Genomic DNA, 55,596 nt, shown 5'->3' on the forward strand with positions numbered 1-55,596 from the left:
CTCTCCTGGATTTCAGACATAGTCTTTCTAATCCCTACCTGGAGATGCTAGGGATTGAACCTGGAACCATTCGAATGCAAAGCAGTTGCTTTCCAATGAGTTTCAGATCTTCCTAAATTGCATGTTAACTGCAGGTTACTGCTGTATTCCAAGCTACTTGCTACCATTTGGCTCCTCAGATATATCCCTTGTGGCTTTTGGTATTAACATAAGAACATAAGAACAGCCCTGCTGGATCAGGCACAAGGCCCATCTAGTCCAGCATCCTGTTTCATACAGTGGCCCACCAGATGCCTCTGGGGAGCCCAGAGGCAAGAGGTATATGCATGCCCCTGGTGGCGCAGTGGTAAAACTGCCGCCCTGTAACCAGAAGGTTACAAGTTTGATCCTGACCAGGGGCTCAATGTTGACTCAGCCTTCCATCCTTCCGAGGTCGGTAAAATGAGTACCCAGAATGTTGGGGGCAATATGCTAAATCATTGTAAACCGCTTAGAGAGCTCTGGCTATAGAGCGGTATATAAATGTAAGTGCTATTGCTATTGCTATGTCCTTTTTCCCACTGTTGCTCCCCTGCAACTGATATTGAGAGGCATTGTGCCTCTTAGGTTGGAGATGGCCCACAGCCACCAGACTAGTAGTCATTGATAGACTTGTCCACCATGAATCTGTCTAAGCCCTTTCTAAAGTCCCCTTTAATTCCATAGATTAATTATGCACTGTGTGAAAAAGTACTTCCTCTTGTCGGTCCGAAATTTCCCAACTTTCAGTTTCATGGGGCAACCGCTGGTTCTACTGTTGTGAGAGAGGGAGAAAGGTTTCTCTCTGTCCACCCTCCCCACTCCATGCATAATTTTATACACCTCAGTCATGTCTCCCCTTTGATACACCCTTATTCTTTCACCTGAAAAAACGTACCAATATTTAAATAAAAATAAATTGAAAAATCGGTGTGTGTATGTATGTGCACGAGCGTGTGCATAAGCTTATTTCTTTTATTTGCATCTTTAGCCAAGCTATTGTGAGACTAGTGTACCATAGTGTGCCACTAAGTCCCAGGACTGGAGATATTCATGGCAAGAAAGGTCACATGCTTTTGGGTGGTATACAGACATAACAGTATTAAGACCACGGAAACAACCAGATTTATGCCAGCAGAGGGCTTACCCAAATTTATGGATGCTAAGATAATTCAGAATGGGTTCTGAACCAATAAAAGAAATATTATTTATTATTATTATTATTATTATTATTTTACATTTATATCCCGCTCTTCCTCCAAGGAGCCCAGAGCGGTGTACTACATACTTGAATTTCTCTTTCACAACAACCCTGTGAAGTAGGCTGGGCTGAGAGATATGTGACTGGCCCAGAGTCACCCAGCTAGTTTCATGGCTGAATGGGGATTTGAACTCGGGTCTCCCCGGTCCTAGTCCAGCACTCTAACCACTACACCACGCTGGCTCTCTATACACCAGCCGTGAAATAATAATAACCTTAAACAACAGTACCAGGTCTTTAATTTCCAACATAGCAATCTTTCCCAAATAAAAAATTGCTTCACACATTCATTTCAAAAAGTATAATCTTATCTCTTAAATATTTCTCAGGTTACCAAGTTAAGGCAGTTCAAACAGATTGAAGAACTGGGCATTGACAAAGATAATCTGTTATACTACCTTAAAAACAGAGATGTGGGTTCTTCTGCAAATTTTGGAACTGTAAAATTTTCAAGAAATGTTTAGATGCAGATTTCCCCTTCATTTGCATAGCATTTGCCTTATTTTTTGCTCAGAAAATTACTCTATGCTTTTCCCTGATGCCCTAGACTGTGATCTAATTTGGCATGTTATTTCACCAGTAAAAAAACACACACCTCCACCATATTAATTTCCTACACTGTGTATCAAGTTTCTCAAATAGCCAGGTAGTTGAACTGAAATATTTGATGGAGGGGGGTGGTGGGTAGGAAAATCAATAAAATCACTTTATGTGGTTTAATTGTTTATTCTGAAACAATTCCAAAGATTTATGTAGAAACAATTCATTGGAATACTCAATAAATTAGTAAAACAAATGTACCCTCTCACATTCTAAGTATAATCACCTCAAAAAATTTAATTACAACTTTCAAATTGCTGAAGTGCATAATATTGCATTGCTATCCATCCATTGTCACTAATGAATTTTATGAAACAACGCTGGACATATGGACTAGCATAGCACACATGCTGCAGTGAGAATTCCAGATTACCGCTGCGATTTCACTTCAGTGGGAGAACAAGAGATTTTTTCCAATCTTCTCTTCCCTCTGAAGCCCACTGCGCATTGCCGAAGTATGTCCCTGAGGTTCATGAGCCCCCTAGGGACATATTTTGCTGATGAACAGTAGGGATGTGCACGAACTGGTTCAGCGCCTCCTTGGGAAGTGCCGAATCGGCTCAAGCATCCGTAGCTGAACTGATTCAGCAGGATGGGTAAGCAGGTCCTTACCTGCTCTGCAGGGCCGGATTAAGCTAGTGCGGGGCCTGTAGCATATGTTATAAAGGGGCCCTGAATTTTAAAAAATGCACATAAATATTAAAACATAAATTATTTACTTGCATAGTAAAGTCATTCATTTTTTTTAATTTGCTATATTTTGGAGTATGAGAGACCAAGCCACAAAACCAAGACCAAGACCAAGCCACAAACTCATACTTACTACAACAACAGTGAACATTTATATACCGTTTTTCAATCAAAATTTTCAAGGTGGTTTACACAGAAAAATAAAGAGGGAATAGATGATTCTCTGTCTCCAAAGGGCTCACACTCTAAAAAGAAAAGTGTGGTAGGCACCAGCAACAGCCACTAGACAGTTGCTGTGCTGGGCCTTCTCTTAAAAAGCACATTTATTTATTATTTGTTTGTTTATTTATTTGTTTGATTTCTATACCGCCCTCCCAAAAATGGCTCAGAGCAGTTTACACAGAGAAATAAATAAATAAATAAGATGGCTTCCTGTCCCCAAAGGGCTCACAATCTAAAAAGAAACATAAGATAGACACCAGCAACAGTCACTGGAAGTACTGTGCTAGGGGTGGATAGGGCCATTTAGCAGAAAAGGGATATTTTATCTAACAGGGACCAAATAAAACAGGCAAAGTTTTAACTTTAATTCCCAGTTGGAAGCCAGGTGTGCGGGGCCCTAGAAAACACGGGATCCATAGCAAATGCTACATTTGCTACTACGTTAATCCGCCTCTGCTGCTCTGGCGATGCAGGTAAGCAGGTAAGAAGCAGGTAAGGTGACACCATGCTGCTTTTCTGGGCACAGTGCTCACTCTGCCAAAGGCCACATGCGGTTGTGGCGTTTCCTGCAAGCTGTGCATGCCAATGTTGTGTGCAGCCTGCAGGGAGCGGTCCCCCAACCGCACATGGCCTTTGGTAGAGCCCAGAAAAACGGCAATGCAGCAGCAGAGCAGGTAAGGACCTGTTTACCTGCTTCTTCAGGGAACCGTTCCCTGCCCCACCAGTGCCTACACAAGCTGTTTGTGCACATCCCTCATGCACAGTAGGCTTAGAGGGAAGGAAAATAGGCAAAAATTACCCCTTGCCCCACTGAACACACACTGGGGCGCATGGGCAATAATAGTCTGGATGTCAGCCAGTGAAACATTAGAAATGGAAAAATGTCCATGGAAAATGGAAGGAAGAGAAAATCTCCTAGCCTATATCTCTGCTTAAGGTCTGACAAACGACAGAAGATTGTCCTGTTGCAATAACATAATGAGTAACTGTGGAGTTACAAATGAATGTGTAATTTGTAGGTCTGTAACCCATTTTTTTAAAAAAAACAAATTTAGATGATTATGAATATGAGTTTAGTAACAATTATGTTTGTTTAAATTTTCATATGGGCAAAAATAATAGTTCTGAAGAAATTCCTTTGCTTTTACAGGACACATGCATGAATTGTACTCAGTATCATCTGCAAAGAGTTATTATTTCATTTGTATAAGAAAAGGAGGAAACCCTTTTTTAAGGTGGTGCTTGATACAGTATCTGGAGGTTTTATTAGGATTTTATTTTAAAAGTGTAGATAAACCTGTCACTCAATGGGGTTTTTAAAAAATAAATTAAATGAGGGACTGTTTTAGTCAATTAAAAGTTTTTAATTCATCTAATTAATTAAACATTTCAGCCCTAGCTATTTTTGCTGTGTAATAATACCACTTGTTGCTTCATATTTCCACTAAGAATCTCAGTGCTTTTAAAGCAACAGAGGGAACACAAAGAGCCAGAATTTATTTCATCAAAAAGATTAGATGATAAGAAATTTCTATATGACTAAAACTGAAATAGCATTTTGCCCCCACTGTTGTACTAACTGTTTACATTTTGTTCACTGCTTCAATCACACATTTGGCAACAGTTTCTAAGCCAGATTTTAGAGGCGTTGATAAAACAAGAGCTCTCTAGTACTTCAAGGCTTGTCATCTTCTCTGTGTGGCTCCAAGCATGAAAGCAGATGATGAAATGTGGGACGGTTTTCAGGTACCTATATGCAAAGGAGAAAGCCAGAAAGTCAACCCTTGCCACTTATAGGTTTCTGAGGGATAATATTTACTACAACATCATTGGCATTTGAAAGGGCATTCAACTTTAATGTGTTGTTTTATCTTTGGGCACTTCTGTCATGAAGAAGCCCCTTCTTATGAATATATGAAGTTGCCTTCTACTGAGTCAGGTCATTAGTCTTTCTGACTCAGTCTTGTCTTCTGTGATTGGCAGCCTTGCTCAACCTGCGAAACTTGAACTTGAGATGCCAGAAACAGAAATGGGACACTTTAAATGCAAAATGTTAACACTGCCTGGCATGCTGGGGAAGTAACCTGCTAGAAAGTGGGAGGCTGTTGGTTCAAATCCCTGCTGGTGTATTTCCCAGAATATGGGAAACTTCTATATCGAGCAGGTACTGAAAGGCATCATCTCATACTGCATGGGAGATGGAAATGGTGAACCGCTCCTGTATTCTACCACGGAAGCCACATGGCTCTGTGGTCACCGGGAGTTGACACCTAGTCAATGGCACAACCTTTCCTTTCCAATATATTGTTACAGGTGTAACACAAATAAGAGAAGTTTAATTTGGTGGGACAGTGATGGCATCTATTAGAAACTGCCTATGAGAGCATATGCACATATATTCATGAAATGGTTTTACAACTCTTAACTTTTTTTTTTTAGGGAACTAAAGGGATGGGTGGCCACCTAACGGTGCAGTGGGGAAGTAACTTGCCTAGGGAGCAAGAAGTTGCTGGTTCGAATCCCTGCCGGTATGTTTCCCAGACTATGGAAAACACCAATATCGGGCAGCAGTGATATCGGAAGATGCTGGAAGGCATCATCTCATACTGTGTGGGAGGAGGCAATGGTAAACCCCTCCAGTATTCTACCAAAGAAAACCATAGGGCTCTGTGGGCACCAGGAGTTGACACCAACTAGATGGCACAACTAATAAAAAAGTGGATGGGTACATAGTAACATGTACAAAAAAGGCAGTAAGATTCACTCATGAATGAAATTGGCTAGACCAAAGGAGGCTTGCAGTATGGTCTATCAATTTCACCACTAAATTGACTTCTGTGGAGTTAAAGATAGCTGCTGAAATTAGGCGGATGGAACAAGCAGGCTCTTTGGCTCTCATGTTTGTGCAGTTATCAAGTTATCAAGGGATTCTATCAGGGCTAGTGCCGCAGACACTGTAAGGGGAAAGTTGCTCCGCTGAGCAAAAGAAATAAGGCTGGTACATGCAATACCAGAGTAATAGAAGGAGGTGGGTGTTGGACCACTCCTTTAGCGTAAGGGGAACCAGAACATATACCTCATGCCAGCAGCTGTACATAATTTGATAGATTTCCTCAGAAGCCAACTGTGGACGATAGAGGCGGTAACCATGGGAAACCTTCTCGATCACTTGAGCGTTATGATACAAGTTGTAGGGTTGTTTTCCCAAAGTGAACACCTCCCACATTAAAATTCCTGTAAACGTGTCAAAACATAAGAGGTTAGGAAGCCGCATAAGTTTTACAGAATATGGAAGTTCTGCCATTCCCCTTAAAAAACAAAGCCAGACATGCTTTAAAATGATGTATATCTTTAAAAATAACATGTTAGAGGGATGTCCTGCCTTCTAGAAGACATCCATGAAAAAGCACAAGCCTATACTGAATTCCCTCTTTTTATTTTCTTTATACCATCCTCTTTCTCACTCCCCCCAAATAAATCATTTCTGTCCTTTTCACGATCTATCATGCATGATGCTGCCAACAAACCACTCCTCATTGATCTGACACCGTTTCTAGCTCCAGATGGTGGATTTGGTACGGGCAAGGCACACTGAATAAGTGCACCTGATACTCAGAAATCGCAAAGGTAGTATGCCCATTCCTGTGTGGATTGTAGCCAGTCCAAATGTACAGGATCCACATGGGTCACACAGTACAAATCAGCAACTGAAGCACTAAGTCACTGTGGTACTCCCACAATGCCTTTAGTGAGGGGTGTGGTGAGACATTTTTCAATGAGAGAGCAGACAAACATTGGAGGGGCAGAAGGGTTGGGAGATAGATCATTATGAAAGAGATTTTTGGCAAAAAGGAAGCCAAGTTTTGATGGGGGGGGCAGAATTATCATTTGGAGGGCCATTGCCCCTATTTGCCCTCCCCCATGTCATGACCTTAAAGGCCAAGTTGAAGCCAGATCATCCTGGAGATAATCTATCTATGTGGTCGCTAAGAGTCAACACCAACTAGACGGCACTTAATCAAATGTCATGGCACCTCTGCCCTTAGTGCTAAGACATTGCTTTCCCACAATTACCTGCAAAGGGAATGAAAATGAATGCTCCTCACTGCATTTAATGTAGCATTATGTTACATAGCAATGTCCTGTCCATGGCCAAAACCCACTATAAAATCTAATCTCAAGTAAGTGCCATTGAGCAGAAGTCACTGGCAACTTCAAAGATAGCAGTCCAAGATCACTGAGCAGCTGCAGCAGGTTGCTACATTCTAGAATAGTGAACTAGGGTGTCAATCACCTTCCTCTCCTCCACACTTCCACTTCCACTCCACCCCACTCTTCATTTCTAAATCCAGTAGGTTAAAAAAGAGAAAAGAATGGCTCTTCGCATGACCACTGAAATGGGTGGCAGTAGCCGCCCCCACCCCACCCCCACCCCACTCCTGATAATCTGGTCCCTGAGGCAATTACCTCAGTTCATCCCATTATGAGACAAGTTCTGAGCTTAAACAGCTTAGGCCCGAGTTACCTTAGAGAGCGCCTTCTTCTGCGTGATCCCCACCGCACATTAAGTTCATCTGAGGAGGTTCGTCTCCAGTTACCACCAGCTCGTCTGGTGGCGACTCGGAGGCGGGCCTTCTCTTTAGCTGCTCCGGGGCTGTGGAATGCTTTCCCTGCGGAAATCCGCAATTTGAATTCTCTATTAGCCTTCAGGAGAGCCCTTAAAACGTATTTGTTTGGCCTGGCTTTCCAGGGTTTTCAAATCTGTCTTAATATTCTAACCTGATTTTGGGGCTTTTAATCATTGTAATTGTTTAATTGTTGTTTTAAAATGTTTTTAAATTGTTAATTGTTGTTATATTGTTTTTAATTTGTTTCAGCTCTTTATTGTTTTAGCGGTTTGTTTTAATTGTAAACCACCCTGAGCCATTTTGGAAGGGCGGTATATAAATCAAATCAAATCAAATCAAATCAATAAATAAAAGGTGTACTGTCTGCAGTTTCCACTTGTTTCATTGCTCCTGTTGATCCTGGCTGGGAGGATCAACTGTGCTTAGTTCTTGCCTCTTGTATCTTCCCCCTCTTAAGGGACACATTCTTCCTTTGCATGATCAGCAACAGAAGTTGGGCAAAGATCACAGCAACTAACTTGCTTTTTTGGGTCCCTCCAAGACAGAAACCTAGAGTTGGTGCTTCTGTTCAATCCCCTAGAAGAGTGGTTCCCAAACTGGGGTTCTCCATCTGTTTCTGAACTACAGCTCCCTTCTTCCTCAGCCACAATACATTTTAGCTGAGGATGATGGGAGTTATAGTTCAGCAACATCTGGAGGACCCTAGGTTGGAACCACTGCCCTAGAAGAATGGCCTTAAAGCAGCAATTACTGCTTTAGATAGTAACCGAGTCAACAGTGCCCAAATGGACCATACCTTGACTAATGAAAGTAAAGTATAAAATCCTCTCATTGCCGAAGACAGAGTCACAACCATCCTCTGAGAATGCCTACCATTACATCTAACTGGCTGTAGAGCTAGTATCCCTGATCACAACTAAAGTCTGATTGGTTACTATAATTTGCAAATGCCCTTCCACTATTTTCTAATAGAATATACTGCCCAGAGACGTAAGTTTTGGGCAGTATAAAAATATGTAAAATAAAATAAATAAAATAAAAATAAATATTAGTACATTTGTTATTATGGAATGATGTCAGTGCTATGCTCAATGTAAGAATTACTTAGACTATTAGTAAACATCCTCTTTTGAAGATGCAACAAGAGTCAATAATAAGTTAACTTAAATTGTCAAGTAATATAAACTGGGTTTATGTGGGTTAATCACTCTTCTCCACCACCATCAACTGTTTCCCAGTCAACAAGATATATGCTGTTTCTCTTGCATTTTCTATCTTACATACTCACCAAAAGCCCACACATCAGATTTGCTGCTGAACTTGGCATAGTGAAAAACCTCTGGTGCTGCCCACTTCACTGGAAATTTAGTTCCTAAGGAACTGACATACAGGTCATCCAGCACATATCTGCAAGGCAAAAGACAGTCTTTAGGTTGCAGTCTGTTGATGGGATAGAGTGAAGGACCCAGCCAATGGACCGCTGAAGTAACCCTCCACTCAGCGGAAGTCAGGTCTACCAAGATGTCCTGACAATAACACCAGTCCCAGATTATTATACATATCAAATCATTTCTACTCAATAAATAGATCCAAAGATAATGTGGTACAAACAGGCCATTATGGAAGCTGGTTGTCACATGAAATGTGTGTATTGGAATTCTGCAACACCTTTTGGGCAAGTGTATAATCTATATACACATTTTAATTTGGAAACTAGTTCTAATTCTAATTTTGTGAGGCATTATTTTTACTTCAAAGTGGTGCAATGAAGAATGGGCTCACATGTTTCAGTCACTATGTGGAAGCAACTGGAAGGTCTACACAACACGCAGCAACTGTAGCATGTTGAGTGCTACATGACTCATCTTTATGTGTGGAGAGTTTCCATGCCAGTCAGGAACTATAAGGAGAACCTTCACAAGGTGTGAGAAATCCAGGCGGCAAGCCGTTTCACATATTATGGTCATGAAACAGAGCAATTGTCACACAGAGAGGTTTTTACAAGTGTGCACAGTGAATTTATGGCTCAGCTAAGACCTAAATCCAACTGGAGCAGGTTCTAGATTTAACTAGAGGCTTTAGACTGAGGTTGTTGTTGGTTTTGTTTTTTAATCCGTTATATTGTCCTCTACAGGTGTTACAAGTTTTATCTATACAGGACCAATTCCACCAATGACACAAGATAAGTTAAGTATCACAACAATTCAGTGGGAGTTGGTAGCAAAGAAAGATCTAATTTTAAAATCTGTTATTGCACGTATTTTTATAGCATTAGAAGATTTTAGTTCCAAGTATTTCATCAGTAGCAGCTTACCTTGTCATTCCAAAATCAGACACCTTTATTGTTAGGTCTGCGTCAACCAGGCAATTCCTAGCAGCCTTTGTAAAGAACACAAGCAATTAATTAAGGCCAAAATGGATGTGATATTGATCATGGATCAGCATCATGGAATTCATGACTGATTTTGGTACTTTAAAAGCAGCTGTGGGGGTCTAATGGTTTTGTACCAGTGATGCTAGGGGAGGAGACATTTATATACTGCTTTTCAACATAAAAATCTGAAATCTGAATTATGTTGAAATCTTTTCAACATAAAAATCTTTTCAACATAAAAATCATTTATATACTGCTTTTCAACATAAAAATCTGCAGTATATAAAACACGAATGATTCTCTGTCCCCAAAGGGCTCACAATCTAAAAAGTAACACAAGAAGGTAGGTACCAGTAACCAGCACTGGCGGGATGCTGTGGTGGGACTGGACAGTTCTCTTTCCCTGTTAAATATAAGAAAACCAATATTTTGAAAAGCACCTCTTTACCCAGTTAGCAGGAAAGGATCAAATTCTTCCTCCACACCATTTCCACAATCTAACTCACTCCCCCCAACTCCTGCGTCGCTTTGGGAAGGGTGGGGGATACTGATACAAGTGTTTGAATCCCCCCCCCATTTGAGAAAACAACAGCCTAAGGGGCTATAGCTCAGTTGTGGAGCACCTTCTTTGCATGTACAAAGCCCCAGCTTCAGGCAAGACTAAGAAAGACCTCTCTTTGAAGTTCTGGAGAGCAGCTGCCAGTTACAATACTGAGCTAGATGGACCATTAATCATATGTTTAGATAAGAAAAATGGCATGGAAAAGGGTTAAGATAAAGATTCCTACACTCTGCCCTGGTCCTCTGAGCAAATTAGGTGCACCTCTGTGGCTACACATGATATATATTTTTAAATGGAGATAAATCATGGATCTCCCTGAAAAACATCGAGTTTGGTCCTTACTCCCACTGAAATCACTGGGGCAGAAGCATATCTAACTCTGTGCTGGGTTTATAGCCAGTGTCTCAGTACTATTACAGCACAGAAATGGATTATTTGAAAGGAGGAAGTTCTGTTCCCTTAAAGGGGTTTTGCAAAGAAGGGGTTATCAAGAGTAACTGATATACAGATAAGAGAGTCAGACATTTATAATGGGTTCCAGAGACCCCAAATGGCACTGAATTCAGTCCCTGAGCTGCTCAAGCAGGAGACAATAAGGCTGCTCATGTGGAGTGCTGGGATTACTCCTGATTCCAGCACTCCCACCAGCCTAACCCTACTCTGAAGCCCGGCTTTTCGACAGGGTTAAGGGTGCAAGTGCTCCCTTAACCCAGCAGCCAAGATCACGTGTGTCTCTGCCAGACACAGAGACAGGCACCTAGAGCACCCATCTGACAGGGGGATCCCCCTATGCACCGTGCTCATCACACAGTGCATTGTGGGATTCCCAGGGGCTGTTACAGCCTCCAGAAAGCCGCATTGCTCCCGGGAGCACTGCTCTTGTGTGCGGCCAAGCTGTACAGCAAGAAGGTGGCAGGGAGGGCACGGAGATAGTCTCGGGGGAGAGTAAGTTCATCTCAGCCTTCCCCACACCCTCATCCATCCAGCCTCTGGTCGTGTGAATAGGTTCAATGGATAGTAACTACAAATTGCTGGTCTACGACCGAAATAAAGTTTTACTTACTTACTTACTAGTAACTACAAGATTGTTGTATTTGTTTCATCCAATACTAAAAATTGATGGGTGTCACCGAGATAGCCTGCCAGCAACCCGAAAGGCAACTCTGTGAACTGCTGGCCACAGTTCTGCATAAAGAACCACTGAATGCCAAACTTACCAAATCTCGGTGTATGAACTGATGACTTTCGAGGAAAGCCATTGCTTCACAGACATGAAAGCACATTTCCACCAGCTGAAAGGGGTGCAGTTCTTTCCCGTGGCCTTTTAAGTAGCTAAGTAAGCAGCCATTCACCATGTATTCTGCCACTAGATAGATAGGATATGCCTTTGTGCATACGCCATACAATTTAACAAGTTTTGGGTGATTTAGCCTCCTAAAATGAAATATTGTAAATTGTCAGTATTGTAAATTGCTATAATTATTGTACATTTCTCCATTTTTCAGAGGCTTGTGGAGCTACATAATAATGAACACCACGGTATTTTAGAAAGGCAGTAACAACTAGAGGGAATTTTCAGACATTGCTTAAATCACCTTCTGCTTCGACAACGTTTGTAATGTGAGTGTAAAAACCCCACTGGTCAGAATGTCCATTCACATTACAAATATTTCTCTGCCACAGTAACACAAATCAGCCTTTTTTTTTTTTTTAAAGCACAAGATATGCTATTTCCATTGAGCTAATGGAATACTAACAAAATCCAGCTATAATTATATTAGTTGCATATAACTGAAATTAGGTTAATTCTGTGCATGCTGTTGTCTACATTGCACTCACTCTGTGATAGCCTATGGCTTGAATGGTCAAAAGGTGTAAATAATTCCCTTGGCAATATTTAAATAAACTTAATAATTAAGAAAATAGAGCTAAAAACAATCCTTGGCCTTTTCCCTACAAGCTGCATAGTGCCCACCTTCCCATCACAGTGTTACTTAAGACAACCTGTTGCTTACATCATGGTTTCAGCTTCTTCTATGAATTCATCTTCAGACATTGATCCTTCCTTGATCATTTTAACAGCAACATCATATTTCCCTTTCCACTTTCCCATCTGGACCACTCCAAACTGACCACTCCCTATTTCTTTCAGCAAAGCAATTTCTTCACGCTTTAGCTCCCAGGGTCCTAGGACAGTTAGGCAGAAATAATTTGTATTAGCATTTGGGGGTGGGGGGGGTTGGGGGCTGGCAAGAGAGGTTTTACTAGAATAAAAGAATATTCTTATCTACAACAGAAAGCCTTTTGAAAAGAAGGGTCTTTTCATACCATTTCCCAAATGTGCTGTGGATGGAACTTTGTTTGCTTTCGTAGACACTGCATGACGAAGCCTTGTAACCATACCTAGAAGGCAAGTTTGCCCATTATTCAAAGAGCTACAATCCTCCACCTAGTCCTATGCATTTAATTCAATGGGACTTCAGCATGCAGTGCTCATTTATCATTGTCATAACATGTTTTGATTTGTTCCCAAAACATTTCTAGACACACTGCAATTGGCAACCATGCCACACACCCAATAGACCCAGATATTTGGGAAATGCTCAATGTGTTCACAGGATTGTCCAGGCATGCACTTTCACTCCAAGTCACAGAAAACAACGGGAAGCCCTATATGCACAGGACTCTAGATCTCATTGTGGGATAGATAAGTAGGGGTCTATCCTGTCATTTATAAGCATAAATATGATCTATGTCTGGTAAAAAGATATTTACTGGGTCCAAATTATCCAAATAATTGAAGTACTGACTGTTTACTGTGGAATCATTAGAGACCAAGCAAATTAGGGTGAGCAAGGTTCACCGAGAAGGAATCTTCAACTATACCTGTTTTTAAATACTGGACAATCAAGAATGACAGTAGAAATAAAATAAAATAAAATCCTAGAGAAGATAAATTCCCTGTCTAGTTCTGCCTGAAGCAACAGTAATAGCAGTAGTAGTGATTATATAAAATATACTAGTAATCCTCCAGTACTGCAAATGGGAGGCTGAGGTTGGGAGATAGTCATGTAGGAAACCTGTGAATTAGATAAGCTCATATTTGTAGCCCATAACACAACAAAACTGACATTCGTAAACACAATATTAATCATGAGACGCTAAATAAAATTACCTGCTGAATTGTGTTGATGATAGTGAATAAGCTTAGGAACAGAACTGAAACAATAATTCTCAGCCAGGTAAAACTGGTTTGCACTGTTTACATGGACATGATAATGTTTAACTGTTCCTTTTTTATCTCTGAAAAATAATCACAAACAATAACACATTTGCAAGATCCTAACTCAGGTAAGAAAAAGGCGGGCAAATTTCTAACATAAGGCTTTCATATTTGGAAGGATTCCTAAAGCAGTGATATTTTGGACCCATCTCCTTCAGACAGTTTCTTCTGTCTGCTGTTTTCACTTTAAAAAGAAACACTTCAGCTATTTTCTGCCTGCTTTCCCATAAGCATCTTGGAAATACAACTGAGAAAGCAACACTGGGATTGGTCTTAAATATAGGGACAATTTAGTTTGTAGTACATGTCAACACCAAATGTAATTATGAACCAAACTAAAAATCACAGCTCAGTTCCTAAGGTGAAATCAGTATGGTAAATGATGTAGCTATACAGTGCACGGTAGATATATTATATGGGTCTTGCATACTTACCTACCGGTCATGCTGAGCACTGATACAGTGTATTTCCCCACATGACTGGAATTCCGAACCATGAAAGCACCTTCTTTACCCTTTTTAATAAAATAAATATAAAAAGAAACCCTTTATAACAGTTCAGAGCATTATTTCTGCATTGATTTTGGCCACTTCTGCTGCACAGATATATTAGTAGGAAAGCTCAAATTGCACTCTGACAGTTCACACAGCTCCTTGCCACACATAAACACAAGGATGTAGATCATCAAGACACTGGCTGGCATCCGGACGATGGAAGTGAGCTATGCATGATGAGCCCCTGCTGCTGAAGGCTTTGACAAACTCAGCAGTGGCAACTGCATGGGAGGGTGAATTTTGTCAACTTCCCCTTCCCTTTGCCACCCAAAAATATGTCCCTGGAGACCGGACAGTCCTTAGGGTCACATTTTTGGGTGGCACAGAGTGCTTCAGGAAAAGGGGAGGTTGGCAAAATCCCTGCACATGCAAGTGCCTGTGCTGCAGTAATTTGGAAGCCTTCCGCAACATGGGCTTATCTTACATACCATGCCTGCATCATTAGTCAGGAAGCTGGCCACTGTGGACTGATTGATACATGGATTCACAGCATTTGGCTACTATATACTTCTTGTCTGGCAGCTGAATATCTGAGCTGACTCTGTTGAAAGGAATAGAACATAGAAACAGGAGCATAGAATCAGGAGCATAACCAAATGAATGAGTTGAGGACATCCCTCCTCCTTAAAACTTCTTCATGTCCAAATCTAACTCCTCCTGCCTCAAAATCACAGCCTCTAGCTCAGGGGTAGGCAAACCTGGCTCTCCCGCTGTTGTTGAACCTCAACATCTATCATCCCCAGCCACAATCAGTTGTGGCTGGAGATGACAGGAGTTGTAGTTCAACAACAGCTGGGGAGCCAGGTTTGCCCACCCTGCTCCAGCTCCTCTTCCAGTGCAGCTTCAGAGTTGCAGAATTCACCATCCCTGGTAAACAGACTCCAAAAAGGTTCACTGATTTATTTTGCAAGCATGGCACAGCAATTTATTATAGCATACTACTGTGTTACTTAAAGACTCAGCCAAGAAATCAGCAAAATCTTTGCCAATCTATATATTTAATTCTCTAAGGCATACCCATGGCTAATCCCATGTGTGGCAGCTCTCACGAGAATTCGGAGAGCTGCTAGATAGGCTAGCCACGGGACGGGTGGGAGGGGGAAAATGGTGGCAGAGGAAGCTTGCCAGCGGGGTGAGGGGCAGAGCAGTATCTAGGAAAAATAGCACCTAGGGCAAGCACTTAAATTGCACCCCCTGTCCAAACATCTGACACCCATCTTTCAGATAACTTTACCATAATATCAGCTCAAAAATACAAGTCAAGCTCATTAATCTTTTACTATTTCAAGAACTATTTAGCAGTGGATGTAGCCAGACCAAAAAATGCTGGAAAACTACAAATTTCAGGATGCTGGGGCTCATGAAATACCCAAATAATATGTGGAGGTGTACTTGAAAACTAAACAGAAGTGCCTGTCTAATTCTCTCCTATGCATTGTAGCATCACTATTATATAAGTTTTAAAAATAAATGGAGAATTGGACTTTTCCCAGATACTCTGAAAATAATTAAAGGATATGCAGAGTAAACTGTGTCACTGCTTGGAATATATTCTAGTATTTCAGAAAGACAATTAAAATGAGAGAAAGAGCAAGAAACTCCCAGTGGGCCTTAATATTAAGGATTTCACACTGATTCAAAGACAAACTCACCATTAATAGCCATATTATTAAGACATCACATTCAACTCACTTATAACAAGAAGCAAAGTAAGAGCAAATGAATACAATCCTAGCTCTTAAGCGTCAGCTCAGTATTCACAAGTCCTGATTCTCTGTACATAGTGCCAAACTGAATATGTGTACAGTGACTTATATTATATTAAATTGAATTTTTTTAACCTGTAGCCCTTTGGGGGGCTTCCTAAAGGCTGTGGGGGTGTCTGCAAAGGTTCCCCCTCCCCCGCTGGCCTCTAGGGCCTCACAGAGGCTATTTGAGCATGCACAGTGGCCATTTTGTTTTCAGTGGCCATTTAAATTTTTTTTTTAATTTTAAAAAATGGCACCCCCCCTTCAAGTGGCGCCTGGGGCATGTGCCTTGCCTGCCCTACCCTAGATATGCCCCGGGGGGGCACTAAGAAAATGGCGGCTGCAGCAAGGTTGGAGGAAGAAGGAGGTGGCAAAAGGCAGGCAGAAGGAAGAAGGAGGAGGCAAAGGGCAGGTGGTGGAAGAAGGAGGCGGCAACAGGCAGGCAACAAAACGATGACAGTGGGGGAGGGGCCATGGTGACAGGCAACAAACTAGAGGCGCAGATGCTCTACACCCAGCTAGTTTTAAAATAAATGCTGATTTAACTGAATAATTCTAATTGTTACCACCTGCAGTACAATATTCTCTAATTCCAGGAAGCAAGAAGTGGAATAGTCTCACTGCTAACGATGGAATGGCTTCAAAGTCAGCAGTTTTATGCTTACATCTCAAAATCAAAGTAAAAACTTTTCAGAAATGAATGGGTTTGTAAACACTACCTTCTGCCGTAGCAGTTGTCCCACCTGGGCCCTTGAGATACTACCAACATACCAACTGCAAAAAAATTGAAACAATTAACATATCATATTTGTGATATGCAATGATTCTAGAATATTATCGACAAGTATATTAAGGCATCCACTTCAGGAATCCAGTCATAGGATTAAAGCCTTTATTAAATAATTGCTCCCACTTGAAAGTGACATGAGACTTCCAAGCAAGTATTTCTATGTGACTTTGAAGCTTAAAAACAGAGCTACTGAAATCTCTTGAACCAGAATTCTCAATTCTCAACATGATTGCTGTTGCATTTAATGCTTGTATCACAGAATGTATAAAACACAGATTCTACTTAATATTTATATAGTACTTGCCCTAAATGCTATAATTTCATCATCTCAGTAATTTTTACAATAGATTATAAAATAGACTAGTGTTTTTCACCATGACACTGCAAATGTGGACACATTCATGGTGTGTCCTTGCCCTGAACATGTGAGCTGTAGGACGCTCATCTGAACTGACTCATAGATTACACACCACTAATTGTAACATATTTTCAACCAACAAAAAGCATAGTGGTGTGCTGCACAGAGAAGCAATGGACAGCTGGCAGTAGGAGCATTGCAATATCCAGAGCAATGCAGGCAAGAGAGTATTATTAGTATCTGTGTTCACATATCCTGGAATAAGGAAGTTCTTCCAGATGGGACTTTTTCACACAGTGCTTCAGCTCTCGGAGTATGCCGCGATTCCTGGCATTACAGAATGCAGCTTCTTATTTGCATCTTAAAAGCTTGCATCTCTAAAGTTTGACTGGCAGCTGCTCTCACTTTATTCCGAAAAAGTGACTGAAACACAGGGTGGTTTAAAAAACAAAACAAAACAAAAAAAACCCTGGACATAATGTGGGCTAAGCTTAAAGCAGAAGGAAAAATCCAAGTTGTGTGTGAAGTATTCCCAAAGATCTTTCAGGGTCTTTGGTGAGAATCTGCATAAAGTGTGAAAGCACACACTCCCTTCCAGCGGAGATTCAAAGTAAAAGCACTGTGCAAAAAAGCTCCAGGTGAATATTCAAATACAGCCCAAATGCTTGGTGAATCATAATCCCAAAGATCAGTTACCTAAAACTAAATACACTCACTCATATTTAGTAATGTTCTCCTCTTCTTCAGATGTCACGTTAGCTGCATTAGAGCTCTCTCTGAAAAAACAAAAGGCTGAGTTCTAATAAATATACTTACATCATGAATTTCATTTCTTAGTCATGAAACCTACACTGATAGAAAATTTACACATAGTGCTATAGCAACCATCTTCTGCCCAATGTACTGCACTTTCCTCCCTAAGAATCAATGCAGCCCATTTTTTAACTTGATCAGTATTAAATTCTACCAAGTTTGCATTTAATCAGCTGTCAGTTTCAGATCCCACAAAATCCTCTAGGCACAGTTGAGTCCATCACACAATAGGGGCCATGCACTGAGGAACCCCATAACAGAACTCTGTTCTGTCATTCTTCCACTCAGAACTCATGTTCTTTGACTAAGGGAATGAATGAATGAAACTTTGGGTTAACAGTGGACAATGGTGCTCTATGGATAGCCCGGGAGGCCTCAATACCATTGTCATGGATGGATCACTATCTGGTGAAGACTGGACTGAGGGTGGACCCAATACACTTCTGCAGAGGTAGGAGATCAGTTAGGATGGTTCTCCCTCAGAGGCTTATGGGTCCTAATGGATTCCTGATGGCTCTGGGGGAGTTTCCTGCTGAGAGAGTGGATGATCCTGTTGATACACTGTCTCCTTCTGGTATAAGGAGATGGGTTGGGCAATTGACACAGTTGCGCCTAGGCATCCTCTCCCGACCCACTGAGTTCAAGTGGTACATAGGTGAAGCAAGCTGGTAGACAGTTTGAACTTTGTGGGCAGAATCAGAATGAATGTGACCAAACACAGGCTAGAGCCCATATTAAGGCCTATTTTATGGCAGTGATGGCGGCAAAGAAATCCTACTTTTCCACCACCATCATATCTGCTCAATGTCACCAAGTAGAGCTTTTTCGAGTGGTTCGGGGGCTCCTATGTGAGGGCCCCAAAGACCATCAAACAGAACCCTCGGCAGTCTGCTGTGAACAATTTGCATTACATTTTGCAGATAAAATTGCTTGTATCTGTTCTGACTTGCACACTAAGGTTTTTGCAGCACCAGGACTGGATGTTACCAATGCACCGTCTGGTCTTGTTATACTGGATGGTTTTCAGACTGTGTTGCTTGAGGAGGTGACTTCTTCAGTTTGGAAGACTGAGGCCTACCACATGCATGTTCGACCCTTGCCCTTCATGGTTGGTGAAGGCTACTAGGGAGGGACTAGATCTATGGGTGTTGGGGGTGGTGAATGCCTCTCTTAAGCAGGGGGTGGTGCCTCCTCAGCTGAAAGAGGCAGTCATTAGGCTTCTCCTAAAACAGTTCTCATTGGACCCAGATTATTTAAATAACTTCTTGACAGTTTTTAACACCCCTTTCTTGAGCAAGGTGCTGGAGAGCATGGTGGCATCTCTGCTCCAGGCAGCCCTTGATGAATCTGACTACTTATGAATCTGATTACTTTCCAATCTGGCTTCCGGCCTGGATATGGGATAGAAACTGCCTTGGTCATCCTAGTTGATACGGGGAGATAGACAGAGGGAATATGAACTTTGTTGATTCGCCTGCACCTCTCAGAGGCTTTCGATACCATCAAGCATGGTATCCTTCTGGAGCGTCTCTCCGGGTTGGGACTTGGGGGACAGTTATACAGTGGCTCCGTTCCTACCTGGAGAATTCTACTCAGAAGATGGTACTGAGGGATGCCTGCTCTACCCCTTGGCCTCTGACCTATGGGGTGCCACAGGGATATATTCTGTCCCCTATGCTATTTAACATCCACATGAAACCTCTGGGAGAGGTCATCCATGGGTGTGGGCTGCAGTGCAATCAATATGCTCTAAAGTAAAGTTGTGCTCTCAAGTCGATGTTGACTGCTGGCAACCACAGAGCAATGTGGTTTTCTTTGGTAGAATATGGAAGGGGTTTACCATTGCCTTTTCCCGTGCAGTGTGAGATGATGCCTTTCAGCACCTTCCTATATTGCTGCTGCCAGATATAGGTGTTTTCCATATTCTACCTATCTTTTTTTCCCCCAAATTCATTTTTAATTAATTTTAACAATAGCAATATTGTCATTCATTACAAATACACACATATAAGATGGACTTCCCGCTCACATTTCTTCGTGAATCATCAACTATAAAATTTACCCTTGCTATAATAATAATTCAAAACATAAGTTCAAGCCCTTACAAACATAATTAAACTAACCAACCTGCGATTTATACTAAATTTCAAACCCTGCTGTAAAGTCCATAGTAGGGAAGTAATTTTTTAAATACAACAAAAATGGTTTCCAATCTTCTTTAAAACATTCCAAGTTTTGATCTCTTAATAGTGCTGTAAGTTTTGCCATCTCCGCATATTCCAAAATTTTTATCAGCCAGTCTTCTTTTGAAGGCAGTTCACTAGACTTCCATTTCTGTGCATATATAATTCTAGCTGCCGTAGAGGCATACATAAAAAATGTTAAATTGGTTGTAGAGATAGCTCCTTGTGTTATTCCCAGCAGGAAGGATTCTGGCTTCTTAGGAAATGTCATTTTAAATATTTTCTTTAGTTCATTATATATCATATCCCAATAGGCTTTAGCCTTCCCACAGGTCCACCATATGTGAAAAAATGTGCCTTCAGAATGTCCACACTTCCAACATTTCATATTCTACCTATCTTTTAAGTCAGCAGACACTAGAGAGACAGTGGATGCTCTGAACTGGGGTTTGGACTGGATGGGGGCAAGCAAGCTGAAACTTATAATAGATAAGATGGAAGTTATCTGGGTTGGTGAAACTGATCATCTGAGTAGTAAGGTAAATCTGGTCTTGGATGGGGTCACACTCCCTCTGAAAGACTGTCTGCAGCTTGGGGGTGTTTTTGGACCTGACATTGTCTTTAGAGGCACAGGTGGTGGCAGTGTGCAGAGGTGCTTTTTACCAGCTGCAGATGGTATGCCAGTTGCAAACCTACTTGGAGATGTCTGACCTGACCTCAGTCACTCATGCTTTGGTAACATCCAGATTTGAGTACTGCAATGCACTCTACGTGGGGCTACCCTCAAAGATGGTTCAGAAGCTTCAGCTGATCCAGAATACTGCTGCAAGAAGTTCATGGGTACAAGTCATTCATGAGTGTCACACTTCCTGCAGCAGCTTCATGGGTTACCAGTCTGCTTCTGGGCTAGGTTCTTAACCTTTAAAGCTCTCTACACGGCTTGGTGCTGGAGTACCTGTCAGACTGCATTCACCCATATGAACCTGCCAGGACCCTCCACTCGGGCTCTACTCATGGCCACGCCACTAACAGAGATCCGGTTGGTGGGGACTAGAGACAGAGCCTTTTCGGTTGTGGCCCCTTGGCTTTGGAATGCCCTCCCACAACTTTGCCATGCTCCCTACCTCAGTGTTTTTTTAAAAAACAATTAAACACACCTCTTGTTTTAAAGAGGCTTTTAACTGTTTTATCTGCTGCTTATATCTGGTAGGTTCTTTAGTTTTTATAGTTCTCAGTTTCTAGGTTTTTTATTAATAACTTTTAATTTGAAACGTCTAAAAAATTGTAATTTTAAATGTGGTTTTAGCTTGGTCTTTAACCATGCAAGTGATTGTGCACAGATGGGACTCTGGCATGCCCTAAGGATAGGGTTGCCATATTCAAGCTTCCCAAATCTGGGTGGCCTAATCAGCATATTATGCAAATTATGTGGCAACTAATTTGTATTTTTTATTTATTTATTTGACAGATTTGTATACTGCTTGCCACTACCCAGGTCTCTAAGCAGTTTAGGGCAAGAAAACAAAACAATGACTGCTGAGAAAACCACTTTTTGAAGAACAAAACCTGCTATAGAGGAAAATGCTGCCTGAACAAACGCCATCATGTTATGGCCACAATGCTAAACAAACTTGAGAATAAATCCCACTGAAATAAATATGGTGTACTCCTAAGTAAACATAGTTGTGTGATGCAAAATCACAACTACAATGCGTTTCACCCCTGCTAACTGACCAGAGAGGCAACTTTTTGAAATGCTGATTCTCTTTATTTAGTTAACCACTCCCCTCTTGGCAGCATGAAAAAATGGGCTCAATGGGCACCAAAGTCATGTTGCCAAGAGTCTCCCGCCCCCCCTCCCACCAACCCAGAACTGGCCCTGATCCTACCCTCTTTACATGACGGGTTTGAGTTCTGAGTTGATCTCTCCCTCCTCTTTTATTGAACTCTCCTGTACTACAATCTTGCTCCCAGTTCAGCTCTCAGGTACCCATGGGGAGAAACCTCGAGAGCAGGAAACTCCTGCCATGCTTTCCTTCTTCTCACCCTCACTCCTTCCTTCTTTCCTCCTGGAATTAAGCCTCCATTAGACTGCCTGGGGCCAGCCTCAATCCAGACATAAGACACTCCCTCCAGGAGTAGCTGCATGGGAAACATCCTGCCGCAGAGCTCCTGGAAAGAACTCATGGTGGGGAAGGGAAACTCTCAGCCACGTGCCCCGCTGCCTGCCTCTGCTCTTGGGCACTCTTTTGTGGCTCTGGCTTTAAAGTGGCTCCAGCTCTCCCTTGCCTCACGTGGAGCGAAGCAAGGGAGAGCTGGAGCCACCTTAAGCCACATGTGGAGCCAATGGCAGGAGGCAAAGCCATGGAGCCTACCTTTCTTTCCCCTCCTTCTCTAACCTCCCATGTGATTGGAGCCAGAGTAAAATCCTGGCAAACCGGGCAGCACATTTGAAATCTGGGTGGAATTTAGCAGCCAGGTGGAGGAACCAAAATCCAGAGGCTACCCAAAATTCCGGGGACATGGCAAGGCTACCTATGGGGATTCCACCACACAGATGCAATACACACAATTTGATAATTGGTAAGGGTTAGCTTCCAAAATGTTGCCAACAATAAGGCAAGCACTGAAGAGCAGCTCCTGGTTTTCTTGTCTTAGCACATCTTTTAAAAGATCTGTCAAAATGACACATGGATTAAGGGGAAGTAATAGATTGGTTCTCTCTTGGATTTTTCTATGTTATATTATGCTGAAAGCAAAATGCCTAGATGTTTGTTTACCCTGATTCACCAGTGGTATGGTGTATCTCCTTCAGATAGGCACGGGGAACAAAGCCTTCATTTCTGCAAATGAAAAACATCCATTAATTTGCAAGGCTTTATTTAAAAAAAAAAAAAAAACTACGGAGAGTGCAAGGAAGAAAGGTGATGATGTGAGGTGGGATGAAAAGATTCGAGGCGAGGTTACGTGATGCTGTCATGGTAATCCTGCTGTTGCTGCATGTTGATCCGGGCCTTCCTTATATAGCTAATTGGGGGGGGGCATTGTTGGGAACAATAGTCTGACTGCAGGTGATGATGGTGATGCTAGGGGATCTGTGGGAGCCAGGGGCGGAGCCACCATTGGGTGAATGGGTTCAAAGAACCCGGGCCATGCCCAATCAGGGGCCACGAGTGTGGCCCCAGACATGCCCCCTGCATCTAACGTCAGACGCAGGGGAGTTATTTCAGTCCCAAATGGAACCCCACGGCTCCATTTGGAGCCGAAATCGGCCCGGGCTGCATTGGCAGTGCGGCTGGAGTGACTCTCCCTGCCTTAAAGGCAGGGAGATCCACTCCTGGTCCTGCTGCCAACGCAGTGGAGCCGATCGATCTCCCTCCCAAATGGGGCCACGTGGCCCTGTTTAGGAGAGAGATCGGCCCATGCTGTATTGGCATGGTGGCCGGAATGGCTCTCCCTGCCTTTAAGGCATGGAGAGTCATTCTGGCCCACGCTGCTCAAAGCAGCACGGGCCGAACTCCTTTCCAAACAGGGCCGCTATCATAATTGCTAAGTTGGCTCTCTTTTTCTACTGCTAATTTTGTGGTTTTAGCATTGCTGTTCGGAGGGGCATAGGATCTCAACTAGTACATCATGTAAGCTCAGGTGTAGCAGTAGTCACAGGAGTGCCCAGCTTAGATGAAACAGAGGCAGATATATTCTTACAAATAAGTGCTACAATGAACTTGCAGTCTTTATGATCGGAGGAGCTCCAATTTTACACAAGTCTCTTCCTCTGTCCCTACACGCGTGTGTGTGTGTGTAGACCACATGCATGTGTAATTACAACATTTGTACTCTACATTTCCACCAAGGAGCTCAGGGCAGATTCAATAGGGGTTTCCACATTTCATCCTCACAGCAACCTCGAGTGGTAGATTTGCTCACTTTGTGATTGAACCAAGACATACATTGAGCTTCATGGCTGAGATCTGAACTCATATCTCTCTAGTCCAAGTCTATCAGCTACGTACACAGAACCTTTCTCTAGAAAGAGTTCAACTGGCTTAGTATCCATTGAACCGATTATCAGACAAACATTGAACAAAATAACAGCATGTTTTTAAAAATTCAGTGTAGTTCTTATTAAATTCTGAGTGAACTATGAGTGGAAAGATTAGCTGATATGTATGAAAATTATTCCCCATTAATAAATAAGCATCTAAATGATGCAGAGAAAACTCACCCTTCCAGATCCCTCACTTTCCACCAGTCAGGATCCTCATCTTTTAGAACGTAATATTTTTTCTTTCTGACAAGATGAACATCAGAGTTTCCTTTCGGTTCATAATTGTACACAGCCAAAGCTTCTTTCAAAAATGACTTCTCCCTCTTCTGAAATTAAAGTCAGTGGTATAGGGAAGTACACTACACATTAGAGAAACAAATTCTGCCCACCTTTATAACAAGAATTATAATTTACATAGTACATTTCAAGTATGCAGAGCACTGCTGTATTCTATCCAACAATCTTTTATGTTTTGTTAATTAGAAGTTTGTTCCTGTGGGGATCCTGTAGAGAGTGTGGGGACTGAAGTCAGAAAGAAAAGGGAGGGAAAGGAGCAGGAGAGAAAAATGGTGTAGTTGCTGAATAAAGCTTAGTTAAACATACATAAGATTGCATTGAGTTTATGAGGGAAGCAGCTATAAAACATTTGGTGGTGAGATTTTGAACCAGCTATGCGAGTGAGCCTACAAGTGAGCTTGTGAAGGTTCCTGCATCTTCATTTGATTGCATTACTAGGCTTACATTCCTGAACTGCTGCATTCTACTTTTGCTGCTGCTGCTTGTTTCTCCAGACTCCTAACCTGGGCACTTTCCAGACTAGACCCTGCAGTGGGGTCATGTTGTATCTCTGAAGTGTGCTTCCACACTTCCTGCATTGTGACACCACAGTCCCTATGCTGACAGCAGGGTGCTATTTATATTTCCAATGCCTTGTTTCAAATTTAATCACTGTGATATAGTTTTAGGACATCGTATATCCATCAATGTTTTAAATTATTTTAATTGTAAACTGCCCAGAAGTTTTTGGTGATATATATATCATAAGATAGTTGTTGTTTTTTCAGGTTGTTAGTTTCTGCGAGACTGCTTCCCCTGCTGTTTATGTTTCAAATGTTATTTGCCTAAACGGAAGCATTTTGCTGCTGTTGAGCAACTAATCTGGAAAGCGCCCTGCACAACCCTTGAAGGTACTTTCCCCTTATAAATCCTGGACTCTGTTGTTCACTGGATGCCCAATGCAGCATGGCTGAAATCTCACCACCACTTTTTTTTCTTTTCCACTCCAAGAGAACTTGTTCTTCCCTGGAAACAATGGAGGTCCTATTTCTGCAATTACCATCTCACTATACAGACTCCTGATTTTACTCCAGCAAAGTGAGAGGCAATGTTGTTTCACTGCCTGGGCACTTAAGGCCAAATAATATTTGATCATTTGCCATTTCCTGCCAACCGCCCTGAGCCATTTTTGGAAGGACGGTATAGAAATCGAATTATTATTATTAACAACAACAACAACAACAACTTGGAAGGGGATGCCAACCATTATGAAGCTGCTCTTCAAGCCTGAGATGATCATTTCAACCTTACCGATGGGGAGACTGCCCATAAAGCTGATTTTGCTCACTGTCCTGCATGGAAAGCCACTTGCACCAGGTGCCAAAAAAGGAGACACTTTGCTAAGGTTTGCAAGTCTGCAGTCTGACATTTTAGTGTATGGCAAAACCACTGAGGAGCATGATGCTAAACTGACAGAAGTCTTAAGAAAACTCTGATAACACAGACTTACTATCTCTGCAGAGAAATGTCAGTTTTGCACACACTCAGTGAGGTTCTTGGGACACAATATCTCAGAGTTGTGTACATCCCAAAACAGAGTTGGTGAAAGCTATTTGAGAAACACCAGAGCCACACAACGAGGATGCATTCCAATCATTTTTAGGACTCTGCGTATTACTTGAAATTTGTTAGACAATTTTCCTCCAAAGTTGTTCCATAGCGTCTTCTTTTTAAAAGGAATGTAGCATTTAAATGTGATGTGGCATTTACTTGGAATGCATCCTGTAAGACTAATTTTCAGACTATCAAATTGGCCATTGCTGAAAGTCCTGCTCTCATTTATTTTGACACCAACAGACACACTTGTTACACACTGTGTAACAAGGAGTTACAGTTGCCTTTGCTTCAAGAGCACTTACTGAGTCAGAAAAGATGTATTATATCACTGAAAAAGAAGCTCTAGTATGTTTCTGGGCAGTGAGGCACTTCAGGACTTACCTGTGTGGCAAAACATTCCCTTTATGGCCAGACCATAAACCCCTATCTGCTTTATCTACTACTCGGGGATCAAGTCAAGTGAATAGCCAAATGGATCACCAGACTTACAGGTGAAACTCGGAAAATTAGAATATAGTGCAAAAGTCCATTAATTTCAGTAATGCAAATTAAAAGGTGAAACTGATATATGAGACAGACGCATTACATGCAAAGCGAGATAAGTCAAGCCTTAATTTCTTATAATTGTGATGATCATGGCGTACAGCTCATGAAAACCCCAAATCCACAATCCCAGAAAATTAGAATATTACATGGAACCAAGAAGACAAGGATTGTAGAATAGAACAATATCGGACCTCTGAAAAGTAGACAGTGTACTGTGCTTGATTGGCCAGCAAACTCGCCTGACCTGACCCTATAGAGAATCTATGGGGCATTGCCAAGAGAAGGATGAGAGTCATGAGACCAATCAATGCAGAATTGCTGAAGGCCGCTAATGAAGCATCCTGGTCTTCCATAATACCTCATCAGTGCCACAGGCTGATAGCATCCATGCCACGCTGCATTGAGGCAGTAATTGCTGCAAAAGGGGCCCAAACCAAGTACTGAATACATATGCATGCTTATACTTTTCAGAGGTCCGATATTGTTCTATTCTTCAATCCTTGTCTTCTTGGTTCCATGTAATATTCTAATTTTCTGGGACTGTGGATTTGGGGTTTTCATGAGCTGTATGCCATGATCATCACAATTATAACAAATTAAGGCTTGCCTTATCTCGCTTTGCATGTAATGCGTCTGTCTCATATATCAGTTTCACCTTTTAATTTGCATTACTGAAATTAATGGACTTTTGCACTATATTCTAATTTTCCGAGTTTCACCTGTATGGACTTTGATTTCCAGGTGGAATATCTTCCAGGTCTTCAGAATACAGATGGTTTATCTTGACTTCCACTTCCAAGCCAAGAAGAGATCCCAGAAGAAGAGGATGAAGGCGTGCAAACAGGGCAAATAGCTTCATCCACTCATGGAGTGATCATGTCTTCTGAATGGAAAGCGGCCCTCAGCGCTGATCAAAGGCTTACTGAACTTAAACCATACATAACTAATGATGGCCATGCAAAAACAAGGTACCTGAACATCTTCAACTATACATGCATGTAACAAGTGAGCTGTCCCTTCTCAATGAGCTGGTGCTGAGGGCTGATCATTTGGTGGTGTCAACCTCCTTAAAAGGAAAAATGATCAAAATTGCCCATGAAGGGCATCACCTGGGCATGAGCTTGACTAAAAGAAAATCTGAGAAAGTTTTTGGTGGGCAGGTATGGACATACACATTGAAAACGTTATCAGGCACTGTATGGCTTGGGCTGTATCTGATAAGTCTTAGAAGACTTTTGCCACCCCCTTGACTCCAGTAGAGTATCTCAATGATCCCCGGGAAAAACCTACTCTGGATATAATGGGGCTTTTTGATAAGCAACACACAAAACTAAGGGTTTTTTACTGTGATGGTGGATTACTATTCCAGGTGTCCAGAAGTTTCATTTGCTGACAACATTACTACATATAGGTGATCCAGTTCGTTGAGGCAGCTTTTACGAAGGAAGGTCTTCCTAAAGAACTAGTGACTGATAATGGGGCACAGCTTACCACATTTGAAATGGAGCAATACTTGCATAACATGGGATAAAACACAAGACTATTGGTTTGCTCTATCCTTGAGGGAGTGACTTAGTGGAAAGAATGAACAGATTAGTGAAATAATGTTTACAACTGGCTACTGTGCAACAATAACAACCCTGGAAGGAGGAAATCAGTGAAATTGTATTTGCTTATCAAACTACTCCTCATTCTACTATAGGAAAATCACCTTTTGAACTACTGAGAGGATGCAAAGCTGCCACAAAACTTGCCCAATGTCAACAACAGATAGGGCTTTCCATGCCATCTCACCCAGAGGATGCAGATATTCGTGATCAAGTGAGGGAGAAGCAACACAAATATAAACTCCATGTGGATCAGAAACAGATTTCAAGCATTTCAGGTGGGGTACTTTGTTCAATTACAGCTGCCTTATAAAGTGAGAAAGAGATGTTCCCAATATTCTGGACCAAAACAAATAATCGAAATCTGAGGAGATTCTGACATCGTGGATGATGGAAAGAAATTGAACAGTTTGAGACTTTCAAGCATGCATGCTATGAGAAAAGAGGAAAGGGAGTCTGATCTCAAGAAAGAAACTGGAGAGGAATTTTATCTTGCCTCCAGTTTTGGCCTCACAGATGAGGCTGATGAAAGTGATAGACAATTCTCTGTATCAAAAAACAAATCACTAAAAGCTCCTGTGCCAGAGACCCCAAGAATTAGGAAAAGTGTGCATGACAGGAGACCACTTAAAATACTTCATCACCAAATTTTTAATGAATTCAGTTCTGTTTGTTATAAAGGGGAGGGATGTGTTGTATTCTATCTAGCAATCTTTTATGTTTATTAATTAGACGTTTGTCCCTGTGGGGATCCTGTAGAGTGTGTGGGGTAGAGTCAGAAAGAAAAGTGAGGGAAAGGAGGAGTAAAAAAATGCAGTTGTTTCTGAACAAAGTATAGTTAAACAAACATAAGATTGCTTTGTGTTTATGTAGGAAGCAGCTATAAAACAAGCACTTCACATACATTATCTCAATAATCCTTAAATAGCCTTGAAAGGTAGAACCTACATGTAAATAAAGAAACCAGCATTTGAAGTTTGTTTTACTATGAGAACTTGAAGTCAAGCAACCAAGAATGTATTGAACGGGGAGTTCCCCCTCATCTCTATTTAAAAAGGGTTCACAAACTCTAGGTATGCATAAATGAAACTTTTAAAATTATAGTTACGTAACATTTAATGGCCAAGGATCTTAAACATAAATAGGCAAGTGCGAGCAAATAGGCAAGTAAGTCCAGTAGCGTAGGGAGGCCAGCGGCGGCCCGGGTTCAGCCCACTGCCAGCAGCCTCCCTAGCCACACCCCTTGCATGGCTGGGGCACGATGCACGGCCCCTGAGTGTGGCTGCCCAGGTTCTTTCAACCCGTTCACGCTATAGTGGCTCCACTCCTGAGTAATTCCCAAGGAATCCAAAAGGATCTACTCCCAAGAAAGTGTGCACAGGATTGCCCTTAGCTGTGTGTGGTTGTTTTTTTTTGTGGGGGGGAATAGTGTGCATAAACATTTATACTGGCCAATAAGTAATATATTAATTTGCTTCATGTTTGGCTATTGGCTAAACTCAAGGAGCTACAAGTAAGGGTTGAGAGAGTTTCCTGCCTGCAACCTTGGAAAAGCCGCTGCCAGTCTGTGTAGACCAGGGATCCTCAACGTTGGGCCCCCAGATGTTCTTGGACTTCAACTCCCATAATCCCCAACCAAAGGCCACTGGGGCTGGGGATTATGGGAACTGAAGTCCAAGAACATCTGGGGGCCCGACATTGAGGATCCCCGGTGTAGACAATACTGAGCTAGATAGACCAATGGTCTGACTCAGTATATGGCAGCTTCCTCAGATGTAAAGAAAAACCATGGTTTCTTTGCTGCATGCACAAGCTGCAGCAAGTCACAGGGTTGTTTGCTTGCTCCCCTTTGTGTTTTATATGTCCTTGTGGGAGGACATACAAGATGTTCTGTCACAGTTTGTAACAAATTGCCATTTCCCAGCTTGTTCAAATCACAACCTATTTCTGTATTGATATTCTGGTTTGTTAAATAAATCTGATTTGCATAAATGAACTACACTGGGAAGCTTTAAATTTCGGACGCATTCAGTTGTCTAACCACAGTTAAACATGGCCGGGGTTGTAACTCCATTACGCCCAAATGCACGAAACTGCGGTTATGGGGTGAAAGCGTCCTGTGGTTTGCCCTGCCAAACTCCGATTTGAATCTTGGGTTATCTAAAGTTCGCTGCCGAGACCGATGGTTTGGCCACCGATGCGTTATGTCTGAGCGCTGACGCAGCTATAACCGTGGTTTGGGATTTTCAAACCATAATCATAGAGGCAGCAGTACAGACCCACATGAGAACATGGCTGCTCCATGCTTTCGGTGCTGGCAGCTGCTTAGGAAAACCAGCCCCGCCCCTCCCGTCAGCTACGCAGCTATGGAGTTGCCTGGCCACAGGGCGACTGTGGCTCATCCCAGACTTGTCAAGCTGCAGAGTTACGCAGGGGTTGGGCATCCCTGATTCTCATTCTGTCACTTGCTCCCCCCACCTGGCATGTGGTAGGCAGAGGATCTGGGATGACAGGATGGGCAGTGAGTTCTTTGCTCCCTAAGAAGAGAGCAACAGTCATGTATGTTCACAAACACAAACACTCCAGGTGACAGCATAAGCAGGGCACCGTATCGTAGCGTAGTAGGGCAGAAAACATTTTACCAGGGTGGGTGGGTTGCCCATAGTCAGGTTTAAAAGGCAGCCGCAAGTAGGGAACCTGGAGCAGGAAAGTTCTATTCTTTTCACATATAGGTTGGGGAGGGGGCAGCCAGCCCCTCCCTCAGGTGGGGATATTTGCTCCCTAAGTCTTGCTCCTGAGAAGTACCATCTGTGAGGACTAAGTGCAAATGCATGGGATGGCATCCCTGTTGTATGGGAAATGGCCATCACCATGCTGGAGACCTATCCCGGTCTCTCTGATTGTCACCAAGCTGCTGTTAAACCCTGCGCCCTGCCAGCCCGCCAGCCCATGTGGGGATGTGCACCTGTGGCCCCGAAGGGCAAGCCCAATGTCTTGGGCCAGCTGGAAGTTGGGGTTCTCCTCTCCCAGAAATCCCCACACTGGGAGATCTGCATATGGCACCATGCCAGGCCAGAGCCGGGAAATTTGAACGGGTTCAAAGCTCCGTGCCCAACCCCTGTGGCAATGCAAGCAGGTATACACCATCCATGCAAGCAGGTATGCTCTGGCATTTCAGGTATCCCCTCATTGCAGGGATAGCCAGCATGAACAGGGCATGAACAGCAAAGGGCATGAACAGGGTGGGAAGCACATATTCGGGGGCGGGGGGAGAATCCTCTATGGGTTAGAGGGGCTGCCTCAGGCAGGGATTCTGGAGCAGCCAAGTTCTGTCTTTTCAACAGAAAGGTTGGGAGAGGGGGCCCAGCCCCCACCCTGGGAGAAAATGTGCAGTCCCTTGGCTTACTCATGAGCAGGACCAGGCAGCTGGATCAGCAGTGCTCTACCATCAGTGGTCAAACTGCAGCTCAAGAGAGTGCCAGGCCACGGAGATACCCCCCCACAACTCATAAGAACAATAAGAACAGCCCTGCTGGATTAGGCACAAGGTCCATCTAGTCCAGCATCCTGTTTCACACAGTGGCCCAACTGATGCTTCTGGGGAGCCCACAGGCAAGAGGTATGTGCATGCCCTCTCTCCTGCTGTTGCTACCCTGCAACTGGTATTTAGAGGCATCGTGCCTCTGAAGCTGGACATGGCCCACAGTCATCAGACTAGTAGCCATTGATAGACCTGTCTTCCATGAATCTGTCTAAACCCCTTTTAAAGCCATCCAAGCTGGTGGCCATCACCACATCCCATGGCAAGGAATTCCATAGATTAATTATGCACTGTGTGAAAAAGTACTTGCGCTTGTCAGTCCTAAATTTCCCAATCTTCAGTTTCATGGGGTGACCCCTGGTTCTAGTGGTATGAGAGAAAAATTTCTCTCAATCTACCCTTTCCACTCCATGCATAATTTTATACATTTCGATCATGTCTCAGCCACCTTTTTTCCAAGGTAAAGAGCCCCAGATGCTGTAGCCTAGCCTCATAAGGAAGGTGCTCATGAGAAGGTGCTCATGACAACTCATGAGAAGAACCATCCAAGGGAAGGGGAAAGAAGAGCCAACCACAATCACCAATATTATGTGATGGCGAAGCATCCCCTTCTCCCACTGACAGCCCTCTCATGAGAGTGTCAGGCCACTGGGGGTCTAAATAGAGCAAGATTGCTTTGTTGGTGGCAGCCATCGGGTGGAGTACCCCAGAGACAGCTTTCCACATCACTGGGACAGCACCCATGCTGCTGCAAAAATGTACCACCTGACAGTCTGCCCACCTGCCCATGTGGACATGTTCACCTCCTTCCTGTGCCCCCAGGGGTGCTGCCGCCATCCTAGGGCAGCTGAGAATTGGGCATCCTTTCTCCCACTGCACTGTGTGTGGGAAATGGTGGGCAGGGGTATCCCAGAGACTGCTTTCCTGATCCTAGGGACAGCGGCCAAACTGCAGTGGAAACAAGCCCTCTGCCTGGCTGTCTGCACATGTGCACAGTGCACCCCTGCTGCCCTGTGGTCAGGAGAGAAGAGGAAAGTGCCCTTTCCCATGATTCCCTGTGCCTGCTGATCTGCATACAGTGCGCAGACAGAGTGGACCTGGGATTTTTGGATTTGTGTAAATGTACATCCCATTGGTTCACTCCACGTCTGTGCATGTAGCCAGGCAATGGCACATAGGGTGTCAGGATCTCCTTCAGAGATCCCCGCTCCTGCAAGGCTTCAGAGGGATTTAGGGAGAGGGAGGTAGTGGAGAACCAGTTCTAATTTTATCATAGAGAGTTGGGGGCCCCACTAAAGCACCCCCTGGGTTCATTAATAGTTAAGTGAGCTGGCTCAACTTGTGACCTCACAGACCACAGGGTGAGAAATGCCCTTCAGCAGGCACAGCACATATTCCCAGTATGAATGTGGGGACTATTCCTGAGAATATTATCATGAGAGGGCTAACCCACTCAGCAGCAAGTTGCCAGATAGCGGATTTTGGATGGTTCTGCATGGACTGCTTTGCCGGGGTCACCCCTTGTGACATCCTCCTTGATTATGTTGGGACAACCCCCCCCCACACACACACACCAGCATCATTTGCCCTCTCCTATCTGCATATCCCATACTAGCAAATGTGGATTTCCCCCTCCCCCCTCATATTGAAAGCGGAACCCCACCCCCATCCCAGGTCTCAAAACTGCCAAAGAATTGGTGCTTGTGTGGTGCTTTCAGGGTGTGGGGCTACTTGTGGGGGGGGGCGGTGCCATCAGTGGCAGAAGAAGTGCTGGCATTGCAGAGCTTAAAGAGCTCGAAATGCCCTTTCCCTGCTGTGACTGGGAGGTGCGCTCCGAAAATGCACGATCGTGTTCGGCATGCCCCCTTCGAGATCATGGCCAATCGCGGCTGACCTGCTGATGCGGTAACATTTTGTCCACAGTCTGGCCATGGAGCTTGCTGGGATCGGCCTTGGAGGCCGAGCAGCGGGGAAGGGCTCTCTTCTCCTGCATCTGGGGTTTGGTGGGCCATAGTTTGGTGGCCGTCTGCCAAGCAATTTGGAGTTCTAAATCAAAACCTCAGCCACCTTTAACTGCAGTTATCTGTTACGTATGAATGCGGCCTTCCTTTCTTTGTGTGTGAAGAAGGAAAAGGGGGAGAGTAGGAGCCCAAGATTCAAGTTTGTGAACACAATGACAAAAGGTGTTTTGATTCATCTAAATTGAGTCAGACACTCTGGCTTGAAATCATGTTCGATTCTACACATATATTTACACAAGAGCACTGTTTTTATTTAGGAGCTGCCGTTGTGGAATTTGAGGCCAGTACTCTACTGGCCCAAATGCCCTTTTCAAAGGAGGAGGGGGAGATTGTAGCAGAGAGAAAAAGATGCTACAAGAAAAAGTAAGCCCTGGCCAGGAAGGGAGGGAGGGTAGGCTGGCAGAGCAGGCTGGGCTGAGGGCATGGAAAAAGCTGTTCAGCATGCTTTGCACACCTCGCAGATTCAGAAAGGGGTCTGAGACAGGAAGATGAGGGGACAAGAAAAACTGCTTGGCATTTTGCATGTTTGGGGATGGGGGGCAGCAGCCTATCACACTGTTCCCAATAAACTGTGAGTGGGGCCTATCCAATAGGATACCAGGATTATGCAGGCTGACTGAAAGAAAGAAAGGGCAAAGGGCCCTAGCAGAGTGGAAGATTTTACAACTCCTACAATACTAGTAGGAAAAAATCCCCCGTTCTATGCCTTTCTGCCAGGGCCCTTTCACCTTCAGTCAGTAGGAATTTCGCCCGTTTATGTTCACATCCAAAAAACTAGCACTGGACCTAGTACATAGAGTGAGTACTGAAGGAGGCCACTAAGACTAGTTACTACACTAGCTGGTAAGATCAAAGAGAGCCAATGGCTTCAGCTGTCAGTCTTCACAACCTGACACTATTTACAGAGAACAAATAATGTTCAGGCAGCAAAATACTTTAGATTAAAGGGAACGTAGAGCTGGATTAGACGTGATGTTGGCCAACACAATAAGATCTAACATGCTTTCTTTTTCTTGTGTAAATAAGTCATGCAAGGGCCCCATACCCAGAAAGGGGGGGTAGTGAGGCTTTAACCCTAGCCCCCCGTTGCAGTCCCAAGGCAGATGGGGCCCATCTATTTAAACAAGAAAAGCTCCAATTGGCTCAAATAAAAGCCTTTTCCTGTAAGCAACTCACATGAGGGAGGATCAATCCAGACTGTGAGAATGGGGTGGTACGGTCAAAGACCCCTACCTTCCCATGGTCCTGATCCAGACTAGGTCCCCTGTGTTAGGATATGCAACAGCTGTGGCTTCGCTTGCTGTATAGTTTGCATGTAATCTATTATAAGGCCAGAGGGGGCATTATAGGTTCCTCTGTATTGGTTAGGCTAGCTCAGAGTAGCTAGGCGTTTCTATTCTCTTTCCTGTTCTTGTTTGTTCCTGTTCCTTTGTGTATGAGTCAACAACTTCTGTACTGATCTCTGAGTGCCTTTGTCTCACAAGTAAAGTTATCTTAAAAAAATCTTTCACTGGTGTTTGCTCTGTACTCCCCACAGACAAAACACACTCTGCAACACCTTGCACAGGCTATTTACATAAGAGAAAGCAAGCATGTCATGGCTAATGATGTGACTCACATTTCATTTGGCTATAACACAACTGTTAATTGGGTGGAGAAAAGTTCAAGTCTATAAAGGAGTCAAGATTATGAAGGGAGAAGTTCATAATGTGATCCTTTTGTTTACTGTTTGCTATTCATAAACTAGTATGGGGTCAATCACGCAAAAGGAGGCTTTAAAACACCATTAGGCACTCTGTTCTAAGGAAATTCCACAGAGGCATTGCATTACACATTTAGGCTTCTTTTATTTAATGCATGGTGACATAAATGCATGGTGACAAGCTCAATAGATGTAAAGAAGCCACTTTGCTATTAAAAATGCCAGAGCATTCATTGGAGGTTTTCAGAGTCTGGACAGCCATCTATCAGAGATGTTGTAGCAGTTTCCTGCACCAAGTGGGGGTCTTGACAAGAAGGCCTCCAAGGTCCCTTCCAATGTGAACATTCCATTATTCTATGCTCTGTCTTTGCCTTCAAATTGGCTGGGGACTAGGGATGTGTGAACTGGATCGAGGTTGAACTGGCTTGCCACTCAAACTGATCCAGCTCCAGGGCTCACTCTCGAACCGGACTAGGCCTGGTTTGGTTCGAGGTCAAGGCGAACCTGCCAGACTGGTACTGTTTTTAAAAGAAATACCCCCCAAATGGTGGACTTACTGCCATTGCGAGGCTTTGGGGATGCTGTCATGGCCATGCGGGGGTGGGGTGGGGGTGGGGTGGGACTGCTGAGTTCCCCCCTCACCCTGATCTCCAATGGCCCATTTCGGGCCTCTGTGAACTGGTGGTGGCCATTTTGGAGGTTGCCACATATGCGCACTGGCTGTCTGTGTGGCCGGTTGACCTGGCCATCTGTGTGGCCGGTTGACCTGGCCATACAGATGGCCAGTGTGCATGTGCAGTGGAGGCCTTCAAAATGGCCTTCACCAGTGCATAGAGGCTCAGAACGGGCTGAAAACTGCCCCAAATGGGCCATTAGAGACCAGGGGGATGCCTATGGAGGGAGGGGAAACCTCAGCCAATTTTTTGTTTTTTGTTTTAATTTAGTTTCCCTTCCCGCTCAAGCCAGGCCCGAATTGGTTTGTACTCGAGCTGGACTGGGCCCGGCTCTAGTGTGCATAGAACTGGACTGGACCCAATTCGAGTCTGGTTCTACTTGAACCGAATTGGATTTTCCGGTTTTGTGCACACCCCTACTGGTGATTGTTTCCTTGTTTGCTGATTCTGTGGTGGTACCCTGCCATGCTGGTGGGACGGGGTGGGGGGCAGTTACCAGAGAATTATCAGTACTTCAGCCTAGAGTTTCCAGGATTCTTTGAGGAAAACATGGCTTTTAAAAGTTGTCTAAAATTGACAAGTTTGTAGTGTAGATAGGACATATGGCTCTGTGAGTCCACAACTTTATTATAAGAATTAACTACTATTATTCTAATAATAGCAGTTAAGAATGGAATCTGTTCATCATGCTTTCTTGGGTATAGGACTGCCAGTTGTCAAAATAAAAAATCTGGTCCTTTGAGGAGACCAGGAATGGGCACAGCTCAGAGTGAAACATGCTGTAATTTTGGAGTACAGCATAGCAGTTTGCGGGTAAGCCTGGGGTGGAGCCCAGCCCCAAAGTGGCCCCTTCATCAAAAGGTTTCTACTTTTTTAAAAAAATGATGTGGTGAGGGGCATAGGGAGCCTAGCATTGCCCAATTATTGTCCTGGCTATTGGTCAAAAACAACTCCTCCCTACCCCACAAAAAACCCATCAACTCAGGCCTGGCCAATCCCCACTCCATGCCCCCAGTTGGTTGATCCTGCTTGTGTGGTAAGTGGTGGTGGCAGAACAATTCATGCAATCATCTAGATATGGCCTTTTTTCATAAAATTCCACTTTGGCAATGAGATGGAAATACTAGTGGTATTCATTAGGTTCCAAATGCTGATGGGAGAGAGAAGAGATGCTATAAGCAGCATTTCACTTGTTTGTGTTGCTGGGAGAACTATGAATCCTCATCTTTTCAGAATTATGCACACACACGTAGTATGTGTTATGAACCTTGTCAATTTGATGGCATCTCTAGAATGCATAGTAGCAGGTAACTCTAATCTGTTACTTGATGATATTGTCATGTTTCTGATCCAATTCTTCAGTATGTTACTACTTTTCTAACAATAACTCATTTATTTTGTGTTTCATCATGGATCTTCTGAGTACTGTCATATATTACTTTAATATATTTTTTAATTTTTTGCTTTCCAGAACTGCCCCTGAAAACAAAGTTAATTAAAATGATCTTCATGTCTAATTGTAAAGTCTGTTCACCTGATTTGCATGATTGGTAATCTCACAAGACAAAGTAATGCTTGTCCAAAAGTCATCAGAGAGAGTTTGCAGGTCAAAATGGAGTGTTAATTGAAAGTAGCAACTCAGTCCCTTAAAGAGGTGGATGAGTATATGCTTAGTTTTTTTAAGTATACATTGAAAAACAGCCCATCCTTTGAAAAATCTTTAACCATAGTATTTGTGAGTTCAAAGAAATTTTTAAGCAGAAACTAAATTAAGCCCACAACGTATATGTCAAGCAACAAGCATTGATAGTTGCTGCCTCAAAAAAATAGTGATTGACATGATGAGGAAAATTACTCAAAGTCATCCCATTGAAATTAAAAGACAAGTTAGGTAATGTCAGTCAGTCATTGTCCTGGGCCATTCTGCCTGAGAACTTGTTTGTACAGTCAAGAGCTTGTTTCCTAAGACTGCATCTAGACTACAGGATTTGGGAATTCTGTTCCTGTGTTCCTGATCTCCAGAATCCAGATGTTCAGAATCTTTCACCTTATGCTGGGCCTTCTTTGCTGCACCAGCTATAAGGAAAGAAGCTGCAAACTGGAATGGCCCAGGGTGTTTTTCACACAGCAGGCTTTACCAGGAATTTACTGCGAGTTCAAAGTTGCCCAAAATAACTGACACAAAAAGTGGATTTTTTTAACCCTGTATATAAATTGGGCTGCACTCTAACCCACAATGAAAAACCTGAATCATGTGTGAAATACCCCAAGAGTTCGCAGGGACTTTAGGTTAAATCTGGCCAATTTGTGAACACATATGCTCCATTTTGGATTAGATGCGAGCTAAAACCCTGTGTGAGAAACGCCCAGAAGATTCTTTTTTTCTAAGAGGACTAACTGTGTCAATACAAAGAAGGGATTCCAAAGCAATAAGGCCACACCCTTCTGCTGGGGCCATGCACAGTTCACTACATTTCTCTATGGAAATGAACTCTACCCATCAGAGATAATAATCTATGACTGGTTATGCGATAAAAAGATACAATTTTCATACATACTGTTTATCTCCAATGAAAGAGGCGAGTCAAGGGCCTCTCTTTTTGCCAGGAGCATCCTACTGATCTTTCAGTAGGATTTAGCAGCACATCAGACTCTACAGACAACTTAAATTTATTTAAGACTCACCAGTTCTCCTGGTATGGAAGGGAGTGGCTTCACTGCACTGCTTGCACCATGTGGACTGGAGTCTACATCAAGAACAACAGAAAACGCTGGATGAATTTCATGTCCCAAATCTGCACCCACAAATAGACTTTGGGTAACCCCACAGCTCTGATTATGATAGAAGGACTAGAGTACACAGGGTGAACTACAGTATTTATTTATTATTTATTTATTTAACACATTTGTATACCTCCCAAAATGCTAGTCTCTGGGCAGTTTAAAACAAAACAATAAGAACAACCGATAAAAAGATTAAAATATTACAACAATTAAAATTTTAAATGTTAAAATTATTAAAAACACAATTGAAACAATATCTAATTAAAAGCTATAGGTTATAACCCAAACCTTGTATTTTGCCCGGAAACTTATTGGTTTGGCAACTAGTGTTGATCTTTTAAGATAGGAGTGATATGGTCTCTCCGAGATTACCCAGAGACCAACCTGGCTGCCACATTCTGGACTAACTGCAGTTTCCGGGCTATGTACAAAGGCAGCCCCACATAGAGCGCATTACCATAATCAGGAGGTGACCAGCAGATGTACTACTGTTCTGATGTCATTTATCTCCAGAAATGGACATAGCCAGTATATCAGCTGAAGCTGGTAAAAGGCATCTCTGGCCACTGCCTCAACCTGGGACACCAGGGAGAGGTTTGTGTCCAGAAGCACCTCAAGACTGTGTACCTGTTCCTTCTGGGGAGGTGTGAACCCATCCAGAACTGGCAGATCAAAATCATCTCCCGAGTTCTGACCACACACAATAAGTGCCTCCGTCTTATCTAGATTCAGCCTCAGCTTGTTTTCTCTCATCCAGCCCACCACTGCCTCCAGGCAGGCATTTAGGGAGGTTATGATGTTGACATGGAGAAAAAGATTTGGGTGTCATCAGCATACTGATAACACCCCACTCCAAATCCCCTGATGATCTCTCCCAGTGGTTTCATGTAGATGTTAAACAACACCGGAAACAAGACGGAGCCCTGAGGGACACCACACTGAAGTTCAGTTTTTGAAGAACAGTCCCTGAGGGACACCATCTGGAATCTGCCCAAGAGGTAAGAGTTGAACTACTGCAAAGCAGTGCCTCCCACCCTCAACTCCCTCAGATACTCCAGAAGGATACTATGGTCGATAGTATTGAAAGCCGCCGAAAGATCCAAGAGGACCAACAGAGTCACACTTCCTCTGTCAATTCCCAATTGGAGATCATCCATCAGGCCGACCAAGGCAGTCTTCACCCCATAGCCCACCCAAAAGCCTGTCTGAAATGGGTCTAGATAATCAGTTTCATCCAAGACTGCCTGGAGTTGGGAGGCCACCACCCTCTCAATTACCTTGCCCAGCCACCGAAGGTTGGCTTCTTCAGACAGGCTTCTTCAGAAGTGGTCTAATAATTACCTCATTAAGGCAAGGAGGCATCCTGCCCTCCCTCAGAGAAGCATTTATGATCTCTACTAGGCCTTCTACAACAACCTCCCTGCCAGATAGTATTAGCCACGTCGAGCAAGGGACAAGAGAACAGGTGGTAGGCTACATCGCTCCAAGCAGCTTGTCCACATCCTCACAAGTCACAAACTGAAACTGATCCAGCCTGACCATGTAAGAGGAGTCACTGGTAGAGTTGTGCGTTTTGGTTCCCCCCCCCCTGGTTTTTTTTTGCCCAAATCTGAAACACCCCCATTTTGTTCTTTGAAATCAGCCAATCTGAAACACCCCAGTTTTGTTCTTTGCTCGAAATTGCAAAATCCGAATCCGAAATGTTTTGGATTTTTTAAAATGGCCACAGGGAAAAACTAGTGGGTGGGAGTGGTAGTTCCCAATGGGTGGAAACTACCACCCAAATTTCAGAAGAATTGGGCAAAGGGCTGATTTTTGGTGAATTTTTGAATATAGGATTTTCCCCATAGGGAAGAATGGAGGTTTCAGCAAAAATATAGCTTCATTTTGGGGGGGGAGGGGTGACCCAGAGCAGAGTATGGTGGGTGGTAGTGCCGAGTGGGGGCAAGGAAGCTGCTAGAATTATTTCAAAGGAATTGGGCAGAGGGCTGATTTTTAAAGATGTAATGGAGTTTGCGCGTCTGTAAAGTTCTTCCCCATAGGGAATGATGAACCTCCATAATTCCTGCCCCATAACTGCACTTGGGGGGCACCAGGGTGGCCCAGAGTGAGTGGTGGTATAGAGCACATAGGGTGCCAGCCACCCCCCTGGGTTGCTAACCCATGGGGTACTGGGTTCTGTTGTTTCTGAGATGTTTTGAGTGTAGAATTCAAATTCTCTGGTAGCATATGAGAGTGGATTCATGGTTTGTCGTTGAAAATCTCAGATGCTACCAGAGAATCTACACACAGAACACCTCAGAAATAACAGAACCCAGCACCCCATGGGTTAGCAACCCATGGGGGTGGTTGGCACCCTGTGTGCACTACACCACCACTCACTCCCGGCCACCCCAGTGCCCCCCAGGTGGAGTTATGGGTCTTCTGAAACCTCCATTATTCCCTGGGGGGGGGGGAACCTTAAAGAAGCGTAAACTTCAGCAATTCCTAAGAAATCAGCCCTTTGCCCCATTCCTTTGGAATCCCTTGGGGCACTGCCACCCAACCCACTGTTTTTCCCCTCAGGCCCCCTTTCTGCCCCTAATCTGCCCCAAAGACATGTCAACTTTAGAAATTCTTTAAAAAATCAGCCCTTTCCCCAATTCCTTTGGAATCTGGGTGGCAGCAGGCACCCATTGGGGCACTACTACATGAACCACTCTTCTGCCCCAAAGCCCTCTCTCTGCCCCAAATCCTCCCCAAATAACATCAACATCACACATCAACAACAGCAGAGCTTTGGAAAAAATCAGGCAGATTTCCAAAGGTAACGCACATCTACATCCCCCCCTGCCCAAAATGCAATTGATCTACACACAACAGTATGAAACAACAACAATGAAATGCACACTGCCCCACTGGCCAATGAGGGTAAATGCACACTGCCCCACTAGCCAATGAGGGTAAAATTTACCCTTAAATTTGCTTAAAAGGAATAAGGAGGCAATTGCCAGCAGATCAGCCCATGCTTTCGCTGGCCAATCTGCGGGCTGGAAGGGCTGGAAATTCAAACAGATGTCAAAACTCAAAATGGAGACTGAAGGAGAAAGACTTTTTGCGATTGCAAAATGGAGTTCCAAAACAGTCGAAACAACAAAACGTTTTGTATCCAAAACAGGGACATTTTTTTTTGGCTACAAAATTTTCTGTTTTGAGCACTGGGTGTTTTGTTTTGGCTACAAAACAGCTGAAATGACCTATTTTGTGCACAAAACGTTTTGTATCCAAAACGAAATGCACATCCCTAGTCACTGGACACCTCCAATTCAGACTCTGCAATAATTGTGGGGTCTAAATCCAAGTCAGTCCGAATACGAGAGAATTTATCCACCAAAAAAATCATTAAATAGGTCACAGCGGGTAACAGATAGTTCCAAATTCTGATTCAAGGGAGGAGGGACACTTACTAGCCCTCTCACAACCCTGAACAACTCTGCTGGATGTGAACTTGTGGATGCAATAAGGGCTGAAAAGATTCGCTTCTTTATCATCCGTATTTCCAGAGAATAGATCGTCAAATGTGCTCTATTTTGTAATCTGTCAGATTTGAGTTGAGTCTTCTTCTACTTGCGTTCCAGTCGTCTACCTTGTCGCTTCAGCCCCTGTAGTTCTTCTCTATTCCAAGGGGCCAATTTTGAAGCGGGTCGGAGAGGACGCTTAGGAAAGATCATGTCTACTGCCCTGGTGAGTTTGCTGTTCCAATTCTCCACCAGGGCATCAACAGGATCACCAGCAGAGCCAACCAAAAAAAACCACACACACACACACACAAAAACCCAACAACACTGGGGCTCTGTTACACCTATTTGCATGCAACGTGTAATTTGCCTCTCACAGTGAAAAATTATTATTATTGTGATGATCAGAATAAATTCTTCTTCGTGGGGAATATTTATTAATGGAGGCAGCATACCTGTAAGTATCAGATGCAGGGGACAAGTGACATATTTTAGTGTGTGTCGTTGTTGGAAAGATTTGATCTGCTCTAGCAAAGCAATTCTTATGATTTTACATTTGAAGCAAGATTAGCCTAGCTCCTCCCCTGCCCCCTTTAAAAACCTTAAACATAAATGGCATTTATTATACATTATGAGTTTTTTACTCCACATACTGGCTGACATATTGTGCAACAGTACATCAGTCTAGTAATGTTGTATAGGTTTGTGCATTTCGATTGGGCAACGAAACATCTTGTGTCTGAAAATGGCATTTTTGGATTTTTGTATACAAATCAAAATAAAAAAAATAAAAACAATTTTTTTTGTATACAAATTGAACTGACCCTATTTTGGAGCCGAAGTTTTGTTGTTTTGTTCTTCAGACCTTTGGTCTTCTGACAGCAGCAACTAGAGAGGCAGTGAATGTCTGTCAAGAAGAGCTTAGCAGAAGATAAGATATGCAGAAATCAGGCACAGCATCCCTGAGGCAGCTCATTTCCTTGGAATGTGTTCTATTGTGATGCAATTATGTGCTAAGAAATTCTGATTAACCATTGCCAGCTCTAACAAACAGTGCCCTGTTTCCACTCTGTCTGGGCTGATTGCTTTTTTGCGGGGGAGTTTGGTTCAATTCATCAACAAGGTACTAGCTTGCTTCTGCCTTTCTGGGTACCTCATTCAAGAGAGAGAGAAAAAAGACTAATTTTGCATTGCATGTCTAAACTCATGATCCCATGATGCCATGCTTGCCTTGCTGCCAGCCTGAGCCCAGCATGCAAGCCTCCTATGGCTATTGAGTACCAGTCTGGGAATGGATTAATCTGCTGCTGCATTGCTTGCATTTTTTGTTCCAGAAGATTCCCCCCCCCCACCCCTTGAGAGAATCACTGCCTGACTGTGCCCTGTGCCAGCCAACAGCCACCAGTGTCCTGAGTGAGTGGGGAGGCAAGCTGGAGGAGGGTTTGGGGCCGCAATTGAATTTAAAATGTGGTTTAGTTTAGAGGAAGTTTAAACAGGGATTCTGTGTGGGAGAATCTAGCTATTGTGTAGCTATAGTTATTGTGTCTCTCTGTTCCCTTACTGCTCCCTATTTAGTTACAATTTATATGTATATACTGTATATATAATGCAATTCAAATGCCTGCCTGCCTGCCTAGGATGGTTTGTTGTTCTGCTGCATCTGTGTGATCTTGCTTTGGAAAGCTGGCTATTGTTGTTGATGTGTTGAAAAAAAGTCTGTGGGTTGCAGCAGTGGAGCATGGGGTCTGGGGTTGCAGCAGTGGAGGTGGTAGCAGTGGAATGTGGGGTCAGGGGTTGCAGCAGTGGAGCATGGGTTGGGGGCTGCAGCAGTGGAGCGTGGGCTTGGGGGTTGCAGCAGTGGAGCGTGGGGTCAGGGTTGCAGCAGTGGAGCGTGGGGTCGGGGGTTGCAGCAGTGGAGCGTGGGGTCGGGGGTTGCAGCAGTGGAGCGTGGGGTCAGGGGTTGCAGCAGCGGAGCATGGGGTCAGGGGTTGCAGCAGCGGAGCGTGGGGTCAGGGGTTGCAGCAGCGGAGCGTGGGGTCAGGGGTTGCAGCAGCGGAGCGTGGGGTCAGGGGTTGCAGCAGCGGAGCGTGGGGTCAGGGGTTGCAGCAGTGGAGCGTGGGGTCAGGGGTTGCAGCAGTGGAGAGTGGGTTCAGAGTTGCAGCAGTGGAGCGTGGGGTCGGGGGTTGCAGCAGTGGAGCATGGGATCGGGGTTGCAGCAGTGGAGCATGGGATCGGGGTTGCAGCAGTGGAGCATGGGATCGGGGTTGCAGCAGTGGAGCATGGGATCGGGGTTGCAGCAGTGAAGCGTGGGTCAAAAAAATCACCAAAAATCAGCCCTTTGCCCAATTCCTTTGAAAAAGTTGTGGAAGCTTCCTTGCCCCCACTGGGCACTACCACCCATCCTACTCTGCTCTGGGCCACCCCTTACCACCCCCACCCTGATGTGAAGCTATACTTTTTCTGAAACCTCCATGATTCCCTAATGGAAAAATCTTAAACTTCAAAAATTCACCAAAAACCAGCCCTTTTCCCAATTCCTCTGAAATTTGGATGGTAGCTTCCACCCATTGGGCACTACCACCTCCACCCACTAGTTCTTCCATGGCCATTTTTAAAAATACAAAACATTTCGGATTCAGATTTTGCAATTTCGAACAAAGAACAAAATTGGGGTCTTTTGGATTGGTTTATTTCAAACAAAGAACAAAATGGGAGTGTTTTGGATTCGGGCCAAAAACAAAACCCCTGCTAACTTGGCAAAGAGGCACCTTTTAACGTGATGATTCTCTTTATTTAGCAGGGGGAGAGTAACTGGCCCTCTCCACCCCCAGCACAGTACCTCCAGTGACTGTTGCTGGTGTCTATCTTATGTTTCTTTTTAGATTGTGAGCCCTCTGGGGACAGGGGTCCATCTTATTTATTTGTTATTTCTCTGTGTAAACGCCATGAGCCATTTTTGGAAGGGCGGTATAGAAATAGAATAAATAAATAAATAAATAATAAAACGGTGAAAATGCACAACCCTAATTGTTGTATGCACACAAGTTGTGCAAATGGTATTACACATGAGTAAGTCTATTGTTTCTAATTGACTTACTCTTATGTAACATCATTTGCACAAGTGTGCATGCAACATTACTAAGCTGACATAGCATTGTGCAGTATGTCAGTCACTCACTGTAGAAATAAACTGGCAACAAAACAGCATTAAGAACAGGAACTGAGTACAATATTTGCATGCAGCTAATTTGTTTTGGAAAATACGTCAGGTCACTGAAATTTCTGAATAAAAATGCCAACTCTTTAAACAGCAGGGCATTATTTTTACTCCTCCTGCACTATACTACATAACTGAAAAGAAATCAAGGCAACATTTTTTAATGGAGTCTCTCATTTAAAAAGCTCTGAGATTATAGTCTTCAAAGGAAACATCAAAACTAAATATTTAACTCCTACTAATGGATTTATTTTCACATTGTAAACCCAGAAATTTGCAGCTTAAGGGCACAATTCATTTCCAGGAATGCACAATTTCCTAGGTGATTAGGGATCACCGGAAGAGTTCAATAAAACCCCATTTCCCCTATAGCCTATATGGGGAAAGAGAAGTCTATCCGTGCCTCCCCTGTCCTGGTTCTCACCTTCCATCCAGCTCATTGTAAATCAGGCACATACCTGTAGTGATGGAAACTCCTGCCTGAACTGTATGCAGGTAGACCACTCTCTCATGAATAAACATATCTACACACAGAAAGCAAGTAAGTTGTGGGGAAAGCTAGGCTAGAATCCTCCTCTCCAGTATACTACTTGTCCATATACAAGGAATGGACAACATTTAAATCATGTGAGCCCTCATCTGCCTTTTGGTTGGTGAGGACTGAAGACATGGCCCTTTCAGTTGTGGCCTTCAACTTTGCAGTCATCTACCAGATGAGCTTCACTACGATCCCTGCCTCTGGGTTTCACTATGATCCCTGCCTCTGGCAAATAATTGATATTTGCTGGTCTGTGATCGTGTCAATAAAGACTGATTGATTGAAATAATTGAAAACCCATCTTTTTAAAGATGCTTTTTCATTTTTTTATTCTTTGTCAAGGACATTGTAGAACTGGAAAAGGTGCAGAAGAGGGCAACTAAGATGATCAGGGGTCTAAAGCACCTTCCTTATGAGGTAAGACTACACCTGGGACTATTTAGTTTAGAAAAAAGACGACTGTGGGGAGACATGATAGAGGTCTATACAATCATGCATGGTGTAGAGAGAGAGAAATTCTTCTCCCTTTCACATAACACTAGAACCAGGGGTCATCCCATGACATTGATTGCCAGGAAATTTAGGACCAACAAATGGAAGTACTTTTTCACACAATGCATAATCAACTTGTGGAATTCTCTGCCACAAGATGTGGTGACAGCCAACAACCTGGATGGCTTTAAGAGGGGTTTGGATAACTTCATGGAGGAGAGGTCTATCATCAGCTACTAGTTGGAGGGCTATAGGATGCCTCTGAGTGCCAGTTGCAGGGGAGTAACAACAGTAACAGCAGGAGGGAGGGCATGCCCTCAACTCCTGCCTGTAGTCTTCCAGCAGCATCTGGTGGGCCACTGTGTGAAACAGGATGCTGGACTAGATGGGCCTTGGGCCTGATCCAGCAGGGCTGTTCTTATGTCAGTCTGTAAAACTGATTTTAACTGGGTGTAGTTTTTAACTGAATTTTATTAATTTTGTATTGTCTTATCTGTTTTATTGTCTTTGTGAGCTCCCGCAAGCAGTAATGTACTGGAGGGGCAAGATATAAACATAAATGAAATAAAATAAAAACAGAAATGATACAGCACATACACAGGCTTACCAAATCAGTGACAATTAGGCCTTACTTGAGCTCATAGCATAAATAATATGTACCAAAGAAGATAGAAAGCTGAAGAGGCCACAAGAGGCATGCATGGACCTTTCACCCCCAGTAGATTGTACCTTTAGTCTAATTCCCCGCAATTTCCCCAAGGTATAGCTGCTCAGACCCTAAACCAGGGATTCTTAACCTGGGGTCCATGGGGTAGGTCCAGGGTCAATGGAAAATCTTTGCTGTACTGAATTTAATTTGATCCCTGGTGAACCAGAATAAAAGTTATTGAGAACAACCACCTTGAGACTTTTCTCCTTTCTTTTTTAAAAACCGAAGCCTTATGGAAAAATATTATATCAACAGGGTAGGTGTCCAGGGGTAATACTTAAGGATTGTGGCGGGGGTGGTGTCTGTAGGTGCAAAAAAGGTTAAGAACTCCTGCCCTAAACACAATTGTAGTACATTATGGGTGAAAGTTGAATTTGCTATTTGTTTTTGCCAATTGCATACTTCAGGTTAGGGATGTGCATGCAACTGGGCAGGGGTGGCTCGACGGGGTGGGGGGTCTCACTTTAAGGGCGGGGGAGGGTGCACTTACCCCTCCCCCCACTTTCCCCCTGCCAGCGCTCGGTGTTGGTAAAAGCTTTTGGGGCGGCAGTGTACTTCCCTGCCACCCTTCCCTCTCTTTGGCCAGAAGTGGCCGGAAGTACTGGGCGCGTGTGTGCATGTCACACATGCACGGCAGACGGGTGTGCATGATCGTGACGTGTGCGTGTGACATGTGCACACGTGCCTGGTACTTCCGGCCACTTCCTGCCAAAGAGGGGGAAGGGGCGGCAGGGAGAGACACTGCCGCCCCGAAAGCTTTTTACCAACACCGAGCATGCGGTGGGGGGGAAGCAAGGGGAGTGGTAAGTGCACCCTTCCCAGCCCTTAAAGTGAGACCCCCCCACCTTCGGACTTTTAACCCCCCTCCCCCAAGTGTTCGAACCTGTTCGGAGACCTGTAAAAGGGCCTTGGAACAGGTTCGTGCCCATTCCTACTTCAGGTTGCAAATGCAATCTTAAGCACTCTTATTTGAAAGTAAGGCCCATTCATATCCATGTGACTCAGGGTGGAACTACATGTTATGAAACAAAAATGGGGTTCATGCCTTTTGTTTGTCTCATCATGATAATGACTTTGCAGAGAAGACTCATCAGATGGGTTCAGATGGTTAACTTTTCCTGTGCCTGCTGACTCTCCCACAGAAATATCACTCTGTCTCTGGCCCTTTTTCGTGTTACTGTTTTGCTCCCAGTGTGCTCTGACACTGAAAGAAGACCTACTGCAGGAATGAAAAATAGCTGGGGTGGAGTGAGGAAAATCCTGTGCAAGATAATTGGCAGGTGTGAGAAGGGTTAAGCACACTTCTTCTGCCCACTGTTTATCTCCTGAAAGAATCTTTTAGCTCTTCCATTCACATTAAAGAAATGCCTTTACTTTCTGTTAAACATGGTTAGGATTTGAGTGACAATGTTGTTCTTAAATAGCACAATGAGAAGATGCTATGTGAAATCAAGCACCTACTGCAAAGAAGAACAGACTGAGCTTATTGAGAACATAAACAACTTATAGTTCGCCGACCATAAACATGCAATGAAAAGGGTCAAACTTCCAATATACAAAGTAAGCAAAGCAATGAAACAGTACATTACATTTCTCCCATACTGTGCATCCAGGAGCTGCTTTGCAAGTCTGATTACAGCAGAGGAACTTCCCACTAGAAAAGAATCCTTTGTGATACTTGTTTAGCAACTCTGTGTTGTCCTTAATCTCTGGAAAGCATGGGCGGGGGTGGGGGAGGAGAGAAAAGATACAGATTATTTTTGCTACTGTTAAACAATGATCTCCTAAAAAAGGGATTCCCAACCTTGGGTCCCCAGAAGTTATTGGAGTACAACTCCCATCACCCCCAGACACCATGGCCAAAGTCCCAAATTTCTGGACCTCAGCAAGTAAAATTTTTCTGTCGAGGGAGGGGATAGTAAAACAATAATTGTTCTGCAGTCCTATATGATCTGTGGTTTTATCTGGTACCTCATTTATGTCTCTGCAACCATTGTAAATGCCTTATCTTTATCCAAAGCTGACACTGTAGACAGTTACATGATTGCTTAGGTACATTTAACTTACAGCATCTGCTCTTTCCACTTACACATCCTGCCCAGGATACCTCACTGTATGATGACTATGAGATGGTTCCAACTCATGGGAGTCTCACTGGGCAAAAGCAGTTATAACACAGAAGTTTTCTTTCTATTCCTCTACAGGGCGTTTTCTAGACCCTGCAACGGGGTTATGTCGTATCACAGAAGTGTGCCTCCACAATTCCTGCGTTGTGACACCACACCCCTACATGGACAGCAGGGTGCCGTTCATATTTCCAATGCCTTGTTTTGAATTTAACTGCTGTGATATAGAGCTAGGATGCCGTATATACAGCATTAAAAGGTTGCTGTTTTTTCAGGTTGTTAGTTTCTGCAAGACTTGCTCCCCCTGCTGTTTACATTCGAATGCGACTTGCCTGAATGGAGGCATTTTGCTGCTGTTGAGCAGCTTGTCTGGAAAGCACCCAGATTCGAATGAGAAGTAGGCATGGTTTATTTAGCAGAGACCAGACTTAAATTAAATCCACATAGGCATATATTTTTATTTTAAAAGAAACACGTTCAAGTTATTTTGTACAAACTCATCAGCAAATAAAAAATGAAATAGAAATTCCAAATTCTTTTCTTACACTCATATATGTTTCACAGAGTAAGACCTTTTTACTTTAGCTGCAGAAAATTTTTCTTCTTAAGTCATGTTACGGACTTGAGGCTTGCAGGAATTGCCTCAGTCCAACCTGTATGTATCTGAGCATCCTGAAGAATCTGAGGAATATAGGTGCTGGTGTTCCTGCCCTGGAGAGTGTGCCTGCCTCTCCCTTCCTCCATTGGAGTAAAGCCCTGCTAAGGGATGTAGCCACAAATTCAGAAGTGCAGGTGCACTCCATGACAGCTCCCATAGCCACACCCACCCTGATAGCCATGCCCAATGGCCACACCCCTCACTTGAATAGATGCAATAATAGGGGTGGGTTCTCTTACAAGAAGTCAAGGATCATGTACACTCTAGAGAATGTGCTAGAATGAATGGCCATTTGGAAGGAACCAGTGCATTTTAGTGGACATTTCCTGTCATTCATTTTAGGACATCCTGACCCTAGTCCACTATAGGACTTGCATGCAGAAGGTCCCAGGTTCAGTCTTTGGAAGCATCACCAGGTAGAGCTGGGGGAGACGCCTACCTGAAACCTTCCTGAAACCACTGACTGAAAGCCAGTCAGTGTAGACAACACTGAGAGTCTGACTCAGTATAAGGCTGATTCCTATGTACCTAAGACAGGAAGAATGGTACTAAACTGTTGGAATAGCAAGTGCAGCTTATTATTTCCACATAGGAAACCAAGGGCTTTGCGTCCCTGCTCAGACCCTGGAGGGGAGAAAGTACCAGGATTGCTTCCTGCTTGCTTCCTGCCTGTCCCTGCTGCACGACACCACTGCCCCTAACTAAGGGAATACCCTTTCCATCTCTCTTGTCTAGATTGCACCTGTTTCTCTCTGGAAACTTCTGGCTGGAGCCAATCATAAGTTCCATGCACTTGGTCACATAGCATATTATTATTTATTTATTTGATTTATATACTGCCCTTCCAAAAATGGCTCAGGGTGGTATAATTTATAATTTATTAGAATCATAAAGGCAAAGATATTTGTATCAAGAGTTTTCTTCTCTTTGGCTGATGAGGCCACCTGAATCTAAACTTGAAAAAGTAATGTTGGAAAAAGTAGTTCCGGATCACAGAAAGAGTGCAAACCACAAATGTACAAACTTTTTAAAAAGAAACTGTCTAGTTACTTATGGGTGAGATACATTTTATCACAGATTTTTTATCAAATCCGAAATATATTTACTAGAACACAAGTCCCATTGAACACAGAGGGACTTACTTCTGAATAAACATGCTTAGGATTTCGCGGTTAGATTCATACAACACTTTGTACCTTTATGCAGTGCTTCCAACCATCGTATTCGACTCTCTTCATCTGCAGTGAAAACATACAGTAGACCACCTTTGTACACAATCTAAGGATATGAAAAATCAGTTCTGCAGTTACAATGCACTTAAATAACCATAGCTTAAATGTACTGCTGTCATGCCAGGTGCTATGTTGTAAAAAGGTTCTCTGTTCAGTTTGAGGAATGGATCATATAAGAGGTAGATTTCATTACTGCCATGTGCAAACAATTATATATAGACAATTAAGCCCATTTTAGAACAAAAGAACAGGAGAAAAAAGACAATTTAAGGTTTGCAAAATTGATTTGTGTATGTATATTTGCAAAATTGGTCTGAACTGGATCTGAATCCCAGAATCTGTTTCTATAAAAGGTTTGAGGATTCCAAAGTGCTTTATAGCTCCTTCCCTCATAAAGGTAAAGTGTGCCATCAAGTCGATTTTTACTCATACCCACAGAACCCTGTGTTTTTCTTTGGAAGAATACAGGAGGGGTTTACCATTGCCTCTACCCACACAGTATGAGATAATGCCTTTCGGCATCTTCCTGTATTGCTGCTGCTCGATAGAGGTCTTTCCCACAGTCTGGGAAACATACCAGCAGGGATTTGAACCAGCAACCTTCTGCTTGTTAGTCAAGCATTTCCTCGCTGCACCACTTAAGGTGACTTCCTTCCCTCATACACACAAGGAAATCATATGCAGATTTAACTAAAGGTTTTTTCAGCAACAACTCCATTTTTTACTTCTCCTTCCCCTCCCTTTTCCTTTCTGACTCCTCCTCCAAACAAACAAACTGCAAAAGATTACCAGATAGAATACAACATAATGGGAATTTGAGGAGGGAGTAATAACCTTCTCCTTTTGTGCTGTTTTCCCCTCTCCCACTACTATTTTCATCTTTAGAAGAAAGTAAAATTTTCCCATACTAGGTGCAAATAGCAATATTGGGGAGGGGATTTTCACCAGGAAAATGGTGCTGGGAAAATGGGTAAAACACCATTCCTTCAGTACTGTGGCCCCTAAGTGAAGTGAGTGCCCTCCCCATCCAGCTGCTATATGCTAAAATATATAGCATGTATACAGGAGATTCTACCACAGATCTCTATGGTCCCGTCTAGCTAGGCCCTTAGTTGCCACTGTTGTTTTGTCCACTTCTGTTGCTTTGTCATTTGTATACACACAAAGAACACACCTTTATACACAAATAAATCACAAAACACACAAAATTGTGCACACAATTTGTGCACACAAATTTATTCTGAAGATGAGACTGCTCCATTTCAAGTTAGCTAATTCCCTCCCCCCCACCCACCCACCCCAAAAATCCTGCTATGCTGCCTCATCATGGCGGAGTGTGTGTTCCTGGGAGGGATGTACATTAAATGTGAAGAAGACTAAACTAATGACAAAGGGTACAACAACCAGCCTCAGAATTGATAATGAAGACATTGAAGTGGTGGATAGCTTCTGCCTTTTAGGATCAACCGTCAACAGTAAAGGATCCAGCAGTCAAGAAATAAGCCGCAGACTAGCACTTGATAGGATTGCAATGAAGGCCTTGGAAAGGATATTTAGATGCGGTGACATGTCTATATCTACAAAGATTAGAATCATACAGACAATGGTTTTCCCCTGACACCCTATGGATGCGAAAACTGGACTTTGAAGAAACAAGATAGAAAAAGTATTAACACTTTTGAACTTTGGTGCTGGAGAAGACTTTTGAGGATACCATGGACAGCCAGGAAAACAAACAAATGGATCATAGAACAAATCAATCCAGAATTTTCACTCAAGACACACATGACCAGGCTCAAACTAGCATACATTGGAAACATTGTGTGAAAACCCAGCTCCCTTGAGAAGTCTATAATTCTGGGGAAAGTTGAAGGAAAGAGGAGAAGAGGTGGATGGACTCGATTATGACAGCAATGAATGTTCCACTGAGAGACCTTAAAGGCCAAGTTGAAGACAGATCATCCAGGAGAGAATCTATCTATGTGGTCGCTAAGAGTCGACACTGACTTGATGACACTTAATCAATCAATCAGTCCCCCCACCCCACAAACCTAACATTGCTCGTTCCCACCAATTCCCTGGGAGCAGTTCCATTAACATGTACTTGTGTTCCATACAATGTGTGAATAAATGTACATGTGTACAGATCTGCAAGTGTACACTCTACACAGATTGTATGTGTGTTGATCATAACATGTGAATAGGACGAAAGAGTTAGTGTGAGTTAGTATGAATCACAACATGAGTTAGGATGATGAGGGCCAAAGGGCAATATGAAAGGAGGTTGTGTACAGAATATGGATGCTGAGAGCAAGTCTGTGAGTAGCAGGTGGAACAATTTATTTATTTACTTAGGATATTTACCACTTTTCCACAAAAAGTTCCTGAAATGATTTACAGAACAGGGAAAAAACAAACAACAGTTTCTTATACCAAAGGGCTTGCAATCTTAAAAGGAGGGAGTGAAGGGGTGTAGGAAGAGAGAATGAGAAACAAGAGGAACAGACACTGGAAAAGATGCTGTGCTAAAATTAATAGGGACAGTTGTTCTCTCTCTGTCTAATATAAGAGAACCACCACTTGAAAAGTGATTTTTGGGCCTCTTAGCAAGGGACAATCTCCCCTCAAATCTCCAAAGCATAATTGGAACTTGGACCCTCCACGATCCAAACCTGATGCTCTTCTGCAGTACCACAATTCAAATTATAGGAGAAAAATAGGCGGGCCCTTAGTTGAATACAGAAGCCCCACTAGCAGACTTTTCCTAGTTTTAGCCAAATCATACCACTTTTCCCTAAAGCACTTCCTAATAACAGTAGAAAGGGACGTTTGCAGAAGGTGTGGCCATGCCCCCCCCCAAATTAAAGAACTATACCCTGCCACCTAACTCCAGATCCTATTCTGTGCAGAAGGAGGAATCGTCATTGAAGTTTGTTAGCTAGCTCCACTGAAATTCCCTAACTGATGTGAGCTTTTGGATGCCTCTGCAGAACTGCAAGACATTCTATGACACTGAAATTATAGAAACCACCCTGCAAAGCTGAATTTGCCATCCTTACCTGGAAGGGATGTTGCCTTTCAGGAGGAGTGTGCTCCTCAACATTCACTGTCTCAGCACATCGAATTTTCTTAATGTCAATCAACCCTTTTCTGTGTCCTTTTTTCTAAGAAAATAAGGTGAAGAAAATAAGGTAGAGAATAAGTGGCCCATAAAACTACTACCAATAAAAAGAGGAGGGATTTTTTAAGAGGTCAAAGACCCAAGAGAGTCCTTGCATTATAAGAAATCAGTAACTCGCCTCTTTGTCATATTCATAGTAAGAAAGGCTTGTTTTTGTCAGAACAAAGAGCCGTTCTTTGTAATTATTTGGGGATATTTTTTTCTTCTGCTGAGATTTTTTTATCAGAAGTTCTTCTAGAATAGATTTGTTCTCCATCGTTTCCATGTTGCGGTCCCTAAAAAAGCAGCAAATGTTGCCTGTTAGGACACCACATAACCAAAATTGATGCAATTTACAGCTTATGTCAACATGCTGTTAGTTTTCAGTCCCGAACATAACCCTGTATCTATATTATTCTCTTACTCTTAAAATAAATATCAAATATAAATATTAATACCTCAGCCTGCAATGGTATTTTAATTTTAAGTGATTCTGTTTAAGAATTTAACCTAAGGACCAAGGGTGTCACTATAATTGAGCGGAGGGCTCAAAGAACCTGCCCCCCCAGCTCTTCGGGGTCCCCCAGCTTCACCCCTCCTTATTTTTTTCATTATCTCCCTCACTCTGAGTGGCCACCAGGGAGAAGGGTGAACACAGGCCCCCTCCTCCCTAGCTACACCCCCGCTCAGGAAAATTCAGTGTGAGACCACACTTCCTTAACACATTCAAACAAGCAAAACTACATTTATTTTCTAGGTATTACAGATCAAAAGAATGTTTCTAGGCTTAATCCACCTACATTACTGGAATTTTTTGAAGTTGTTGTCTTAAAAAAATATAGTGCAATATTATATGTACAGAAATATTAGAAATTAGTATAATACATTTATGAGTTTGTGATATGTTTACAGAGTAGTATTAGAAAACAATGAGAACACCACATTAGTCATATCCTTTTTGAAATTATAAAAAGATAAGGTATCTGAAACACAACTTACCTCAATATGGCACTTTCTAGAGACATCATTCTTTCTTTTCTCATTGCCATCTCAAGAGGAAGTAACTG

General features: G+C 43.2%; 1 protein-coding gene across 1 annotated transcript; it reads right to left on the reverse strand.

The window, feature by feature from the left end:
• Positions 1-1,854: 1,854 nt before the first annotated feature.
• On the reverse strand, positions 1,855-54,815 carry BMX (BMX non-receptor tyrosine kinase). The gene is made up of 18 exons (XM_053308929.1): positions 54,669-54,815; positions 54,429-54,533; positions 51,334-51,415; positions 48,943-49,062; positions 38,802-38,863; positions 24,310-24,458; positions 22,865-22,927; positions 17,805-17,864; positions 16,660-16,714; positions 14,073-14,152; positions 13,531-13,658; positions 12,684-12,758; positions 12,371-12,542; positions 11,573-11,789; positions 9,734-9,798; positions 8,708-8,826; positions 5,868-6,025; positions 1,855-4,541 (listed from the first exon to the last, which is right to left on the reverse strand). Exons 1-18 carry the CDS (start codon positions 54,813-54,815, stop codon positions 4,467-4,469), a joined length of 1,932 nt encoding a protein of 643 aa, XP_053164904.1. The 3' UTR covers positions 1,855-4,466.
• Positions 54,816-55,596: the final 781 nt, after the last annotated feature.

Source organism: Hemicordylus capensis, chromosome 3 (assembly GCF_027244095.1).
Source record: "Hemicordylus capensis ecotype Gifberg chromosome 3, rHemCap1.1.pri, whole genome shotgun sequence".
NCBI lineage: Eukaryota > Metazoa > Chordata > Lepidosauria > Squamata > Cordylidae > Hemicordylus > Hemicordylus capensis.

What these genes read in the sequence shown, in the direction of transcription:
- BMX (XM_053308929.1), bottom strand. Translation starts at nt 54,815, where the DNA reads ATGGAAACGATGGAGAACAAATCTATTCTAGAAGAACTTCTGATAAAA. An exon ending in GTGCTCAGCATGACCGGTAG is followed by an intron (nt 13,659 to 14,072) that starts GTAAGTATGCAA and finishes ATTATTTTTCAG; the next exon opens with AGATAAAAAAGGAACAGTTA. An exon ending in TCATCAACACAATTCAGCAG is followed by an intron (nt 12,759 to 13,530) that starts GTAATTTTATTT and finishes CTTGCCTTCTAG; the next exon opens with GTATGGTTACAAGGCTTCGT.